Here is a 72,089-nt window from a genome sequence, read left to right as displayed (position 1 = left end):
CTCCAAACAAGTATATAAGCTCTTTCTGGGAGATACTGGTGAACTGGAACGAGGCAGAGGGAGAGTGCCAAGATGGCATCCACAGCCTGCATTCCTCATTCCGTAATTACGGAGAGCAGCTCCGTAATCCACTACATGTGTGCTGAACCTGAAGCCTGCCCCTCAGGCTGGAGTTCCAAGATAAGCCAAGCAGCCTCCTTCACAGATGACTGGGGTATGTGCATCAGTCTGCCTCCGGCTCAGTCCCTGGGCTGGCAGCCTGCCAAGAACCATCTCTCTGATTTGCTACAGTCCCGTAGGATCCACAAATGCAAGTCCCCCTGTCCACCAGAGCCAGGCAATCAAGGGGCATCCCCTAGGCAGCAACTGCAAAAACTGGGGCGCCAGATACAAAAACCAAGGCAGTAGCCAAGTGTAAAGCTTCCTTCCAGGAGATACCGGCTCTCTGGAGGGCAGCAGAGGGAGAGAGCATGAAGACAGTGCCTGCCCTCCAAGGCCTCTGAAAAGGATTACAGTCAACCCCTAGATGTGTGTTTAATTAGAAGCTTGCCCCTCAGGCCACAGCCATGATGATAAGCTAATAGGTCTTCTTCACAGAAAGATAGGCTTCTGGGTCTGTTGCCTCTTGCTGTGCCCCGGGGGTGGTAGCTGCTGAAGAATTCTTTCTCCTTTGGTTGTGTGAGACCCACAAGTGTAAGCGCCACTGCCTGCCAGAGCCAGGTGATGGAGATGTGTACTCTGGCATCAGCTGCAAAAATTGGGGTATGAGCTCCTTTCTGGGTGACACTGATTTTTACAGTCCCAGGGGACCAGGAATGCAAGCTCCACTTGCCTCCAGAGCCAGGTGGTCAAGAGGTATCCCCCACCCCAGGTGGCAGCCACAGAGATCTGGGCACCAGGCACATGGAAAGAGCTCCTTCTGGGAGAAGATACTGGTGCTCTGGAGCACAGCAAAGGGAGAGTGCGAAGATGGCCCCACCAGTCTCCATCCCTGGAGACTGTTCCAGCAGGCTTCTAGAGGTGTGTGTTAAATTAGATGCCTGCCCCTCAGGTCAACACGTATATAAGCAGGTGAGCCTCCTTCACGTTAAATCAGGGCTTGATTGGCTGCCTCTGAGCTGGGCCCGGGGGCGGGTACATCTGAGCACAGGGCCGCTTTAAGAGCTGGCTCTCAGATAGCTACAGCTCTGCGTCTGAAGATGTGAGCCCTGTTGGTTTTCCAAGTTAGGGCTTTTGGGGGCTCATGTCTCAGGTGCAGGTCCTAAAAGGTGAGGTGTCCAATGTGGGGTTCAAACTCTTTCCTTCTTGGGGAGAAGCTCCGGGTTTTGAGTTTTCTCCTGGTTGTGGCTCACTGGGGTGAGCTGGGGGTGGCGTTTATATCGAGATTGTATGCCCGTTTCCATGTGGTTTCCTTCTTGTTTGCCAGATGTGTAGTGGTCATTCAGCCGGACTTGGACTTTAGGTTTTCTTTCTTTCTTTTTTTTTTTTGCGATACACGGGCCTCTCACTGTTGTGGCCTCTCCCGTTGCGGAGCACAGGCTCCGGACGCGCAGGCTCAGCGGCCATGGCTCACGGGCCCAGCCGCTCCGCGGCATGTGGGATCCTCCCTTGCCGGGGCACAAATCCGCGTCCCCCGCATCGGCACGCGGACTCTCAACTGTGCCACCAGGGAAGCCTTAGGTTTTCTTAAGAGAAAAATTTTCCGTATGTAGCTGTAGACTCAGTGTGTCTGTGGGAGTAGGTGAGTTCAGGATTTTCTTATGTTGCCATCTTGAACCGGAACTTTTCTAGACTGAATTTTAAACACTCTTCAAATCATGCGACAGCTTGCTGCCTACAGGTTTTTAGAGAAAGTCATAGGAAACAAACTTTTTTTTTTTTTTTTTTTTTTTTGCGGTACACGGGCCTCTCACTGTTGTGGCCTCTCCCGTTGCGGAGCACAGGCTCCGGACGCGCAGGCTCAGCGGCCATGGCTCACGGGCCCAGCCGCTCCGCGGCATGTGGGATCCTCCCGGACCGGGGCACAAACCCACGTCCTCTGCATCGGCAGGCGAACTCCCAACCACTGCGCCACCAGGGAAGCCCATGAAAGGAACTTTTTAAGTAGTATCAATGCTAAAAGAATTATCCTGGCGGCGTAAAACATTGTGAAGGTTTTCCAAAGTGCTCCTTGACACAGTAGGGCCTCCATGATTGAGATTTGAACTCCTGTGATCTGCTTAATACTGACAAGGTTATTCTAAGGGCTTTGTGCTCTCAAACATGAGCAGCATGTTATTACCCTCGATTTCAACGGAACTTCTGAAATGCCAAGAGTTTGCCTGCTGTTCCTAAGCTCGGAGAAATATAATCTGGTCCAGCAGGTCGGAGGACCTTACGTTTGGATGTGGCCCACCGTGAATGTGAAATGCTAAGTCTTCATAGCCAGATCATTTGAAATGGCCTTTCAGTTCTTAATTAGTAGATGCTTTCTCTACCACTGACTACCTGGGAGTGACGTGAAGGAGAATTTGCCAAGTTTGCACGGGGGCGCCTGGGAGAGCCATTATCACTCACAGTGTGTTAGAAATGAAAGATTGAAGAAAAGCTGATTAAAGCCCCAGCAGCTGCCTTCACAAATGAACTTCAGGAGAAAAAGCAGTTTAGTGTAAACGTGGCAAGTCTTCATATTGGAGCTTGATGAAATTAAAGGCAATGCCAGGTAATATAAACCACTGTTGAATCTTTCTTTTATTAAAACTGGGTTAAAACAAGGAGTAGAAATTTGTCAGGTGCAGTAATTACTTTGGTACTTTACTGATGAAAGCTCTCTTGGGCAAAGCCCTCCTCATCTCTTTTCCATTTCCTCCTAAGTTAGACTTTCAGCTGCTAGAAGAGAATAAATATGAGCTAAGAAGAGGGTAACTTCAAAGCCTATCCATTTATGCATTAAACATTTCTAAGGGTAATACTGGTGATGTTTTCCCTCACTCTTTCAGTTGCCCTGAATTACTACCTTGAGAAAATTTCTAGATTATTTGGTCAATTATATTCTTAGGGGAACAGAGAAACATACATGTTGGTGACCATAGAAACAGGAAAAAAAAACTCTGATGAGACAACATCTGTTGCATGTGAAAATACTATAACCCAGCTGTTGCGGCTAAAGCAGGAGATGGAAGAAGGATACTGGGGCAGCAATAGTGGGATAAAAGAAACTGATAAAGAAGAGAAAAGTCTGTGAGGTCCTTGCTTGTAGTGTGGTCTTTGAAGCAGCATAAATGTCACCTGGAAGAAATCACCTGTTAGAAATGCAGAATTTCAGGCCTTACCCCAGTATACTGAGTCAGAGTCTGCCTTTTAACGTGATCTGCAGGTGATTCATATGAACATTCCAGTTTAAAAAACTCTTGATCTATGGGCAGCCCTATAGATGCCCATCTAAGTGCTATCAAAGCCAGGGAGACCTATACAATTCAGAGGATATCCACAGCTTCTCAGAAGGCATTTGCAGAGGGCATGCCAGTGGAAGGAATTACACATTCAGTGCTGGTGAAGATAGCAACAAATAGCTAGAGAAATAGAAATTCACAGGAAATCTTTAATTTTTAAAATTTTATTTAAGTGTAGTTGACTTACAATGTTGTGTTAATTTCTGCTGTACAGCAGTGACTCAGTTATACATATATCTATTCTTTTCCATTATGGTTTATCACAGGATTTTTTAAAATAAATTTTATTTTATTTAGTTTTTTTTAAATTTTTGGCTGCATTGAGTCTTCGTTGCTGTGTGCGGGCTTTCTCTAGTTGTGGTGAGCAGGGGCTACTCTTCGTTGCGGTGCATGGGCTTCTCATTGTGGTGGCTTGTTGCGGAGCACAGGCTCTAGGCACACAGGCTCAGTAGTTCTGGCTCGCGGGCTCTAGAGCACAGGCTCAGAAGTTGTGGTGCACGAGCTTAGTTGCCCCGCGGCATGTGGGATCTTCCTGGACCAGGGCTCGAACCCATGTCCCCTGCATTGAATCCCCCAGGCGGATTCTTAACCACTGTGCCACCGGGGAAGTCCCTATCACAGGATATAGAATATAGTTCCCTGTGCTATACAGTAGGACCTTGTTGTTTATCCATTCTGTATATACTAGTTTGTACCTGCTAATCCTAAACTCTCAATACTTCCCTCCCCTACCTCCACTCCCCTTTGGCAACCACAAGTCTGTTCTCTGTCTGTGAGTCTCTGTTTCGTAGATATGTTCATTTGTGTCATGGACAAGAAATTTTTAGAGTTAAGGCAAGAAAGCTCTCTGATTTAAGGACTGAAATGGTGCAGTAGTAGAAAGGAGTTAAAACTCTTTGCAGTATATTTACTTGCTATGAAAAAAGGCACCGAATGATCCAAACAAGGGCAGCATGGCTGAGTGTGAGACGTGGAGCTACTGGAAGCAGAAGGGACACTCAGCACCAGGCAGCAAGACAGGGGTGTGGTCCAGGATAAAGATCTGCTTCTAATCAATTTTTGCTCATAGCTTTTGTAGTGAGGTGGAGTTAACAGTAAACCCAGACCATGGTCATCCACGTTAATTCTTAGTAATTTACTGCATATCCTTATCTATTCCCATGTGCACTTAAATTAACTCTTGAATAAACTCTACATAATTTGTTCGTAAATAGGTTTTGTTTCTTCACAAGCGTGGGTTCATTTCCCATCTTTTATCTGCCGTGTGACTTTGACCACCTGTATCTTAGCCTCACTTGCCTGTTTCTTCAGCTTTAAAATGGGGATAACAGTAGTACTCACCTCAGAGGTTTGTTTGAGAATTAAATGAATTAGTACATGTTATTTGCTTAAAAGAGCACCTGACATCTAGTTAGGGCTTAATAATTATTAGTTGTGATTATTATAAAGTCTTGAAATAAAAGTATCCATTCAGATACTTAAGGAGAGGCAGCTGAACCAGGAGGATTTAACCAGCACTGGCAATCACTCTGCTAGGACAGGTCACCTCAGTTAGACATACTATTTTTAGATGCTCCAGACCTTAAATATGGATAATAACACAAAAATCAGATAGGATTTTGAGCAGTCATAACTTAAATGTATTCTTATATACCTAAGGAATGAACTCCCTGGAAATGGAAAATCCATTACTTACCTTTGCTTCCAGAAATCTCTTTCATTTTCTTGGGTCCTTTCTATCCTTACTCATAGAAAGTACATGGAAGGCCAAGTCCATACCAGTAGTTCTTGGATAAATAGTGATAGCTGAAGTATTGTGGCTGAATTTCACTCCTTTAAAAATTGACTGAGGAATTGAACTTAATTTGTAGCTGTATTATGCATCTTGATCCATGTGACAGGAATGCTAGAAAATGATGTAGTGAAATTGTAAAATGTTTAGGATCAGCTGGATCTCATTAAGAATGAGCTATTTGTGCTTAAAACCTACTTGAGTGAAAAATGTTTTTCTCAAGTACTTTGCAGTAGTTTTTCACGTGCATTTGGAAGATTTTCCTCTTCCTGCTCCTTCTGCTTTCTTGAGGGGCATTTCTGCAAGGAAATGTCATTATAAACACCATTTGTCATAGGTGATGGCAAGAATCTCCAAAAGCAATGCATTTGAATAGCTCTCCTTGAAGAGGCAGGACAGTGATGGAAAGTAAATAAGTTTGACCCATGTTATAGACCGGATATCTGACAACTTTTCCTTCTGGTCGTGGTTCTGCTCTGACGTTGCTGTCAGCCCCCTTCTCGAAGCCTCTGTGTCCCATCTATGAAATCTGAACTAAAATATAAAATCACATATTCAACCAACTTAGAATTCTAGGCCTCTATGATTAGGACCCTACACAAAGGAATTATGAAAAGCATTTCTAACTGATTAGTTAAATTTCCCCTGGTTTAGGAGAATTGGGGTCAGGGACCAACACGAGACTACCCTGGGGAGACATGCAGGTCTTTTCCTGAATATACTTTACTTGGGTAAATGTAATTTCTGAGAATAATTTCTTTTCTTGATTTTTTTCCTTCGATCTGGGGCCATGTTGGTCAGCCTTTTTTTTTTTTTTTTTTTTTTTTTTTGCGGTACGCGGGCCTCTCACTCTTGTGGCCTCTCCCGTTGCAGAGCACAGGCTCCGGACGCACAGGCTCAGCGACCATGGCTCACGGGCCTAGCCGCTCCGCGGCATGTGGGATCTTCCCGGACTGGGGCACGAACCAGTGTCCCCTGCATCGGCAGGCAGACTGTGCCACTAGGGAAGCCCGGTCAGCCTTTTCGTAATATGAATTTTTATTTTCAAAATGGACTTTCTCACATCTCTCTCTGTACTTCTGAAGATGTTGACAATCTATACAAAACCAGGAGAAAGAGGTCTTTGGGACGCTAATGCATTACACTCAGTCTCTTGGCCCAGGTGGCCCAGGTTTGGTGAGGAGGACATGGCAAAGATGCAAGGAAGTCCTGAGCCAGCAGGGATTACTGTAATTCAATTCCTGGGCAGCCCCTTGCTGCCTTCCAGCCCAGGCACACATCTTTGCCTTTTTTCTATCTTCTGGCTTCCATAAATAATCCGCAAAGTGGACAGTTGGCGGCCAGAAAATCAATTGGCCCTTATATCTTCTCTAATTAATTTCTCATTGCCAAGCATTCGCAAGGCATTTGTAGGGAATAAACTAACTCTTCTACCTGTTATGGTGCTTTTGATAGATGACAAGACATAGATAGATTCAGGGTGGAACAAACAGGTAAAGTTCTATAGCTGAGTACACTCTATCTGGACTTCCTTTTATCTTGTGTAACTGTAGAGGACGATGTTTTCCCAAATACCATATTATTAATATAAATAATAATTAATTTAAATATGTTATCTTTTTTAACTCTACTTTTTTAAAACTACATTTGTGTTGTGTGACAGAAACTGTGGGTATTATAAGTAAATAGAAAATAGGGATGACAAAATGAAAAGTAAACTCATAAAGTACATGAACATTCCTAAGGCTTTGAAACATGCCTGTGAGGAGACCAGCAGACACATATATTGGGTGCTCAAGAAATATTTAATGGATGAATGGAATTTTCCAAAACAGTTATTTGTATTTCTTCCCACCATCAGCTTAGGAGATAACCTATTTGTTTTATACTTGCCAATGTTGTTCAATTCTTTTCCTTTTTTTAACAATTTAAGTGATATATTCTTACTACACACCTATGAGAATGGCTAAAATTAAAATATTAAAAATACCAAATGCTGGTGAGAATGTAGAGCAACAGGAACTGTCATCCATTGCTGGTGAGAATGCAAAATTGTACAGCAACACTAGAAAACGGCTTGACAGTTTCATATAAAGGTAAACAGATACTTATCATAAGACTCTGCAAGCACACTCCTAGGTATTTGCCCAAGAGGGATGAAGATTCGTGTTGATATAAAAACTCTACACAAATGCTTAGAGTAGCTCTATTCATAGTCACCCTAAACTAGAAACAGCCTAAATGTGGGCTTCAGTGGGCAAGTGAATAAACAGACTGCTGCATTCATGTGATGGAATTCTACTCAGCAGTATAAAGAACAAATTTTTGATGCACATAACAACTTGGATAATCTCAAAGGCACTATGCTGAGTGAAAGAAGCTAACCTCAAAAGACTACATAGAGCATGATTTTCTCAAGGAATCAGAACTACAGTTGACCCTTGAATAATATGGGAATTAGGAATGCCAACCCCCCACAAGTCAAAAATCAGAATATGACTTTAGAGTTAGCCTTCCTCATCCACGGTTTTGCATTGGCAGATTCAACCAACCTTGGATCGTGTAGTACTGTAGAATTTACCATTGAAAAAAAGTCCTATATAAGTGGACCTGCGCCATTCAAACCCATGTTGTTCAAGGGTCATCCGTATAGTGATGGGGAGTAGGTCAGTGGTTGCTAGGGGTTTGAGGCCAGGAGAGTGTGTGACTATAAAGTGAGAGCAAAGGGGAGTTTTTTTGGGTGTAATGAAACTGCTCTGTATCCTGACTGTGCTGATGGTTACATGAACCCATACATGTGCTATAATTTATAAAAGTGTACCTCAAAAATGAGCCAATTTTATGGTATCATAATTTTTTTAACAAAATTTTTAATTAATTAATTGATTTATTTTTGCTGTGTTGGGTCTTCGTTTCTGTGCGAGGGCTTTCTCTAGTTGTGGCAAGCGGGGGCTACTTTTCATCGCGGTGCGCGGGCCTCTCACTATCGCGGCCTCTCTTGTTGGGGAGCACAGGCTCCAGACGCGCAGGCTCAGTAGTTGTGGCTCACGGGCCTAGTTGCTCCGCGGCATGTGGGATCCTCCCAGACCATGGCTCGATCCCGTGTCCCCTGCATTAGCAGGCAGATTCTCAACCACTGCGCCACCAGGGAAGCCCCGGTATGATAAGTTTTAAAACAAAGTGAAAAAAATATACATTCTTATTGAAGACTATTAAACAATAGGAAGCGTAAAAGTAAAATGGAGTCTTCACTCCTCACCTCCCTAACTCATACCAGGATGTGTATCCTTTCAGAGCTATCTATGCTCTTCTGACAGGCTGAGAGTTGCTGGGAAAGACATCAACTCAGGAGCCACATGGCCTTGATTTGTCCCAGCCCCTCCACTTAATTGTAGCTTTGTGACTTTGGGCAAGTTACTTAACCTCTCTGTTTCTCATGTTTCTCTTTCTTATGTACAAAATGGTGCTTATAGCTTGTTTACATAACAAGCACTGTAAGCATTTGCCATTTTTACTATAGGAACATACGACATGCACACGTAAAATCGGTTTGTATTTGTATCGTTTTGACATCTTTCGTTCATTTGACATTACATAATTAATATCTTTCCATGTCAGTATATAAAGATCTTCCCTACTTCTGGGAATTCCAAAGGCTGCATAGTAGTCTATTATATATATATGAATTAAAATATATTTAATATTACATATTATTTATAAATATATATTTAATACATTCATATTAAATTTAATATTATATATCCTATTTATAATATAATATATTTAATAATGTTCTTATGGATGAAGGCACCCTTTTTAACTTAACCTGGTTTTTTATTTTTGAAAAATTTTCTCTACCAATCGGATCCCAATGTGCTCGCAATCTTCCAGGATTTGTTCACAGTTCATAGTTCACTGCTGGTACCCTTTTCTCCCTTCTCATCCTCTTCTTTCCCTTTCTCCTTCTTTTAAAAATCTTTTCCATAAGTTCCGTGGGCTTTTCGGGAGGCATTGGACGTGATGTGTGTCTTCAGTCCGTCATCTTGAATCAGAAGCTCTTACCCTCCTAACATCCTTTCTTAAACCCATCCTATGAGTCAGGGGAAGTATTGAGGCAGAAGATTGCAGTGCTTAGGGAGAAAACTGAACTTAAGCTGGGAAATTTGAGTGTGAATTCTGCTTAGCCATCCATTAGCTGGCTGAAGGTGGGCATTCACTTCACATTCTCTGGTTCTCAGTTTCAACTGTAAAATGATATGCTTAGACTAGATGAACTCTAAAATTCTGTTACCGGGCTTCCCTGGTGGCGCAGTGGTTGAGAGTCTGCCTGCCGATGCAGGGGACGCGGGTTCGTGCCCCGGTCTGGGAAGATCCCACATGCCACGGAGCGGCTGGGCCCGTGAGCCATGGCCGCTGAGCCTGCGTGTCCGGAGCCTGTGCTCCGCAACGGGAGAGGCCACAACACTGAGAGGCCCGCATACCGCAAAAAAAAAATAACAATAATAAAATAAAATAAAATTCTGTTACCTCCACTTACAAAATGGTGACACTAAGGCTCACAGAAATGATTTGCCAGTGGTCATCCAGGAAGTGAGATGTAGACTTGAGTCTTGAACACGTGTCTTAGGATTTCAAATCACAGGTGCACCAAGCCAACCTGAGCAATGCCACCTCAAGAACTGAGAGTGAAGGGGACACATCTCTCTGAGAGCCATTTCCTACCATGTGTGGATGTGGGCACGTGTGCCCCCACACAGAGGCTGTCCCAGGAGGTCGCCTCGTGGCTCTTATACGCCTGCCCTCCAGTGGACAGAGCTGTGTTCTAGAACGTTGCCTGCTCCTCCTCTCGTGGGGTGGGGGCGGGGGTGTAGCTCGGCTTTGGCCCAGCACTGAGAAGCAGCCCTGTACAGATGGTGGTGCGGCTGCGTGCACAGTGGTCGGGCCTCCCAGCACTGGAGAGCATGGCTGAGCTGGTTCCGAACTCGCTCTGACAACATTCCTCTCCTGGCAGCCATGTAATCTCTCGTCCAGCCTTGTGCAAGCAAATGGCTTTGCAGCGGCTCCCCTCAGTCCTGGTGTAAGCAAGGTACAAGCATCAGGGCTGTGCCTTTGTATACATTTCCCTTATTTGGATCTTTCCACAAGGCCTTCCCTAGATGTCAATTTCCTCCTTCCTTTCCACGGATTTCCCTTTGGGTTGTATGAACACGGTTTTTCTTTTTAGTCAATATTAGGATGACTTTTTTTTTTTTTTTTTTTTTTTTTTTTTTTTTTCTTTTTGCGGTATGCGGGCCTCTCACTGTTGTGGCCTCTCCCGTTGCGGAGCACAGGCTCCGGATGCGCAGGCCCAGCGGCCATGGCTCACGGGCCCAGCCGCTCTGCGGCATATGGGATCCTCCCAGACCGGGGCACGAACCCGTATCCCCTGCATCGGCAGGCGGACTCTCAACCACTGCGCCACCAGGGAGGCCCTAGGATGACTTTTAAAAATTTGCAGCAAAACCCCTAACTCCTCTAAACACACAAACAAACAAGCCAACAGAAAATCAAACCAGCAAACAGACGCATCCTACAAATCCATTAAAAGTGCTTCTTCAACACAATCTCATCAGCCTCTAGTTAGGGGACGGTGTACTTGTTTCTTACACGGTTTAAGAATTGAGTGCTCGTCCGTTGCCCCACACCTTTAGCTTCTTTGGAACATGAGCTTCTGGAGTTCTGATCTGTCACTTCATTCTTTCTGGCCGCCTCCTTCCTTCTCCTTTACCTGGTTCTGTCCATTCCCTGAGTCTCATGCAATTATACCATCTGGCCGACCTTTTGGTTACTCCAGACCAGCTGTTCTCAACTCTGGCTGCACGTTAGAATCACTTGGGGGTTGAATTTGTCTTTGTTGGATTCTAGGTGTGCATATATTTAAACATACCTTAAGTGACCTGTACATAGAGGGGGTAAGAAATGGATAACATCTGTTAAATGGGATCAACTCCTTCCTTTTTCTACCTACCTAATCTAGCTTCTTTCCTCTTTCGGTGGTTCTCAGAGAGAAAATAGGGGGTTCCCTTGGGCGGTTGTTGGCTTTCAAGCCTTTGATCTGACAATGCATTCATAACTCTCTGGGAGTGTGGTACCCACCCTACAGGCTTATAGTCACTCTTAGAGGTCACAGGATGAACACGAGGTACAGCGTGATTTTTCGCTTGCTTTATAATTTTCTCTATATCACTCTTTCATTCATAGTTCAGAAACAGTAGATGAATTATGTAGGCTTTTTAGACTCCTCAATAAAAGGAGAAGGGGAAAGGGAGCTCTAGGTTGAAGAAATTTGCATAGAAAGAAAGTATGCCCCAGTCACTGCACATTTCAAGATATGTGATATCAGTATTTGAAATGTTTTTGAGTCTGGTTCTTTTTAAAATACTTAGGGGCATCCTGGCTGTAAAGACACAAGGCATTTTGCACAGGTTGTATGTTTAAGCTCATGGGAAGAGAGTCATAAAGCACATCTTCCATATCCACCTTCTGTTGGGTATTGAGAAAACTCTTTTCTCTTCGTCTAAGCACCTGTGTTGAATTTGGTAGCTGTGGTGTTTGGACTGATTCAGCAGTAATTAATCTCCAGGCTAATTATGAGCTCTGTTGTCATTTTGCTAGATGTAATTAAACTGCGTTGCTGGAGAAAGTTGGGGAACTCTGGTTTCCAAGAAAACTCTTCCCTGTAACTTGGCAAGGAGCTCAAGAGTGTCAACATAATCAGCCAATTAAATATAAGCTGGAAGCCCGATGTCCTTCAGGATGAGTTTCCGTGAAGAAGACAAGTGTATGTTCACAAGAGGCACCTGCTGTTTTACTGCTGCCTTTTTGGAAAGAGCTTGGAGTATTCTAGAGGTTTTCTCTCATTAATCCTCTTGATAGCTTTATTAAACAGGAAGCAGAGCAAACATTTTAGTCCCTTTCAAACAGATGAGATGATTAACATCGTGAAGGTCAACTGTCTTGTCAAAGAGCATAGTGACCACGGGTCAGAAGAAATTTCAGTAATGTATTTCCTTTAAAAATGTGATGATTGTCTACATAGATTTCTATAGCAACCATCAAATACATGATTATACTAGCATAAAGATATGAATTGGTGAATAAATTCTTTAAGTCTTTTGGGGCCAAGGTTCTGTTCCATTTTTTAGTCTAGGGTAAGGAGATACCCTAACAAACGTGGGTGTTGCTGAATCACACTGGCCTTGGCCTTGCTCAGAAGGGCCACTTTGAAGAGATGAGGAAGAAGGTGCATCTGGTCCGTCTTTCCATAAAAATCAGCCCTGGTAACCTGTTTGGCAAATAAGTTGCAGGCTTCCAATGCCTGACATAGGTAGAAAGACATATCGTACTTTGTTATTTTAAACAGGTTTTAATGCTTTATCTCTGAGCAGACTCTTTGCCTTGGTGTGCACAGAATATATGGTCAAGGAGAAAGCATTTAAAGCATGGGACAGCTACTCTCGTTGCTGTGTTTCCAAAAGCATGTGTGGGTGTGTACATGGGCTCCACCAGTGATACTCAAGACCTCAGGATGATTTGGGGAGGTACATTGACTCATATAGGTAGAGTTTTATACTGTTGGATATTTTTCATAGTTTTATTTATGGCAAGGGATTTCCATTTAAAAGAGTAAGGAATAAGAATGTCCTGTTGAAAATAAATTTATCTAAGTAAAACTGTGACCCATATAATTGTTAAATAAATAATGATATGGGTAACGTGTGGGTAGAGGCACAATTATGAAGGTGGCACTCGAATGACTAAGGTTTAGGTCACAGGGGCCTCTATCCGTTCTCTCCTACTCCTGGTAAGAGATTTACCTTCTTGATTCCTTTGCCTCTACAGTAATTCCACTTTGTTAAAGGTGGGTCAGATAAGAAAACTAATGTGTTGTACCATTAAGTCACAAATATGTATTCCGTTGCTATTGCAATAATGAAAAGATAAGGAAAACCACACTTAAACTCTGCCTTGAGTCTCCGAATTAATTTTAGTGCCCAGTCATTTGACTAACAAAAGTTTGGGTCTTACAAACATATGACTTAGTGCCTATAATAACCACAGATTATGATTATTCCCTGAGAGTGTTTCTTCTTTCCCTGCTCTGCTGAAAACAAACAGCCATAGTAAAAACTCGGTTTCTTCCTAACCATGGACAAACTAAATGGCAAGAGATCCAGGCTTTGCATATTGACTTTGGCTTTGGAAAAATAAGGGAAACTCTAAAGGACAATATGCCAGTCCACATTTCCTGACACACACAACACGGATAATCTCACTTACCTTGTGCTAAGTGAAAGAAGCCAAACTCAAAATGTTACATACTTGTTGATTACATTTATATGACTTTCTGGACAAAGTCAAACTATGGGGACAGAAAACTTATTAGTGATTGTCAGGGGGCTACAGGTTGACTTCCAAGGGGCAGGGAAAAATTTTCAGGATGCTGGAACTATTCTCTATCTTCATTATGGTGGAGGTTGTAAGACTATATCCATTTGTCAAAACTCTTAGAACTGTATGCTAGAAAGGGTGAATTTTACTGGCTGTAAATTATACCTCAATAAACCTGACCGAAGAACAAATAAATGTTCTTAGTGTTCCATAAGAAGAATTACAAGTAAAATATGAAATAATAGTCAAACCAAAACGAAAAGCCACAAATACCTGCAAATCATTTCTTGAGGTTGGAGAAAATCAGTCTCAAATTGCAAATTGATTTACCTTGATAGACAGCCTCTTAATCTGTATGTCTAGAGTGAAAATATCAAGTGTATCCTTTTATACAAATTGTTTCCATTCAATCTTTTTTTTTTTGTTCACGACTAGATTCATTTCAGCCCTACTGCTCCTCATAGTTTGAACAATTTATCATGGCAAAGCGTGCTTTCTCTGGTCGGGTATTATATTAGTACATCGCTGTCAATGATTGCCCTGTAGCAGTTTTTTTCATATAAAACACACTCTACCTTTGGTACAATTAGGGAATGCCTAAGAGTGGAAATGATGGAGAAATTAGGAACATATAAACTTTTGGAGATAACGTACTCCGAATTAGTTCGGAATGGCCAACTTTTAAAATAGTGTGATCAGGTACAGATAAGGTTTGTAGCCCCTCTTACCTTGCATGTCCCCCTGTCCCCATGCTCATGAGATTGTATGGAAAATTTTGGCTCCCCTGGGTGTCTTCAGTCTGTGAGTTCCTTAGGAGCAAGAGACATATTCATTTTTGTATCCTATTTCCTAGCACAGTGCTTGTAGGAACTAAAAATTGCTTCTGAATGAATAAGTGAAAACTTATGGCTTTCTAATGATCTTAAATGAATCATTACCATGTAAAAACGGACTTTTGCAAGGAGTTGGGCAAGTGACATGAATTCTGACATGCCAAGATGGACACATGAGGCCATATGTCTGTGATACTGTAGGTGTAGCTTTTCTTGGAGGCATGTGGCTGGACTTGAAGTCTTCTTGAAACTTGTTCTAGTTGCTGGTTGGTTAAAGTAAGAACTACTCAAAGCTTTTAATGCATTCATTAAAATTTGTTTAAAGTAGTATAATAATGAAAATTAAGTCATTTAGGAAAAAAATGATGCATTTTTAAAGGTTCCTCTGCCTTGCAAATATAATGAATTATCAAAGGTTACACATATTTTATAGACACTGTTTTCTTTCTTTTTCTTTTTTTTTTTTTTTGCAGTATGCGGGCCTCTCACTGTTGTGGCCTCTCCCGTTGCGGAGCACAGGCTCCGGACGCGCAAGTTCAGCGGCCATGGCTCACGGGCCCAGTCGCTCCGCGGCATGTGGGATCTTCCCGGACCGGGACACGAACCCGTGTCCCCTGCACCGGCAGGCGGACTCCCAACCACTGCGCCACCAGGGAAGCCCTAGACACTGTTTTTATAGGACTAATTGACTTTCTTTTGAAGCACTGGTATATTGTTGCCAATTCAGATCATTCCATAGTTCAAATAAGAGGTCCCTTTTCCTCATGGCTTTTTAGGGAAGTCTTTTAAAGTACTACATGAAAATCTGATTAATATATAGTCTGGTTTTCATAATTGTATCTGTTGTGATTCAAGGACTGATTTAAGATTTCTATTTCATTTTATTTTTCTTGTTTTGTGGCAATCACAGACAGTTAGCCATGTTCACCTTCTGATACCTATGACACAATTTTCATATCACAGAAGGCAGAACTCACCTTACCAAGCCCTCAGGATTGTTTACTGATTATAGACTCAGTTAATTCTTCTCAAACAGTGCAAACAGTCAAGGTCAGCTCCTTTTTCTTGATTTGTTTCCAAGAGGCCTCGTAGGATACTGCCCACCTCTGTAGCTCCATTTCACAATTGATCTTGGCTGTGTTTCCCTTCACACATTGTATTTGTCATCATTTCACTTTTCCCAGACTTACTAATCAATACATCAATTAACAAATATTTGCTGAGTTCTTTTTGTGGTGGCACATGATATTTATCTTGCCCAGGAGACATTGCCTTTCCTATGGTAACTACATTTAGGTTTCCCTTTGGGGCGTCTCTCCCTACATCTCTCAGTCATGTGCTTTGGAAGCAGCAGAGCTCCAGCAGTGGGCACATGACTCAGACTGGCCAATCAGTGTAGTCCATTTCTCTGGCCCCAGTGAATTGTGTGGTGATGGGCACACGACATGAAACAGTCCATTAGGAATGAATTCCATGACTTTGGACTAAAACTGTTGGGAAGAGAAGCTGTCTTTCTCCCAGGGTTACTAACCAGGTGCAGTATTTCTGGGGCTATCTTTAATCCCACTATTAGAGGATCTTTGAAGAAGGAAGCCAATATAGAGAAAACCAGACGCAAGGAATGGAGAAAGAAATTCTTATGTCCCTTTAAAAAGCCTGATCCGGGCTTCCCTGGTGGCGCAGTGGTTGAGAGTCTGCCTGCCGATACAGGGGACATGGGTTCGTGCCCCGGTCTGGGAGGATTCCACATGCCGCGGAGCGGCTTGGCCCGTGAGCCATGGCCACTGAGCCCGTTCGTCCGGAGCCTGTGCTCCACAACGGGAGAGGCCACAACAGTGAGAGGCCCGCGTAGCAAAAAAACAAAAAACAAAAAAGCCTGATCCAACTGTGTCTGAAGCTGATATCAGGCTACACGTGTACCTTAGAACATACACAATTTCTGTCCTTCACTAAAAAGGACTACTGATTAAAATACTCACATGTGCAAAGATTCTGAAAAATACAAATTTCTGGTTTCCAAGGGTTTACAATAGATCAGAAAGAATAAAATAGAATCATATCAAGTTAGCATTACTCTTCAAAAGTATGCTATTTTTTCTCTCTATCCCTGAAATTATTCAGGATTGTTTGCATATATTCCTTTCTTCCAAGATAGATTGCAGAGAAGAGAGCCTGGTCTTCTATTCACCTCCTTTTTCTTAATATCTAGCAAAGTGCTTGTACATGGAAAATAGTCGATAAATTTTTATTGAATTTATCTGAAAAGACAACTAATGGTACTCAGGGATTTATGGTAAATGCCAAATGAGTAGTTTAGATCATGACATCCTATTTTATGTTAAATCACATTTTTTGTCCTCTGGGCCAGGTCTTCATTCAGATTGCTACCACTAGATAATCTGTGTTTTGTTTTGCTTTCTTGAGCAAAGCCATGGCTCAATACTAGACAGAGGCAGCTTTGTGGGGATAGAAGAAGGGGAATTGAGAAAGCCTCCAGGGATTTATGTTTTACAAGGAATATGCTCCATTATCAAAATAATGTTAAATTATCTTGTTCACTTAACTTTAAATTGATAAACCATAAAATTTTAATGAGGAAAAGAGAGAGGAAGATTCACTCCCAATAATCAAAAGTATATGCAATAATAACATCTTGATCATAATCATTGTTTTTGACCTTTCCTAGCTCAAATAACTCAGCCACTTTTACATAGTTGCAGTGTAGAACCATTTTGTCACTAGTTAATTAGAACCAAATGCCCTGACAAGGTCTGATTCTTTCTTTATTCTCAGAGCTATGAATCTTTTTTCTTCCTGGACCAAACTAAAGTGAACTTCGTTCCTGTCTGATATTTATCCAGCTTCAAAAGTGGAAGCACCTGAAGCTACTTTGTTCAAGGTAAGTGAACTAGATATCTGCAGTTAATATTTGTTTCTTTTAAATTTTAATCGATACAGGCATGTGTGGTCTTATATGAGGATGCATATAAAACAATGCTCAAAACAATGCTTTTATTACAGTAGCTAAGATTCACACAAGGAACTGAAAATGCATGAGTGATATTCAACACCTCTATCTTTTTCTCTTGGGTTATGTCATTCTATAGGATGAAATAATGATGGTTAAAGTTTAATTCGTTTCTATGTTTTTTTTAACAACTTTATTGGAGTATAATTGCTTCACAGTGGTGTGCTAGTTTCTGCTGTATAACAAAGTGAATCAGCTATACGTACACATATATCCCCATATCTCCTCCCTCTTGCGTCTCCCTCCCACCCTCCCTTCCCCACCCCTCTAGGTGGTCACAAAGCACTGAGCTGATCTCCCTGTGCTATGCGGCTGCTTCCCACTAGCTATCTATTTGACATTTGATAGTGTATATATGTCCATGCCACACTCTCACTTCACCCAGCTTACCCTTCTCCCTCCCTGTGTCCTCAAGTCCATTCTCTACGTCTGTGTCTTTATTCCTGTCCTGCTCCTAGGTTCTTCAGTACCTTTTTTTTTTTTTTTTTAGATTCCATATATATGTGTTAGCATATGGTATTTGTTTTTCTCTTTCTGACTTACTTCACTCTGTATGACAGACTCTAGGTCCATCCACCTCACTACAAATAACTCAATTTCGTTTCTTTTTATGGCTGAGTAATATTCCATTGTATATATGTGCCACATCTTCTTTATCCACTCATCTGTCGATGGACACTTAGGTCACTTCCATGTCCTGGCTATTGTAAATAGAGCTGCAATGAACATTGTGGTACATGACTCTTTTTGAATTATGGTTTTCTCAGGGTATATGCCCAGTAGTGGGATTGCTGGGCCATATGGTAGTTCTATTTTTCGTTTTTTAAGGAATCTCCATACTGTTCTCCATAGTGGCTGTATCAATTTACATTCCCACCAACAGTGCAAGAAGATTCCCTTTTCTCCACACCCTCTCCAGCATTTCTTGTTTCTAGATTGTTTGATGATGGCCCCTCTGACTGGTGTGAGGTGATACGTCATTGTAGTTTGGATTTGCATTTCTCTAATGATTAGTGATGTTGAGCATCCTTTCATGTGTTTGTTGGCAATCTGTATATCTTCTTTGGAGAAATGTCTATTTAGGTCTTCTCATTTTTGGATGGGGTTGTTTTTTTGATATTGAGCTGCATGAGCTGCTTGTAAACTTTGGAGATTAATCCTTTGTCAGTTGCTTCAAATATTTGCAAATATTTTCTCCCATTCTGAGGGTTGTCTTTTCATCTTGTTTATGGTTTCCTTTGCTGTGCAAAAGCTTTTAAGTTTCATTAGGTCTCATTTGTTTATTTTTGTTTTTATTTCCATTTGTCTAGGAGGTGGGTCAGAAAGGTTCTTGCTGTGATTTATGTCATAGAGTGTTCTGCCTAGGTTTTCCTCCCTTTCTATGGTTTTATTAGATAACTAACATCATAGGTTTTTCATGAGACGGACCCCTGAAATAAGTTTGAATTTCAGCACCGCCATTTGTCAGAGCTGTTAATTGTAGACAAGTCACTTACCTTTGCCAGCCTGTTTTCTCATCTGTTCCTCATGGAGTTGCTGTGAGGACCAAGTATTCTAATGTATGTGAGGTCAAAGGACAATGGTAGTAGTAGCAAGAGCTACAGATTAGCTGGAGTGGTAATTCTGTACAAGCTTTCCCTGTATCCTCCCTAGGAAACTTGATGTAAAGGCAATTCCATTTTTCCCCAATGTTGAATGGGCCATATGGCTGGCTAGGCCCCCTCTTTCTTCACATTCCGCCTGTCTCCCTCAAGGATGTGTATGCGGTTGAACTGGTATCCTTCCAGGATGGAGGGAAACTGTTCTTCAGTTCAGGGTACACCTCTAGGAAACATGAGAATGACAAATAATAAAAAAAGAACCAGCCCCAAATGCTGTCAAATTGTGAGTACAAAACTAATGTTGGTTTTCATGTCGCTGAATTTTTTGTTAAAGGAATTAAATTCTAACAAAACTAGCTTTGGTCAAAGAAGTTGACCCAATTTCATACAAGAAATAAGGATGTTACTGGGAATTGAACAGTTTATTGCTAGAATAATAAAGACGACAAGAGGGAGAATTATGGTCTCTTTTGTTCTCTCTTGAATCCCAGCTAGTAAAGTTGTGCCTGGACTATAAGAGGTGCTCAGTATATAATTATTGAATCAATGAGTGAATGCTGCTAAAAAAAAATAACAGGTGGACTTGGGCTGATTTTTAAGCATGATAAGTGTGCCATGTAAAATAAACTAGATAGAAGCAACATAGTTAAGCCAGGAAGCTGAAATTCCTCTTCTCTGAAGATCTCTAAGAGTAGGTTCAACTCCCATTTCTCCAAGATCCTGTCAGTTTACCTTTTGAAAAGAGGATAGGCCAGATATATTCTGAGGTTGAAAGGCTCTAGAACCTTCATGGGAAGTTCCATATATGTGTGAAAGGTCTTTCGTCATCTTGGAACTTGGAGAGCTTTGCCAGGCACCACAAATATTTATCCACAGTTAGTCTTTTACCCCCAATCATGCCTTAAGACAGATTTTCCTGCTACAGATCCATTTTGCTTCTGACACTCTTTTGTGGCAAGCCACCAGTTACCTGTGTGTGCAGGTGATAATGACCCCAGTGATATTTATTCATAGTTCACTTTTCCTTCACAGAAAGCAGGAAACAGTTCCTCATTAGTATCTGGGCCATATGTAAATAGCTGAATGACATTGTTGCTTTCTGTCCGCAAAGGAGAGAAATTTTGCTCAGGGTTTCACAGATAATACTGATTTTTTTGTGTCCCAGATCATGTTCAGGATATCATCATACATTGTGGTTCTACTTTCCTTTTGAAAATAATGTAGTAGATCAAAGTACTTATTTCTTTTATGTGAATAATGCTTTATTCATTTAAACTCCTAATATGAAACAAGAATATTTATTAAAAGATTTCATGGAAATTTGGGGTAGAAAACAGTGCTCGTTTTATAAGCAATTGGAAATCAAATGGTAATTATTTTGAGAAAGAACTTTCTTATTACCATGGTGGGCTACTGACAATTGTTTAGGATAAGCTAACTAATTTAATAATTAAGTGACTATATTTGTTGCCCAAATCTCTGAAAATGGACAGGTTTCATGTTAAATGGTCTAATGTATATGAAGCCAAAGCACAATTTTTGTTCTTTTTCTGGTTTGATTACTTAATAGATACAGTACCAGAAACAAACCACAGCCTAGAAACCCCCATCATAGCTAGAATACATCTCAGGAAGACATAATTGGAAGATAAGTTTGAACCAATGAAACCCACAGAGCAGAAAGATACCATTACAGATTTAAAGATCATATATCTTATACACTTTAAGATAAAGTTGATGAATCTGAAGGACCCAGATCAGTAAAACCAATTTAGTCACATTGCATATGTAAAGAAAAGACAATGGGTCTAGTGAAACTAAGATGACTAACATAGCAAAAGACTTCAGTGCTCTCTAGTTTGCTTTGAAGGTATAATTTATGAAGATGCTTTAAGGTCATATGTAATACAAATGACAGTATTTCTAGAGATATATTTGTGCTCGGTAGGATTCATGAGTAATAATGCCTGGAGCACTCCAACAAAGGTAGTTGCATGAATTAATGGAGCAATCTGGGCATCAGTCCAATAAAAATGTTGGCTGAATGCTTCCTTGGGGGGAAAAGATGCTGAGAACAGGAGAGTTATAAGCAATTGATGCTGGTTAAATAGAACATCTTCCTTACTCTTTTCAGCTTGCTTCTGAACTAAGTCAGCTGTGTGTCTTTGAGAGAGGAAGAAGAAGACTTTAAGGGGCAAGTTTACTTTAATGCAAAGAGTCAATTTTCAAGTAACGTACTTCTTTTTGGGTAGACTGACCTGAGTATGAAAACCCAGGCTTACTAGCAAGCCCTTAGTTATAAAGTCTCTGCATTTAATGCTGATATCTCAGATTTATGCTGCACACTTCCTATAAGATCAAAGTACAATATGTAATTCTCAATTTCAATGCAACTACATATTTGAATAAGTTTATTTTGTGTTGGGAACAGTGGGAAGAAATGGAGTCAGTTAACCAGGTCTAATAGGAAGAGTTCCCTTCTCTCTTGGCTTGAGGTCTTCCATGGGGACATAAAGAAATAAAAACTCTAGGCTCATAAGAACTTCTGTGTCCCACTTGCCAATCAAAAATAGAAGGCAACTGGTTGTCTTTAAGTGATTGGTAGTGGGCATGGAAGAAAAGAGCATGCTGTGGAATAGCTGGGCTGGGTGGAGTGTCACATGCTTTTTAGAATTGGTCTGAAGGTCACTCTCTCCATTTATAGCCATGGAATGGATGGAGACCAAATTCAGTGTCAGAATGTTTGAAATCCATCCTTATTCTATAACTTTCTAGCCATGTTACTCAGGGCAGGTGGCTTAACTTCTCTGAGGAGAAGTTTAACTTTTTAAATTTACACAATTGGAAAAATAAAACTCTCCTCTGTGTCTTACAATCATTTCCTGAGACGCTATTGAAATAATGTATGCAGATGTGTTTTGCTGGTTGAGGAGAACTATGCCATTGTGAAGTGTGGACATTATTATTCTGTCTAATGGAAAGCTCCCTGAGGGTTTATACCGTTCATAAACCTCTTCCAGCTGCCTACTTTATTTCCCAAGCCCTCCTCCTTTGGCTCTTCTTGTTGTTCTAATTACATCCAGGAGGACAACTCCATTAGGAATTAATGAGCTTGAGTACCTTCATTTGCCATCTGCTCCCCTCCCCCTTTTAACAAATGAAGGTGTGTCTCAGCCTCAAGACCTTATGTTGACTGTAGCCAGGCAGATGTAGCCAGCGTGATTCAGATGAGAAAGATTCTTTATTCCATGGTACCAAGGTCACATTTGGATTTGGTGCTGCTTTTGGAAGCCAGATGGCGACTGGAAGGTGAGAAGAGCCTCTGTTTAGAGCCCTGCTATGGAACACACTGGCCCCACTGGCATTCATTTATTCAAGCAGGCATTTATTCATTCAATTAACATTTACTGTGTCTGTTATATGCCAGACACTGTGCTAGATGGCAAGGATATAAAGTTGAATGAGACGGACTCTTTTCCTTGAATTGCTCACAGCCTACTGGAGGAGATAAATACATGTATCCAGGTAACTATAGTGCAATATTTGATGTGCTCTAATAGTCCTATAGCACTGAGTCTAGGTTCAGATATAGGGAAAGTTAGAAGAGCTGAATTGCTCTCACAATTGGGGCTTTTCAGAGAAAGGACTGTCTTCTCAGTTGCCTCCATGTCTATTAGCAAAAGGAACTGGTTTGTGGACCAGTAAGTATCTAGCTGATAACCCCCAATTGCACATCTCTCTTTTCCTTTATTCCTATGTCTGCTGTGTCCAGTTTGGGAATCACCTAGGACATAACTGCAATACTGGAAAGATTTGCAAATGTAGAGAATAATAATCTCCCCATCTCTATTTATAATAACTGTGTACCATCTATTGTTTAATGAAGAGGGTGGTAATTAGGGTCCTAATAGATAACAGATGGCACACAAAACTGTTACAAGGGTGTGAGTACAGCCCCATAGGAGGGATTGTGCAGGAATCTGGGGCTAGGAGCAGCTGAGCTGAGACAATCTCTGTGTCCAAAGGGAAGAAGAGAGGGATCAGTTTCAGGACCCCAGCAGAAAAAGGACCCCTGGAGAATTGGTCTTCTTGAGAGGTGCAGTAACCTTCAGTAAAAGGTCATAGTTAGCCCACTTGGAGGCTATCTAGCAGGGAGAAAGCCAGGGAAACAAATCCCCTGCCTTCACTTTCCTCCTCCCTCCCTCACATCTCTCTGATGCTCTCCATGGCCCAGACCCAGCTAGAAGTCTCAGGGGCTGGGATCCTGTCAACCTCACCCTTCCAGTTCACCAGAGAAGGGTGGAGAGGGGACCTGGGAGGGCAAACAGAAGATAACCACCCAGGAGAGATCAGGATCCTCACCTGTAACATGACTGTGTAAGAATGTAGACTTGCCTGCCCCCAAAAGTTATGTTAATTATGTATATATGCGTATATATATGTGTGTGTGTGTGTATATATATATAACATAACTTTTTATGCACATTTTATTATGCCTATATATACACATATATATGCACATATATACATGTGTGTTTTCTTAAAATAATAGCACACAAGTTCTGTACAGTAAGTCCCCTACATACAGACCTTCAAGTTGAGAACTTTCAAAGATGCAAACATGCATTCTCATGTCCAATCACGTAAGTTCAAGTGTCTGGGGTAAATTGTCACGTGCATGCATCTTCTACGAGTGGTTGTGCTTTTGTGTAGTTAACAGAACTGTATAGAGGACAGTAGTACAGTATCTTTATTTCAAGCCCAGGCTGTCCAGAAGCAAGCGTAAAAGCATAGGTAAAGTAGCTGGTACTACTGTACTTTTCAGAGTACTGTACTGTAAGATTAAAAATGTTTTCTTTATTTTTTGTTTGTTTTGTATGTATTATTTGTGTGAAAAGTATTATAAACCTATTTCAGTCCCGTACTATATAGCCGAGTTGTTAGTTGGGTACCTAGGCTAACTTTGTTGGATTTGCAAACAATTTGGACTTAAGGAACGCGTTCTCGGAATGGAACTCATTTGTATGTAGGGGACTTATTGTTTAACTTTCTTACTTGAGATGCTTTACCAAACACTCTTTTTCTTTCCTTTTTTAAAATACTTTCTTAGGTATGGAAAATGTCAAACACACACATACATAATAAATCCCTAGATGCCCATTATTTTTCTTTAGTACTTATCAATTCATGACCAATCTTGTTTCATCATGCTCACGTCCAATCTTCATAATCCTATGATTTTGAAATACATCCCATGTTTGGCTTTTGTTAGGCCAAAGGCATGTTAAAGCTATTTTTTAAAATGAATCCCCTTTCTCAATCACAAATTAAGCATACATTTTTAAGAGCTGAATCATAGGCAGTAATTAATATATTTTAAAAGGTCAGTCAGCCTCTCTTAACCCTAGATTGTTTTAAAATGATAAATGATTGCAAAACACAATGAATAACATGATTTATATAAATGTTTACTGTATGATAGTTTAAAAATACTGGCTTATACCTTTTTTTTACCTCTTTTTCTTTTCATTGTTTGGTAGTTAACTAAATTCCTAAATGACGATTTCTTCCGTTTTATTTATCCGCCACCCCTATATTGGGAACCTATCATGGGGTACCATTCAGTATATAGAACATTGTTCCCCTCTGATTTGTAATGTCCCATCTTCCATATATCAGATTTCAATACATGCATGGGCCTGTGTTGGGCACCTCTTTTAATTCTGTTGGTTTATTATTTTTTAAATCATTGTGCCAACATCATACTTTATAATATACTATAAAGTATCACTTTATAATAATTCTTCATATCTGGCGTTTGGAGTCTTTGGACGTATCCTAGCCTTTCTTGGCCCGCTCTTCCATATAAATAGGTTCAGCTTGTCAAACTCCATGGGGAAAAAATCCTATTGGTCTATGGCAGTTGATTTCTAAAATGATCTGAACTACAAATCATATTTGTTGAGAACTTTGAAAGTTTTCTAGAAGTTTATGAACTGAAGGCTTCATGAGGCTTAAGACAAGCAGGAATAAAATATGATTTTCTCTTTGTGCATGTGAAGGCTTGATTAAAAGAAAAAGAATATATTTTTGTAATATTTGTGTGTCAAGCACAGGATCCATATCTTTTTGTTTAATGTAGTTTTCTACTCACTTTAAGATCTTTCTTTGCAATATGGGCTCTCAGTGACTAAAAAGGCAAGGTTGAGAAGAAATGAGAAATGATTGACAGAAGATCTCAAGAGCTCAATGGTCTCAAAAAATATGCACCATGGACCCAAGGGGCAATGCATAGAAGGAATATATTAATTGGCTGGTGATTTGAAGATATTAATGATGAAGACCATGGCTGCAATACAGCTGAGTCACCAGTCATTTAAAAATGTAGGATCTGAATGCTTAGGAATTGTATTAGTTATCTGTTTGCTGAGTAACAAATGAGTGGCTTAAAACAACCCAGGTTTTATGGGTCCGGAGTCCAGGCACTGGGTCCTGTGCTTGGGGTCTCACCAGGCTCTGATAAACGTGTTGGGTGGACCACATTTTCATGTGGACATCAGCCTGGGGGGGAATGCACTTCCATGCTCATTCAGGTCGTTGGCAGAATTCATATCCTGGTTGCTCCAAGACTGGGGTCCCCAGCTTTTTGCTGATTGTCACTGGAGGCCACCCCAGATCCTAGAGGCAATGCAGTTCCTCCCTGTGGGCTTCTTCGGTGTGGCTGCTTGCTTCAGCCAGCAAGGAGGGTCTCTGGCCTGTAGAAGGCCCGGTGCCTCTTTTATGAGCTTTCACCTGATTAAGGCCACACAGGATAATCTCCTTTTTGATTTACCCTTTTGACTTGGGACCTTTATAACATCTGCCAAACCCCTTCACCTTTGCCATACTCAATTGTTTAGAAAAAAGTCACAGGTCCTGTCTATGCTCAGAGGGAGGTGGTGATCATACAAGGTGTCAACACCAGGCGAACAGAGTCATAGGGCCACGCTAGAGGCTCTTTGCATAGGGCTAAAATAAAATGGCAGAAAAATTGTCATCTGTGGTCATAGTTCTGGCCACCTGGTTCTTTAAAAGGAAAGGGCATTTCTGGGATGAGACCTGCAGAGGCAGAGGTGTTAGGGTGATGTGGGTGCAGCCCGTTTTGCCTTGTGTTTGTGAGAAGCAGAAGGAACACACATTGGCCTCCCCGAGCTTTCAGGGTATCTGTGCTGTAGGGCTTGGGAGCTTGCTGTGGGCTGTCTCCCCTTCAGAGCAGTAGATGTGGGGACGCAGCCACGTGGCTCTGACGGGCAGGCAACACGGATCTCCTTGCAGTCAGCAGCCCAGGAAAGAGTTAAGCCTTGGCTTTTGTTCCTGAGCTAGGAGATTTTGATTAGGTGCTTAATTGCTATTGGAACCTCGTGTGTAGGGTACACGCTTAGCGACCTGAGACAGTCAGAGACCGAATTTAGTACCTACTCTTAGGCCTGCTCCCAAGGACGAGAAGAAAAGGAGTTGTGAGGTACATTGTTGGCACAAACGCTGGGTGAACAATCACCTTCCTGGCCCAGCAGCAGTTTCCTGGTGCAGGTGATTCTGTGGCATTTGTGCTGTACAGCTCCCTTCACCTTTCTGGCCCCAGCCTGCAAAAAAATTCTGGCACAGCAGGAAATTAGTGCCCAATGGCAAGAGAAAAGGAAATTAGCATTTCCTAACAGCTAACCAAACACAAAAGCGTCCCCCAGCCTTGCACGGAACACCTCTGACCATCCATCCCTCTATGGCCAAGCCCTGCACCTTACAATTTGTGCTTAATTATACAGGAAAAGAGAAATCTGTTTCTCTGGGAGAGCCTCTGAGAACCTGTTGGGGAAAGCTTTCAATTTTAATTACAGAAGAAATACTGGCTGAGGCAATGGTGAGAAGGAATTACCTTTCCTTTTCTTCTGATTTTTCAAAACAGCTGCCAGCAGACACTGGCACATAGAAGGTGTGTAGGAAATGTGGGTCCAATAAATGAATAAATATGTGAATGAAAAAACAAGTGTGAAACACTTACACAAGAATATTCTTCTTTCAAAAGAATAATGAAAAATAATTTCATTCAATAAGAGTCATTCTTAGTTACTGATACATGACTCAGTAGTTCCCATTCAATTTAAAATGTTCCATTTTTTTCTGATACTTAACAAGTCATTAATTGAATGTTGCTCACTTTTAAGGCCAATCTGTGAGACATTATTTATCCTGTCTACTCTAAAGTTCCAGCATCAACGCAGGCGGGGCTTCACCATGTACTGATCATGGGACCTTGGCCTCTCATTGCCTCAGTTTTCTCATTTGTAACATGGGTATAATAATAGGCTTATTTCATAGGCCTATGAGGAGGAAAACCTCATATATATTTGTGTGTGTCTATATATATGTATTTAAACAGTGTCTTAGAATAGTGTCTGGCACATGATAAGCATTACAGTGTATTGACTGCTGCTACTAGTACTGTTATTATGAGAATTAGCTGTTGAGAATAATCCTTCATATACTGGTTTATTCCACTCAAGATAAAGGAAACTAATAGAATATTAGAAATCAGATTAAACACAGAAAGCCAGTAAAATATACCAAGACAGAAGATGATGAGAGTGTAAAAGCATAGAAGAAAAAAAAAACGGTTTTTGTTTTTGTTTTTCTTTTTTAAAGAAGGAAAAGGCCTAGAAATAGGACAAAAACTATTCGTTGGCTATACTGACATGGAGATCGCTGGTGACCTCCATAAGTAAAATTTCAGGACAGTGGGCAAAGAGATTACGGTGAGAGAAGTCAGATGGATGTAACTTATAGAGTAAATGGGACGTGAGGAAATGGAAACAATATATGAAGATAACAATTTTGAAAAGCTCAGACATGAATTGGCTAAAGAAAATATGCAGGGATTAGGGGAGGAGGGAGGCTTTCATGTTGCACGTATAGTTTTTAACATTTTAAGTTGGAGTTACTAGTCTAGAATGAGGTTGAATTTTGGCAAGAATCATTCATAAGGAGTAGATGGGTTGTAGAAAATGCAGTGCTGTGAAGTACTTGAGAAGATGAGAGGAAATGAAATGCTATCTGTAGTGCACATGGACTTTAAACTTTAACTCCTGTAGTAAAAGGGAATACAAAGATCAATGCAAATGCTAATGGATTAATGGATTTGGCAGTGGACTATTATGCATACCATAATGTCCTTTTTCTATTCCAGGATTTCATCCAAAACATCACATTACCTTTAGTTGCCATGTTTCCTTAGGCTCCTCTTGGGTTTGATAACTTCTCATATTTTCCTTGGATGACCTTGACAATTTTGAGTAGTTAGTTTTTTGTAGGATACCCACTACTAGAATTTGTTTGATGCATTTTTCATGATAATATTGGGATTATGTGTTTTGGGGAGGAAGACCACAGAGTAGAAGGGTCATTCTGTAAGATCACATCAAGTGTACGAAGTATCAATATGCATTATGAATGCTGAGGTCGACCTTGATCACCAGGCTAAGGTAGTGTTTTTCAGGTTTCTCCATCGTAAGATTACTGTTTTCCCATTTTCATGCTGTACTTTTTGGAAGGAAGTCAATATGCTCAGCCCACAACTAAGGAATAGGGAGTTATGCTTCAGATGGAGTACTACATAAACTATTTGGAATTCCTTTGCACTGGAGATTTATCTATTCTCTTGCATTTATTTATGTATCCAATTATTTATTTATATCAGAAGAACTCATGGATTTTTATTTTATACTTTGGGTTATAATCTAATTCTACTTTAGTTACTTTGTTCCTCAAATTGCTCTAGTCCTGACCCTTGTGAACTCTTTTCAGTTGGCTCTTGTGCCACTCTGAGGTATCCCCATCCTATATATTTTTTTGGAACTTTCTGACACTATAAGATGGTCTTGTCTATAAATCTTGTATATTTACTGCCCCAGTCCTAGAATCAGCTATTTCTTCAAGGATAACTAGGTGATTTTAGTGGAGAACGGTATTAGACAGGAGGATCTGGGTGTGGGGTGTACTAATTGCTGCTTGGATGTCATTGCTTCTAGATCTTCTCAGCTGACAGAGCAAAGAGATAATATGTGTGTACATGACCCATGTATAGGCACATATCTATAAGTATCTCTCTACATAACCATGTGTATTAAGGTAATATGAAGCAATATTAAGCTAAACATGAACGTATATTGATGTTTCCAACTTTAATCTGTTACCACATAGATCATCTTAGCCTCATCTCTTGCTTATCTTTAAATTTCAACTCCAGCAAAATACTTGGCTTTTAGAAGTATGAAAATCAAATTGTAGCAACTTTGGGAAGCCACATCATCTAGCAGAATAATTCTTAAAGGGCAAGGTGTTTATCATCAAATTTTAATTTACAATCAGCAGTACTTTTTAACATCAGTAGGCCTCCAGACCTCTGCTTCCAAGAAGATGAAGTAGCCCATTTCTCCCAGGTTCTCCCACTTAAAACTAAAACCCTGAACATAACAACAAACAAACATAGGAAGACGCTGAAAGGTGGAAATGAGAAGGCAGACTTAACTAGGGACTTTGGGACTTGAGGAATAACATGGTGATGAGTCCCCTGTGTTTCCTGTTGCTTCCCATACATCCTGGAGAGGGTATTACAGGAACCCCCAATCAATAACCACCAACAGAACAACAGACAAAAAAGCTTCCGAAAAGAACACAAAACCCTGTTCCCCCTAGCCAAAGTATGAGGAAAGGGGTTGCTAAAGACAGAAGACCATTTGGGCAATAATATACACACTACTCGAGCCAAGTGCCAGTGGAATATACACACTACTCAAGCCAAGTGCCAGTGGAATATTGCACCCATCCCCTATGTCCTGTCGTTTCAGTTGGGCCAAGGTAGGATTTGATCTTCCACACCACCCCACTCCTGCCCTCCAGAAGAGCCAGCGCTCTGATTCCCCACCAGGGTTGTTTCAGTGTGGTCCAGTGGTGAGCTGAGCCTCCACCCCTTTCCATTAGCAAACAGACTTTAAAAGGTGGTGCTGACAGGCTAGTTAACACTGGGCTGCCCTCACACAGTCGTGGGGTCCAATGGTGGGACTTAGCCTCCGTCTCTCCCTGACATCAATAAGAATAGGATGTTACAGGTTGGAGGGAGTAGGCACCCCACTAACCCCCAACACATGGTGTCAGTGAGACCCAGTGGGGTGCTGAATCCCCATAACCATCCTGAGGCAGTAAAACAGAATGAGATGGCACAAGCAGGGCTAGTTGGCAGTTCTCTTCCTCTTACCTTGGTGTCAGTGGGGCAAGCACGTAGCTGACCCTCTACCCACACCGGGCATCAACAAGAAGGAATGAAGTGGGAGGAAGGACAGCAAACACTTCACTTCTCCCCTCCCCTGGTGTCAAGAAATCTACTGGGGAGATGAACTTCCACTCCTACTAAAAGGCAACACAATGATATTAATGTTCCCACTTTTGGGGGAAGGTGTCAGAAAGGCCATAGGATAGCTGAACTTCTACTTGATCTGTCTGCAGTGAGGCAATGTAAGTGCCCACTTTTGCTGGGGTATTGTCAGTAGGGCCCAATGGAAATCTGTATGTAACCCCCCAGTCCTCATACTACACCTCAAATAGGATGATTTCCTTCTAAAATGTAATAATAAAATTAAATGGGATGCAGAGTCATATAATAACTCACAATGTTTAGAATACAATGGAAAAACACTCATGACACTAAGAACCAGGAAATCACAGAATAAATGAGAAAAGACAATAAACATACACCAACACTGAGATAAAACATCTATTGTAATGATCAGACAAGGATTTTAAATAAGCTGTCACATAAATGCTTCAATTAGCAATTATGTGTTCCTTGACAGAAATGGGAAAAATAGAAAATTTAAACAAAGAACTAGAAGCTATAACAATAAAAAATGAGAACAGTAGAACTGAAAACTACAACAATCAAAAAACTTTGCTCAAGAGTAGAGTGGAGATTACAAAGCATAGAATCATGAACTTAGAAGAGATCAATACAATCCACCACATGTACAGAGAAAAATAGACTGAGGGATAGAGACGGGAGAAAGAACAGGATCTCAAGAACGTGTAAACAGTAACAAAAGCACTAACATTCATATCATCAAAGTTCCAGAATAAAAACAGAGAGCAAGTAGGACTGACAAAGTATTCAAAGAAATCATGACTAAAAAGTTCCCAATTTTTTAGAAGACATAAACACAAATTCAAGTATCTGAACAAACCCAAAGAGGAAAAACGCAAAGATATCCTTGCCAAGACGTGTCATAATTAAACTTCTGAAAAGTAGAGACAAAAAAAATCTCGAAAGTGGACAGGCAGAAACGATGCATTACTTATTGAGAAACACCAATTCCAATGACAGCATATTTCTTGTCTAAAACTCTGGAGTCAGAAGCATTGACATAACATTTTTCAAGTGCTAAGAAAAGAACGCTCAGCCACAAATTCACGCTTTCTATATCCACTTTCTTGTTTGACTTACATTAATGGACTACTAACTCATCTTTCTATATCCGGGACTGCCATCACCCTTCTCCAAAAATCTAGTCACAGTATTTCCAGAGTGATCTTTCTGAAAATGAAACAACTTTTTCTTATAAAAATACCTGATTGTGTTATGAAACTTTTCTCTCTTCTAAGTTACCAGTTAAAATCCTTCAATGGAATCCCATCTTTCTTGGAGTAAAATCTCACATCCAAACTCTCTTTGTCCTTTTGGGCTGCTGTAAGATTATGGTGCAGGTTGGGTGGCTCATAAACAACAGGCATTTTTTTCTCACAGTTCTGGAGGCTGCAAGTGCAAGAATAGGGTGGCAGTATGGTCAGATGAGGGCCCTCTTCTGAGTCACAGACTTCTCATGGTAACCTCACATGGCAGAAGAGCTTTGGGAGCTCTGTGGCGTCTCTTGTATAAGAGCACTAATACCATAATCATTTCCCAAAGGCCCCACCTACTAATACTATAATCTCCGGAAATTAAGATTTCAACGTATAAATTTGGAGGGGAACACATAGACTACACCACAGCACTTACTATACATACATGGACCATTCATGGTCTGCCTTCTACCACCCTCTCCATTGTCTTCTTTTCTTACACTCCAGTGAGCATTTCTTTCTTCTTTTTTTTTTTTTTTTTTTTTTTTGCGGTACGCGGGCCTCTCCCTGTTGTGGCCTCTCCTGTTGCGGAGCACAGGCTCCGGACGTGCAGGCTCAGCAGCCATGGCTCACGGGCCCAGCCGCTCCGTGGCATGTGGGATCTTCCCAGACCGGGTCACGAACCCGTGTCCCCAGCATCGGCAGGCGGACTCTCAACCACTGCGCCACCAGGGAAGCCCCAGTGACATTTCTTATACTGATTATGAATGGAACTCCTTTCTGGACTGATCCTTAACCATTCATTTTCTGGCAAACATGAATTTATCTTCTCTTTTCCTCAAAAATTCACCCTTCCTTCATGTTACATATCCATTTCCATTGCCTTCTACAGGAAGCCCTACTGATATCCCCCATATACTACTGTCCACAGCATGAATTAACGTCTTACCGTGTCTTCCTATAGCACTCTGTAATAATTTTTACGGTAACTATGGATTTTCTTATTTGAGTGTCACAATACATTGACTTCTAGGTGGCACGATAATGATTTTAGTAACAGTAACACTGGTGCCTAGTTTAACCCATGGCCTACTTTAGGTGTTCAATAAATGTTTGTTGAATGAGTGAATGAATGAATGAATGAATGGTCAGTTTGAAATCTTAATCATGTTACTTTTCAAAAATCTGTTAAAAAGATACCCACAGTTTTCCAGAAGATTAGGGACTTAGGATCTTCAACTTGATTTAATAGAGGAAATTTTTACTCATACATCATGCTTAAATACCTCAAAGTAAAACCATTAACCCAGGAATTTAAGGTTACCCATTTGGACTTGCAAGCCAATAATTAATATCTCCTGCCCCCACTGTATTAGATGGTTTCAATGCTCCACTCATATCTCCCCAGCACTCATCATTCCAGTATATGCTGATAGACTCATGCTACCACCTGCAATTATCCACCTTAGGGCAGGCCAGAAATGTACAGGAGTTAATGTATCTGGGTGTAGCTTTCAACCAAGGACAGAGGGGACTGGAAGATAAGTACTTCAAGTTTCTCACCAATTCTTGGGATAACTCTGAGACATGTTCTATAGAGTTTCACAGAACTCCCCTGAAGTACTGGCAGCAGTTCCTTGCAGGAGTAATTGATTCAGTAATGCACCTCTGTTGGCTTCCTTCCATGGCTCCATTCTCAATTCCCACTCCACTTCTGAGTTTTCTGGAAGCACCTCCCAGATGCACAGTTGGCATTCAAATTATTGCCTCAGGTTCTGCTTCTAGGGGAATTCAATTTATAGCCTCCTAACAATCCAGTGCTCCTTACAGAGCCATCACTGGTACAAGTACCAAGGCATGGCACATTATGTATCACCCCTCCTAAATCCTAATATTTTGAAACAGATAGGAAAGAGCACGACCTTGAAGAGAAAAATCGTTTATATGAGAATAGCCAATGGATAAAGGGAAGGAGAGACAGTGCCATTTGTTTTCCATTAATGATAGTGTGAAATTTATGGGCAGATGGTCTAACAGGTGTGACTATGATTTGAGGGGCCTGCTCCCTTGGTTACAGAAGACTGCTATTGTTATTATTATGGAAGCACAACCTCATGACTTTATTGCTTCACTTGATGTAGCCTTTTCCTTTACCCTTAAATGTTTCTACATCACTGAATTGCAGCCAATAGATTTATTTTCTCCCTATGGCTCCATCACACAAAAAAGACACACATGTGCACACACACACACACACACACAGAGTTTTGTGTATGCCAGTGCTAGAAAAGACAAGCTCATGGTGCATGTATGCGATGGATATTGTACATTACAGGTCTCTGTGAAATAGTTTTCTGCAGGTTCGTATGTTTATTTTATGAATAATTAACTTTAGTAAAGTTAATTTCCTGAAGATCTTGATGAAGGCTGAAGAAAGGAAGTAAATTTTAAAGAAAAAGACTTAGAAACTTGCCCTTTTTGCCCTCTCTTTGTGTCTTAATGAACAAAGTATAACTGGGCCTTTTTTGAAGTGTTTGCTTGGGTTGAAGACACAACATGCAACCTGTGCTTTTATCATAATATGTTCAGTTTATGAGTACACAAACTTATAAACCGTGAATTTCCCTAAAGTTATTATACCATTTAGAAGATGTTTGCTGGGACGTTTACTTAAAACCAAACAATTGAGGTCTATATGTCCAAATAATTTCCTTCTCTCTTGTTGTCTCCATTTCAGTTTCCTGAGTTTCTGGGAAGGCCTGGTTTCCCCAAAGGAACGATTTCTGGTAGAATTCTGGAAGTCTGACCCAAGAAAAATAATCCAGTATAGCCAATGAATTGAGGACAAGAAGGTTTCCAATCAGATAGGAACATTTAATCTCATACATTACAATCACCTTAAATAAGGTGTGCTGATAGCTGGGTATGATATAACCGCTTGGAAAAAGATGCATATCTAACCTACCCCACAAGGAAGCTGTTCTCAATTCCCTTAGAGGTTGTGGTGTTTATCAGAGAGTGCCTTGGGGGAAAATGAATACAATAACAGTATGATGCTTTTTTTTTTCATTTTTAGCTCATTGTTGCCAAGTACACTTGGTGATCTTGGTGCCTGTGGTTTAATCCCAGGAGGTTAGACATGTGGAACAGCACATTAACCCTTTTTAGTATTTTCTCCCAAGACAAATCATTTTTATAGGTTGTCTCCATGGTCTTCTAGTTGCTTATCAAAATTAAGCATCATGTCTTCTAAGTGAGTAATAGCCCCAGTCAGTGTGAGGAAATCAGCTTGGTTCTTATTGGGCCACAAATTCTTGGTCTTGGCACAAAGTGGGTTCACATAGGGAGTTAGAAGGAGAAGAATGGGGCATGCGAAAGGGGAGTTCTGTGTTCTCATTTACCTATGCATGTTGAAACTCCACTAACAGTTTTATTTTCATTAGCAATTTGTGATAAAAACTTAGGGTAAAGGGAATAATGAAGCTGTGCCATTATATGGCAGGACAAAAGATAGTAGTGACATCAAAGTCAGGGCCTATCCATCTCATTTGCAGTTATATACTCAGTGTTTAGCCTAGCATTTGACCCCTCATCAGTATTCAATAAGAAGATGCGTGTTGAATGATTTAGGGATGAATTAATGAATGAAAAAAGTTAATATGGTAGAAAATGTGTTTTATCCTTGTATTTTCATGTGTTGACTTCTGTATTTCAAGACCCAGCACTGTAACTGACACATAGAATATAAGCAATAAAATTTGCTGAAAGAATGAATGAGTCCCCACAATTCTAAGAATAATTTTAAGACCAACGCAGACCCCATATCTACCATGGTCTATGACAGAAGTATCCAGAGATGAAAGCCTGATCTCAGCTAGTGGTAGAGCTGACAGAATTTATCTAGTTTTAATAATTTACAGCTCATCCCATTACATCTAGGCATAGTACCTATGTGAGCCATACAATTAAATGTGGACTGAAAAAAAATGCACAACCTAAAAGTTGAGAATTATGTTTTATTTGGAGGACATACTGAGGACTTAAATCAGGAGACAACCTCTCAGATAGCTCTGAGGGACTGTTCCGAAGAGGTAAGGGAGGGCACAGGATATTTAGGGGTTCTTGCAAAAAAAAAACCCAGGTAGTTGGAACATCAAAAGATTACTGTTAATTAAAGAAACTAGACATCTTAATTAAATAAATTTAGCACTTTTCTATATATGGTGAGATGCAAGAATCTGGTCTCATGGAAATCATTCCCTTGATATGCACTTTAATTATCTAGGGCCAGTATCCTGTTTTCTCCATCCTGAATCCCCTCAGGGTGCAGCATTGGGGGTGGCTTCAGTGGCTGATGGCTTGATGGCTATAACATCCTTTGTACTGATACCGCAGGCTACATTCTTTGTCCACGTAAATGACTTGAATATGGATAGTAAATCTGTGGATTTGCAAAACGTAATTCTTGGAGCATTTTTAGAAGGACAAAGTTAAGGGCAATTTCAGAAGCACTAGCAGCTAAAATTGCTATTTATACTTTTCCACCGGTAGGTAGTAATCTGTTGTTGCTATCTTCAGTATTCCCAAGGGATAACAAAAGCCATTTAATTCTAGAAAGAAATGTAAAATTTAGCACAATGCAACTTCCATAAAACCAAACACACAAACACACACCCAACTCTCGCAGATATGAAGTAATAATCTAAAATAGAATCCTGGAACTAATTGCAAAAAAAGAGCAAATGTACTCATATTGGATTTTATTAATGTTTGAGATATATATATATATATATATATATATATATATAGGTATTTATTAATAAAATTCAGAGTTGCTATATGGAGAAATAGCTTTGTACCAATATTGTCTTTGTGTGTGTTTATCAGTAATGTATGAGATTGCCTCCTATGCTCCTTTTCCTTTATTCTCTTGCAGGCAGTAGATGTAGTTATCAGTTGTTTTTAAAATTTCTAGGCAGCCAAAGGGCTAGTATCACTTAAATAAAGAAGGCAAATTGTCCTAAAGTAGGAACAATTTTCCTTCATTATGGAACATAAAGTCCTCCTATGAAGGGGGAAGAATTTCATAGCTAAAAGCTTTCAACTACAGAAGATGTATGAGTAACTATGTATGTTGTTTCAAAGTGGACTCTCTATAATTAATGTCTAGGGGTTATCTTTGGTATATAATGGATTTTGATTTTTTAAATATTATTAGATAATCTACAAAAGAATATATTTAATTGTATGTAAGTTATGAGAAATAATAAAAACTCCTGCAAACACACCACCAAAACTAAGAACTAGAATCAAAACTGCTGAGTCTTCTCTCTGTTCTCTACCCTGATCCCACCTTCCTGCTTTCACCAAAGAAATCACTCTGATCTTGGCTTTATGTTGAACATCCACATAATTTTTATCTGATTTTGCTTATTATTGAGATTTATAAAATTGATATCATACTTTAGTCTTCTGTGCTTGCTTTTTTTACTCAACATTATGTTTCTGAGGTTCATCCACTTTACTTTAACTAGTGTTCATTCATTTGTACTACTGTATAATATTTTATTGTATAAATACAAGAAAATGTGTTTATTATTCTATTAATGATATTTGGGTTGTTTGGGGCCTATTACGGACAGTACTTCCATGAACATTTATTTTAATGTTTCCTGGTACACATGTGCAAGATTTAACATAAGTAAAAGAGTAGACATACTAAGAGTAGAATTGCTGAGTTGTAGGGAATTCAAATATTCAACTTTAAAAATGCATGTCAAAATGTTTTCCAAAGTTATGGAATCAATTTTCAGCCCTTTTGCTCTATAGCTTCACCAGTTAGAATGGCCATTCTAGTCTTTTGTTCCTTGTATTAGTCTGCTCAGGTTGTCCTAGCAAAATACCTCAGATTCAGTGGCTTAAAAAACAAGAGATTTATCTTCTCACAGTTCTGGAGGCTGGAAGTCCAGGCTCAAGATGTTGGCAGTTTTGGGTCCTCCTGAGGCCTCTGTCCTTGACTTGCAGATGACCACTGCTTCCTTGCTATGTCCTCACATGGCCTTTTCTCTGTGTGTATACATCCCTCTTATCTCTTTCTCTTCTTACAAGGACACCAGTCATATCAGTTAGGGCCCCACCATTATGACCTCATTCAACCATAATTATGTTTTTAAAGTCCCTGTCTCCAAACAGCCACATTGGGAGATGGGGCATCAACATACGAATTTTAGGGAACACAATTCAGTCCATAACAATTTTAATTTGTATTTCTCTAATTACTGATAGGCTGAGAATCCTTTCATTTGTTTAACAGTTGCCTATGTTTCCTATTCTGTGAAGTCCAGAGAATATCTTTTGTCCATTTTTCTACTGTTTATCTTTTTCTTACTTATTTGTATTGTTTTTTAAATACAAGCAAATAATCTTTGGTCAGCTATATATGACACAAATAAGTTATTTCATACCTTCTAACATTTTTAATGTTGTCTTGTGATAAATAGCGGCTCTCAATTTTAATGAAATCAAATTTATCTTTTAGCTTAGTGTCTTTTTGTTCTACTTAAAATGTCCTTCCCTAGTTTAATGCTACCCAGATATAGTATATTTTCTTCTGAAAGTTCTAGTGTATCTTTGTTTTATATTCAAGCCATTAATGCACTTACAATCGACTTGTCGGTATTATCCAATTTCTTTGTTTTCTTATGAATAATTAAGTTTTCCAGGACCATTTTGGGATGAATGGATTTTTTAGGTGTGTCTGAGCTGTTCTTGACCATTCACATAAATTTCAGAATTGGCAATCCTGTAAAACCTCTATTAAGTATTTTTATTGTAATTGTATTGACTATATAAATTAAGTTGGGGAAAAATTATACCATTATGATGAGTCTTTTCAATCCATAAACAAGATGTACCTCTCCATTTATTTAAGATTTCTTTAACATCTTTCAATAAGGTTTCATTTTCTCCATAAATGTCTTGCACATTTTTAATTAGATTTATTCCTATGTAGTTTTTTTTTCCACTTTAAATAATTTTTAAGCTCTCTCTTTGTTCCTGGTTTATAGAAATCCAATAGATTTTTGCATCTTGAGCTTATATCTACCATCTTGCTAATATTGTTTTTTAGTAAGAGAGAGGATTTTCTTAGCAAAGAGGAATAAATGTAAAATTAAGTAAAAAGGTTATGGGTCAGCTCTGGTCAATAGAACTTTCCATGATAATGGAAATGTTCTTAGTGCTGTCAAAAACTACAGCCATTAGTCACATGTGTTTTAAAATTTTTAAATGTAAGTTCAATAAAATTAAAATTTCAGTTCCTAAGTCAAACTTGCCCACATTTCAAGTATTTAATAGCCACTTGTGACTAATGGACACTATACTGGACATTGTATCTCTAGACTATTAGACTGTGAAGCCATGGCGTCCCGGGATTTTATCTTTGTCAATGGCATAGTGAGATCTTTTATGTGACAGTTATTCTGTTATTAAAAAGAGAAGTTACTTAACCAAGTCATCCCTAACTTTTTGAAATAATCCAACATAGCTTTCACCATCCATGAATTTCTTGAATCATATTTATGTTTCTAAACTATTTCTTGTATCAGGTGTTCACTTTGTACCAAGTTCATTGTCCTAAAATGGCACATACCAGAGTATCAAGAGGTTCCCTTATTCCTGATAAGCTGTGATTGGATGAAGAAGACCTTGTTACCCTGCCTGTCTGATTTTTATTATAATCAGATGTTAATCTGTACCAGTCTCCATATTCAAAATTCACCTTCAAAATTATATGTTATTTACATGATGGTTGTCTTTATTTCATTTAGCTAGTATCATGACCTTATAAATGCAGTTTTGGTCATTTTCTACTAAAACCTCATATTTATCTGTGTGGAAAAACATCTCCTACTTGTTTGTCCTCTTATAAACTCTTCCTGTAATTTAATCCTCATGAGCTTTATTTCCCCTAATTGTAATTACTTAATATTTTGTAAAACATTTAAGAGATCACTGGTATGCTCTTTTTTTCAATCATCTATACATTTAAACAGTGTGTTGCAATAAGAAATAGTACTGGTAATCAGAAGACCAGAGTCCTAGTTTTACCCATAAAAATGAACTATATGTGCATTTAAATAAGTTTTATATAAGGTTATATAAGGTTTATTCTGATTCTAAAATTGTTATGATTATTTAGAAAATTATGTGTGAAATATGGCATTATTCAAAACCAATAGAGGTTTGAAATCTATTAAAAATCTACAAAGAATTCAACTATTTCACCTTTTTCCCTGATTTGATATTAAACTGTAATCCTTCATCTTTCACTTACAGCATGCTGTAGCTGCTGTTGACACAAAGACAAAATATAATGTCTAAATATTGTGTACTTGTTTTTTAAATGAATACTTTTGTTTAAAATTGTCTTTTACATAGATTCTTGATTCCCTTTTCACAACTTTTCCATTCCCCATGCTACTGCAATCAATCACTCATGATAGAAAATTATTCTCTTTTCTGTTTGCTAAAGCTCTTTTTAAAATACCAAGTTTCAAATGATCATCAATTCAAGAAACTTTGGGAAATGAACCTCATCATTTCCAGAATGAATATTTTGTTTCACTGGCTACCAGGACACCATCCTCTCCTAGATTTCTCCCCTCCTCACTCACCATTCCTTGGCAGTCTCCCTTGGTGATGCCTCCCATCCCTCAATGTCTTTAAGAATGCCCTAAGGCTCATTCCTGGCCCCCTTCACTCTCCATCTACCTTAACTACTCATGAGTTTTAATCTAGTCCCATTACTTGAATGGGAAGATGACTTATGATTCCCCAATTCGTACTTCTAGCCCTAAGCACTCACCTAACCTCCAGACTCCTAATTCCAATTTCCCACTAAATATCTCCAATCTATGCATAATAGACATTTCAAACTTAGCAAATAAAACTAAATATTTTGCTTTGATCCATCCATTGCACTCCCGTTTTTCCTGGCTCCATAACTCATCCAGTTGCTCAGGCCAAAAATGTTAGATTCATCCTTAAACTCTCACTTTCGCACAATTCCTGTGTCCAGTCCATCAGAAATTCTTGCCAGTCTAACTTGAAAATACATCCTGAATCCACCTACCTCTCACCTTACTCTTGCCGTCTTTACTTACTCCAAGCCATCATTGCTTGCCTCATCTAATGCAATAGGCAGCCTCTTCCACAACCTCCTTGCTTCCTCCCCTCTTGCCCCAATCCTTATAGTCTATAACCATTACAATAGCCAGAATAATCACAAAAAAACCATGAATCATATCACATTATTTCCCAAAACCTGTTCCCATCACTTTAGAATAAAAATTAAACTTTTTACCTGTCCCACATGCTTTATTCAGTATTTCTTCTGCCCTACTCTCCAAGCTCGTTTACTACTACTCTTCTCTCACACACACATCCAGATTTTCTTTCTGCAGTGGCTTTCCCAACATCAGGGCCTTTGCACTTGCTATTCCCTAAAACCTGGAAGATTTAAAAAATCTGTAAGATTCCTCCAAGCAAGATCTTAGAAGGTATTTACATTTCATTTTGTAGAGACATTTGGTAGAAGACATTTTTGCAAAAGATAGATACATTTTACTTTGGCGGCTATTCACACATCTGGCAATTTCCAAGTTGGTTAAATAACAAATGTGAATTGATGAAGCTAAAATAAAAGAACTGTAGTTGGTGAGACCTATGTGTTTTAAACTGTGAACTTTGAGGAATTGTAGACATGCAAACTCCACCATGGTTTCAGTGTTAATGTGTGAGAATTAGCTAAGGTATTTTCCAAATACTCATTACTCTCTAAAGAGCTTCTGGGCAGGAAATCAGAACAGGGCCTGTGGACCTGAATTTTATCTAGTACCACAGTTGATTCTGTTGCAGGTGGTTTTCAGTCAGCCCTTTGAGAGACACCAAGCTGGGGTATTTGCCCAGATATGATTACCAATGGTCATGCAAGTCACCAATGAGATACAATCGAGAATCAACAAATGACTGAAAAGAGTGACAAAAGAAGAAGAGGATCCAGTAAGGATCAGTAGAGACGCTATCCCAAGCACTCTTGGCTAGGAGTTTTACACATCCATTCATATAAATGGATGATAGTTAACAGCCAAATGGCACTGCACATTTTTTTAAGTTGCTGAGTATTAAAGTGTATGGCTAAGCATCATAAGTTTTGTTAAATTATATTTTGGTTGCTATAAAATTAGGTGTACATTGTGTGTCATAGATGTAGGGATACAGATGTGTAAATATATGTCATTGTTTCAGTTCTTCAGCTGCTACTTCATAATGTCTTTGCAACTTCTAAATGAAGGGCCTCTTCAAATATTGTTTAGAAAGGAAAGATACCTGTTCATCCCTGTCCACCTCCCTTTCTTCATCCCCTTCCTTGTCCCTTCCCTTTTTTTTTTATATCTTTATTGGAGTATAACTGCTTTATAGTGTTGTGATCCCTTCCCTTCTTGAACAAATTAGTCCATTAAGTGAGGTAAAATAACCCTTTGTCAGCATGGGGGAGGTGGGCATTCAAGGAACCAAATGACTTGGCATTGGGTCTCAGAGTCTGAGAAAGGGGAGAGGATGTCTGCATAAGGGAGCCTGGAGTTGACTGCTGAAGTCTGATTCGTGTGAAAGGGCATCCACATGAGGAAGTGGCCTTGGCAACCACTGTGTACAGATTGTCCTAACCCGTGCCAGGTGGAGAAAATGTGTGGATGGGAAAGTGGCAGCTACAAGAATTTACTTAAATACAGGAAGATTGATCAAATAATTAAGGATATTAAGAATATGGTAATCAGTGTTATTTTAATATCTGTGGAGGGAGTTAAAATATGAAAAGGGCAAAAACTAGAATGAAAGGGTGTTGAAAGGGAATGGAGGATGTTAATGTGAACACATGATTTTCAATATAGAGACATTATAGAAAAAACATAGACTATATGTATGCATATGTTTATGAATGTGTTTGTGAATATGTGTAAATGGTTATGAATATGTGTTTTCATATGTGTGTATGTATATATGTACATAAATCCCCTAGCTCTGCCTATTGAGAGTACCTGGGACCACTGCTTCCCAAGAGCAATGACTACACCTAGTGTCCAGATCTTGGTTTCTAAATACAGCTCTCCAACTGAAGGAACTAAAGCTCTTTGGAGAAATGGCTGATTCTAGAACCGCTACAGGGAAAATATAAGATGACCCTAGAACATATTATTGTTTCAAGAAGTAAGGGATCAGCCATAAAAAGAAGCGAAATTGAGTTATTTGTAGTGAGGTGGATGGACCTAGAGTCTGTCATACAGAGTGAAGTAAGTCAGAAAGAGAAAGACAAATACCGTATGCTAACACATATATATGGAATCTAAAAAAAAAAAAAAATGTCATGAAGAACCTAGGGGTAAGACGGGAATAAAGACACAGACCTACTAGAGAATGGACTTAAGGATATGGGGAGGGGGAAGGATAAGCTGTGACAAAGTGAGAGAGTGGCATGGACATATATACACTAGCAAACGTAAAATAGATAGCTAGTGGGAAGCAGCCGCATAGCACAGGGAGATCAGTTTGGTGCTTTGTGACCTAGAGGGGTGGGATTGGGATGGTGGGAAGGAGAGCGATGCAAGATGGAAGAGATATGAGGATACATGTATAACTGATTCACTTTGTTATAAAGCAGAAACTAACACACCATTGTAAAACAAGTATACTCCAATAAAGATGTTAAAAAAAAAAAAGAAGGGAGATATCACAGAATAATTGGGAAACATCAAAGGATATAGAAGCCAAACTGAAGGGGTTTCCACTGGACAAATCTTGAACAATCTCAGCCTCAAAATAAATAATGGCAGAAATGTATTATACTCAATTGAATAAAATAGGAGTCTATGAGTTCATACTGATTTAAATAATTAAATTGAGTAAATTATGTTTGATGAGGAACAGGATATTTACATAATTACAAAGTGCCTTACCACAAAAATTATTAATAATGAAGGAGAAAAAAATAACTTTACAATGGAGAAGACTGGGTGATACACCTTAATCAAATGAGTCACATGATATTCCAGTAAGGTTACAGGTTAAAAGTTTGCCAAAATTGTTTGATAGGAAGCAGTGAGAAGAACAGAGCTTCACCACTGTGTTATTCCTGCCAACTACACATATCCTGAATAATCATGAGACAAATACAAACAGCTAAGTCCTACAAAATAACTGATCCATATTCTTTAAAACTTTCTAGTTCGTGAGATTCAAGGGAAGCCTGAGAAAATTTTCCAGATTAAAAAACTAAAGAGACAGGACAACTAGATGCAACATGTGACACTGGGCTGATCCTTTTATTATGAAGGACATGATGGGGATAATTGACAAAACTTGAAAGGGGTCTGAGGATTAGTAGCTCTGTGGTCATGTGTCAGTGTTAATTTCCTTATTTTCATGATTATATTTGGATGTGTGTTTGTAGGAAATACTAGAGGATTTGGGGGAGACATTGCATTGTGTTAGCAACTACTCTCAAATGGTTTGGGAAATAAATTATTTTTATTGTCATTTCAATCTTTCTTTAATTTTCGAGATTGTTAAAAGAAGGCAAAAAAAAGAGGAGTAACCCTCCTTTTCCTGGCGACTGCCATAGTTAAAAGCTCAGTTTACAATGGTGGTCAGTTTTTCAGTCTATTTGTGCTAATTTCTGTTACTAACAACATAGCATCTTATTTTCTATTTGAGGTTTTTGGATTTTTCCGAATTATGCTTTTGCTTTTTATTCTATCAAATGTCTATGAATTTGATAAAGTCCTCGGTATTAACACAAAATCAGTAAGATTCATAAAAATAAAAATAAGTTCTTGGAGAAATTTATAAATTTCTACCTGCATTCAAATTGGAGTAAGTTGGCAAGAAATTTATAAGGGGAAAATACTATAAGGAGCACTCCCATTCAGAAACTCAAAATGGTTGCACGTGTTTATCTTGTAAGAGGTCTGTGATGAAACAGCAGGATGAAGGCTATATGTCCAAACTTAAATGCAATCTTTTACATCGCCTTTCGTGTCAGGCCATGTAAGAACTGGGCAATTCAAGAAGTAAATTAGAACAATTCTTATTTTCAATAATTTCTTAGGTCAACACTTAGAATAATGAAACACTTATCTTTAACTCCAAGAAATCTGGACAGTTATTAAAGCAAATGTGTTGTCCTACTGGCCTACACCTGGTTACAAACAGCAGTACGACTTCAGAAAACCCTGGACACTGAGTGGGCTTTCTAACTATAGCTTTTTCTTTCTATAAAGGTGTTTTACAAGAATGCTATCTTTTGTGAAAATGTGGCCTTTAGAAAGGGTACACTAAGGTCTGTGACTTTTAGACCTAGAAAAGATTTGAAATATTTTCTTAGCCTGGGAATCCACATTTTAGAGGCATAGAAAGAGAAACCCAATGAAATTAAATATTTTGCCCACCATCAAATGGCAAACAAGTAATAACGACAACACTCAAGCCTCTGTCTTCTAAATCCATTGAATGCAGCATAAATAGATTTCAATAACTGCTGATTTTCATTGTCCTCAACACTACATTCCTTCTGTGCCTTATCCCTCTTCTTTTAAGAGGGATGACAACATTATCTGCAAACTTTATCTATAACTATTTTTTTTTAATTTTGCTGTTTTGTAAACTTTTTGTTTCTATGTTGAAAATGTGTAAGGACATTTACCTTCTTTCTTGAAACACCTTTGCCTGCATTTATCACATTTTATTGTTGAACTATCGTGTAGCAATAAGTACAAAAGCGCCTCTAGTAGAGGAGATAATATCAGAGGCAACAAGGTGTGTGTATGGGGGGCGGGGTTAGAGTTGACGTACCTTAAGGGAGATGAGGAGAGAGGGAAGAGAATAGAAAGTTTATTTATTTGAAAAAATATGGCAAGTTAGAGAATTTTGGCTAAACTTAATACAATATAGCTTTCCTTAACTTAAATTCCGGGTTAACTTCCACTCTTTACATTGCCACAGACTAGGGAATAAACAAAGCCAAAAGATTTTTGGTACCACCATTTTGTGTTAATTTCATAAAGATTTCTACAAGACTTTTAAAAAATAAATTGAAAAACGAAAGTCTTGTCTTTAGCTTATTTTCCCTGCATTCTTGCACTTTAATAAGTTGATAAATGGCATTTAAACTCAATAGTTATGATTAATTCTGTCCCACAATTTTTAAAAGCACTGGGGATTGTGTGCGTGTGCATGTGCCCACCTTTACAACCAGTAAAATAAAGTTCTTGATCCAAAAATTATTATCACTTAGACTATTGAATAAAATCAGATATGATAGAGGGGCCAGCTGTTGGTAGGTTTAAAAGTCACCCTAGGTGATTAATTCATGCAGCAGTGTTGCACGTCTCTCTTTAGATGAAGCACTTAGAAGTAGAACCAAGCATGGATCTAATTTCATATCTGAGATGTGTTTTATTTAGAGTTCTTTGGCAAGTGCTTGCTCTATGTGTTTTTATAGTCTTTGGTTGTGCTATAAAAATGTCAAAATTATGAATTAACAGATATGCAAAAGTGAAATCCTAGAAGATAGGATAAACATGAAGTCCTCTAATTATCACTCAAATAAGTTTGGTTGACACAGAACTGGGAATCAGATAAAGACATTAATAATTCATAATGCTGAAGTTAAAATCTTCTAGTTACAGTACAAAAGAAATCCTAATTTGTACCACAAGGTAATGAATTCAGTACTTTTCATTTGTTAAACATTTGCTTATTACCCTGCACCGTGCATATAAAACTGTTCCCAAATTTGGAGGGCAAACAGGAAAAACAGACACTCTCTACCCTCAAGTTGTTTATACTGCAGTCAGTGAAATTTCTCTACTTTGAGATCTTTTAATTCCTCAGCTCATTGTAACATCTTCTTCAGATGAATTGTTTTTTATTTGTTAAAACCAATGTTTAGCACTTGAAATAGTTTCTTCAATGTTCCTGATAGTGAAATAGAGTCATCATGGTAATTTCCAATACTAATTATAGAGTTGATAGGAGAAATGCTCAAGATTGATAGTAAAGTGATTTCAATAATCTACAAAATGTCTTGAGGTTTCCCAGATAACAACTTGTCTCCCAGACAAAAATGCACTTATTATTTATCTTCCAAGCTTATAAAAAGTTTTGTACTTTAATCATATAGAGATTTTACAACATCTTTTCATTCATATTTTAAGATATTTTGTTCAGTAGATTATCTCATTTAGAAACTATTGATTTATATATACATACTATGTAAATATTAGTATACATTTCTCAATGACTAGATTAGTGCTTTCTTAACTACTTAAATTTGTTTAATTCATATTGTTGTTCTTCAGCATTTCTTTTACTCACTGGAGCCTATCCTGCTGACTTCAAAAAGCCTGAAAAATCTGAAAATCCCATTTAAAGTAACTGTATGGAAAATCTTTAAAATAACATATAATAATGGTAGAGAAGAAGTGTATTGAACATTGTGCTGAGATTATTCCATTAATAAAGAGATTAATCAATAATTCTAATATTCAGACATATAATCAAAATGAAAAACAATCATAATACTGAGCAATGACATTTTCAATAAAGGGAGATATTAAATATTGTATAGGAAACTAGAATCTGCAAAGCAGACAAGTTGGCAATGATTATACATATATTTAAAATATGTTGAAACAGTCATAGACAGTTTTTCTTTTTGGCTGAAAAGAGGCATATTGAAGTGTTTAAGCACTACTTCAACTGGAATAGATATTTAGACACTATACAGAAAACACGATTGCAGAAGAGCAGATATTAGCAGGTGTGTGAATGTGTATGTCTTTTTGTTTTGTTTTGTTTTGTGGTACGCAGGCTTCTCACTGCTGTGGCCTCTCCCGTTGCGAAGCACAGGCTCCGGATGCGCAGGCTCAGCGGCCATGGCGCACGGACCCAGCCGCTCCGCGGCATGTGGGATCTTCCCAAACCGGGGCACGAACCCGTGTCCCTTGCATCGGCAGGCGGACTCTCAACCACTGCGCCACCAGGGAAGCCCGTGTATGTCTTTAATTAATGTATTTTCATTCATTCAAAAAGGGAAGAATGCCAAATTTACTTTAAAGGTGGCATTGTGATATGTTAAAGTTCCATTCTTAGACTTTTGCTGCTGTTGCTGTTCCTTTAGTATTCACCAAAGAGTACCGTCCTGTCATTTATCCAAGTTAGAAATCTAGGAGCAATCCTAGGATTCTCATTATAGGGTCCACTACCTTCATGCTCCCCCCTCAATAAGTAACACATTCTTGGCTCTCCTATATAGGAAAGCTCTCTCCAATGTACGCCTGCTGTGTCACTCTCCGGGTCCAGCATCTCTGCCTCAGCCTCCCATTGAAGTCACTTCTAGTTCATTCTGTGCAGGGCCATTTTTAAACCTTCCTCAGTCCTAGGCAATTGCCCTTTTAGAAGCTTTACCCTAAATGTTATCAAATGCATTAAAATGTGCCCAAGTCACATATCCAATATAATTTAGAGATAACTATATGAAAGCTGAGTAACATTGCTGTTGTAGTAATATTAGTTGAAAATATTAATTACACAAGTTTTGATCTCCATTTTGCAGATTTGTTTTCATATTCTGGAGCCATTTTTTTCAGGTTCCAAACAATTTTCTAAGTCCTTCTCAAACTCCTAGTCCCTAGTGAGTGTGCTTTTACTGTCACAGGGTTGAACAGCCCAGACAGCAAGATGTCTGAAGATGAAGACCATCACAGGGATGAGTAAATCAGATACGTGGAAGTTGGAATGCAAAGTGTTTGTAGAAAAAAATATACAAATCAAGGAAGAAATTGCAGTGTCAATTAATATGATGTATATCAGATGATAGTATTAAAAAGCCAGGTGAAAATAAAATAACTTAATAATGTACCTATTTGTCTGATTGTTTACTAGTGATGTACTGCTCGGTGTAAGGTGAGAACCACAGATATTATCTTCTGGAAAAAAACCCTTTAAGCCCTAACAGTTTCAGTTTATAAATTTCCTCTCTAATAAATGAGGAATAAAATAATTTACAATAAATTAATTATTTCCTCTTCTGAAGGTACCAATACCACAAATTCAGTCAGAAGATGGATCAAGTTTTTCATACATTTCTCTCATTTCACATTTTTAAATAAATGAGACTATATTTTGTCTAATGACTACCAGAACAACTATCTGGAAACTGTGACTTCATTATATGTGAGAGAGTATTTTAGGAGATACAGATGTATATTTAGATGGAGATATAAATACATAGCATATATACACAATATTTAATCAGACACAGGAAATGTCGGATAGCTCCAGAGTGGTACACCCTATGTTCTGAGCTGCTCCGAAATGCAGTTCCTTTTTTTTTTTTAACATCTTTATTGGAGTAAACTTGCTTTACAGTGGTGTGTTAGTTTCTGCTTTATAACAAAGTGAATCAGTTATACATATACACATGTTCCCATATCACTTCCCTCACTTTATAACAAAGTGAATCAGTTATACATATACACATGTTCCCATATCACTTCCCTCCCTCCCTCCCACCCTCCCTATCCCACCCCTCTAGGTGGTCACAAAGCACCCAGCTGATCTCCCTGTGCTATGTGGCTGCTTCCCACTAGCTATCTGTTCTAATGGGAGTTCTCTGGGCACAAAGGGCACTATTTTCTGTAATGAGATTAGAAGAAAGGATTTGCTAATAATTGCTTCTATAGCAACTAAAAATCTTGGAATCCCACCTTTCAGCATTTTGAAAATCTTAAAGGGGATGTTGTCAGTAACAAAAAAAATTGAAGACTGATTATGTATTTAAATTAATGATTCTTTAAATTCATCTTTTAAATTGATTCATGCTTCTCAGAAAATAAAATATGCTAATCCGTATATCCTTTTTCCACTGCGTAGGGCAACTATATCTAAAAACAAAAATACTATCATTTTACTTTCCTTTACTATATTCCTCCACAACTTGTGTTGTACTTTCATATTTTCTTTTCATTCTGCTAGTGAGATATATATCCATATATGTACGTATACATATGTTTATATACACATAATATTTAGATTTTAGATATTTGCATTATGCAGGGCAATCCATAAAATGGATAGATGCTTAATTTTAATACCATTGAATACAATTTTCATAATTTTATACTTTAATTATTTTTGGAAGCACAAACCAGAAAGGGTAAAGCAAACTTGAAATGGAAAAAGATGACCAAGCTGGCATTTTGCATTTCAGACTTTATATTTGGACTACTCAGTGGGACAGATTATAATAACAAACTTTTGCTTTTGCAGGGAGGTCAATCTTTGCTTCTGCATTGCCTCATCTCTTTTAATCCCATCCAGTTTATTTTTCATCTCAGAAACTATATTTTTCATCTCTAGGAACTCAATTTGGGTTATTTTTATATCCTCTGTATGTCTATTTAAGATGTTGACGCTTTCCTTTAAACTTTTTGAACCTATGAAAATTAGTTATAATAACTGTTTGAATGTCTTTGTTTACTGATTGTACCCTTTTTCAGTCTGTTTTCATTAATTAATTTTTCTCCTTGTTATGGGTTATATTTTCCTTCGTCTTTGCATCCCTAGTAATTCTAGATTGCATGTCAGATATTGTGAATTTTACTTTACTGGTTGCAGGGCGTATTTGTATTTTTGTAAATATTTGTAACTTTGCTCAAAGAGGTAGTTAAGAAATAGTTTGATCATTTTGAGGCTTCCTTGTAAGCCTTATTAGGCTGCAAGTGAAACAATTTAGTCTAGGGCTAATTTGGTCCCACTACTAAGCCTATACCCATTGAATACTCTGTGTACTGAATACTCTAGTTTATGCTGCATGTATTAAATTATATCAAGACATATTTGTATAATCTTAAAGCAATAAATGCAACACATAAAAATATAAAAAATTTTAAAAATTAACTTTTATTAAATAAAACAAAAATGTTTTCTTCTAGTAATTGTAGTATTTTAACATATTTAAATACTGCATCCCTATGAAATTCATTTTGTTAATAAATATGAAAAGAGAATCCACCTTTATTTTTCACAGGTGACCAGGGACTTGTTCAAACACTAACATTTAACTGTATTACACAAAACATTATGCCACTGGTTTTTATGGGTTATCATTATAATTAACAGCTTTATACAACCGTTGTCTTGTGCTGTTTGTTGTTCAATGTCTAAAAGTATTGTTTAATATATATATATATATTTTTACTTTTAGCAGTTTAAGCCAGGAGAGTAAATCCAGTTCCTGTTACTCCATCCTGTCCAGAAGCACAGGTCTTAAGTGAAATTTAATACCAAAGGAACAGTTCCAAATTTTACAACGGATCTATCACTGGTTGTTAGCATATCTTCCCACACCCAAGACACCAAGATACCTTCTACTCACTGTTAAAGCTTTATGATGAGCAAAACTTCCACCACTGTGCTTCCTTAGCATGTGTGTATATTTTTAACTTACTGGTTATATATATTCTCTAATTATCCATTATTTTGTCCTTCTTTTTGATTAGATATTGATATCCACATTTTTTTTCTAATAGCTCACAGAAATTTCTCTCATTAACAACACCAATAGAAATAACAATAAAAATCGCCTTGGGGGACCAAATTTATATCACATTATCAAGTTTTTATTTTGCTCCCATAAAACTTCTGCAAAATACAACCACTGTCTATCATCAGTATCATTAGAACAAAACCAAGTCATTCTAATCTCAAAAGCACAATATTTTATTTAACTTAATAAATTTCACATTATAAAAATTTTCTCATAGCATCATCCTTAATTCCTCAGTATTCACTAATACTGGGGGATTTTTCTTTCAGTTATTTGAGACTAAGGATGATTTTATTCATCTCTACAACCTGGTATATATATATGTACAATGTTTGTCAAAAGGTGGATATTCAAAAAAATTCTTGACTAAATTATGGTAATTCATGTGATCAGTTCTGCAGTTCTTAAAACTTTAAATTACTTGTTAATTCTAAGAGAAAGTCAGATAATTTTTAGAAGGATTTCCAAACCATGCTAAAGTGTCAGCCTTCATTTCCTTGTGTGAGGGAAACAGGAGAGAAATAGATGGTTTTAAAGTTCTCCAAGCTTCTGTGTCCTTTATACATCCACAATTTTAATCCTTATCATTTTCAAGATTTGCTAAATTATTTGAGGTGATCCATTCTCTTATTAAAGTTACATATTTTATGTCACATACTGAGCATATGAACAAATAACTTACTGATAAATGACAATGCCCATAACATCAGGTTAATCTGATTTCCATGAAATGAGCTATAACTTCAAGAATATTAATTCATCTAATAAGGGTGATGATTTACATAATGTTGCCTAAAATATTTCTCTTGATTATTTAAGAGAGTTTTCCTAGGGGAAAATAGCTGGGAAGTCTATAGAAAAAAAAAATGACAACCATGATTAATTTAATTCCAGTCTAAAGGACTCCATATATAATGTATTTGAGAAAACCAAGTCACTATTATAGATTCAGATAAATGGTTGTATATATGAGATATTTTTAATGTAACCCAAATTATAAGAAATAGTTTTTTGGTATAGAAGCAACCACTCTTTTACCTAAAGGAAAATATAAAATCTGAGTTCATTGAAAATTTGCCTCATTGCCCTCTGTTAGTTTGTGCCTGCCCCATCCTTAGGGGCCCAGTTAAGGACTATTCTATCATCCATACATCAGAAGAGAATGTCTGTGTTCTATGTTGATAGTCAGTCTAAACAAATATTTATACAGTTGAGATCAGAGATATAAAATGTCAGTTCCAAATCCACCCATGATGGCACATATACCAGACAGATGACAAAGGTTATAAAGGCCTGTGAAATACTTGAATCATATTTTGCAACCCTTGAAAGAATTCAAGTTGGAGATTAGCAGAAACCAGGCTCAGTTCTGTCCATAATCCCCTTTATCTGTCTTCTAGCCAACAATATGAAAACCTGAAGCCAAGCTGACAAATAGAGTGTGAAGGGCCTTCTACTGCATTTAAGAAAAAACTGAGACTTGCTATAGGTAGAAATTATCTTTTCTATTACTATTATTGTTGATGTTGTTGTTATTCATAGAAATAATGAAAAAAGACCCCTAAATAACATTATTCTGCTGGATTCTTTACTATATGCAACACAATAAATTAACTCGCTTCATATTACACTGGGCATATAACATGAAAACATGTGCAGAGAACAGAAATCAGTATCTGTACAGACAAATGCCCCTGTGATAGAGAAATCTATTATTTTAAGTCCAGACAATTAGATCTATTAAGGTGTAAGAGTGTTTCAGTACAGTCCTGCTAAAAGTAAACCTTAAAAGTAAATCGAAAAAAAAAAAGGAAAACTGATGCCAGTTAGATACAAAATATAAGATTATGCTATGTATATGGGACAGGATAGAACTCTGAATGCACTCACATGTAGGGAAAGCAATATTAGTGACAAATCAACTAATGTCCTTATTGAGCATAGACGTTCCAAGAAGGGTGAAGAGTACTGTATATTAGATGTAAGACTCATAATATTCAAGTTAGTTGTAAAAGAAACAAGGTAAATGCTTTCAGTCAATAGGATAGGCTGAACTGATATTGAGAATCCTTTCTTGCAATCTGAACACACAGTTTGTTATACTTGTGTTTTCTTTTATATGTTGCTTTTACATGTAGCAACACATAAAAAGAAAATGAACAAGCTTACAAAAAATGGGGGGGGATCCCCAGTCTCAGGATTTAAGGAGAAAAAACAAATTCAACATTAGAATAGTGAGGAGGAGTTGAAACCAAGAAATTCAAGGGGGCCCTGGAAATAATAAGCCTTGTTTTTGAGGGCTGGCTTTAAATATCTGTTGTCTTATCAGAAAACAGGTAGATGCTGTTACAGTCTTATCAGAAAACAGGTAGATGCTGGAAAACAATAGAATAATATCTTCAAAGTACTGAGCACATATAGCTGTCCAAATTAAAATTCTACACCTCATTTTAAAAAACTACTCAAGAACAAGAAGTAAAGAAATTTTCATTCATAGACAAAGAGGAATTACCACCCACAAACTGTAACAACAACAACAACAAAATGACTAAAGCAGTAGCAGCAGCTATTGGAATTATCTGAAGGCATTAAAAAATATTCTGATGCCTGAAGCCAATACTTGGAGATTTATTTTTTTTTAACCAGTGATCTAGGCGGTGTTTCAATAATGGGAGCTTTAAAAAGTTCTCACATAATTCTCATGTGTTTTAGGCAAGATTGGAGACCATTGTACAAAGAATGTTCTTCAGTAAGAAAGAAAATAAGCATAATAAAAAGAAGTAGGAAGGTGCACTGAACAGTGACCAGCAAAGAAATTTGTAATGTTGGAATGAATCTGAATAACGGTTGAGTGTAAAAAATAATAGCCAATGGGGGTATGTACAAAGTAAAACTAAAACACTAGATAATATACTGAAATACTGGAGATCAGATTTAAAATTTGAGGGGTCCATGAACCGCTTAGGAGGAAGATGAGATAATTAGTTTTAGACTTTTTCAAGTTAGAAATATATGTCAAATTTTTCAGAAAACACTAAAAATGAATACTTCATATATGATTCATAAAAAGGTAGACCATAAAAAGAGAATGAAAAATGTGTTTAAACGAAGTTAGTACCGGGAGGGATGAAACATGGAAAAATAAAGGAGAAATAGATCAATAATCACAATACATTTGATCACAGAGACAATAAAAATAAATTTAAAAATTCCAGTTTGGGCTTCCCTGGTGGCGCAGTGGTTGAGAGTCTCCCTGCCAATGCAGGGGACACGGGTTCGTGCCCCGGTCCGGGAGGATCCCACATGCTGCAGAGCGGCTGGGCCCGTGAGCCATGGCCGCTGAGCCTGCGCGTCCGGAGCCTGTGCTCCACAACGGGAGAGGCCACAACGGTGAGAGGCCCGTGTACTGCAAAAACACACAAAAAACAAAAAACAAAACAAAACAAAAAAAATTCCAGTTTATGCTGCTTACAAAAGACATATATAAACTATTTTTAAGATGCAATGCAATACTTCACTCGAAATAATTAATTATATACATGATAAATGATTTTTAAGATTACATATTTGGCATGATGACATGTCTACAAATTTTTAAAACTCAAAGCAATCATGTGTTTTTCATGGATTCATTTGCATATAGTAAAAAGTTCAAGCATGGATTCAAAGTATTTATATTCAATTCATGATACCAGTTATCTAAGAAGAGGAAAAATGGGACTGAAATGAGAATAGAGAGGAGAGAAAAGAAATGTGTGTGTATCTGTGTGTTTGTGTGTGTGTGTGTGAACACACGTACAACAAATGTGTGCTTCTTTCACAGCATGATTCACTGTATTCCATCACAATATTAAGAAGATTTCACACAATATGGGCATCTCTGCAGAAATTAAAATTGTCCCATGCTTATGTGTATTGGGCAATGAGCTCACCTTACTATTTCCATCCATTCTTCAATTAAAATCTAGAAATGTGAATGGGCTGGTAGAATTTAGTTAGTGAGCCAATTATCTTTACAGAACATGCTAGTTATGCACAGCTTTTCCTTGGCTTAACTATGTTTTAAAATAGCAGGCATTCATTTTACGTCTTTAATTGATGGCTATCACACACAATTAGTTTGAAATTTCTTATCAATATGCTTGAAATATACTTGGTTGAATCATTGGAGTAATCTTTTTTGAACTTACCCAAAAGTATGTGTTTAGCCTTCCTAAACACAGTGGCACATTTCCAAGTACAAAGTAGTTGCATTAGAATTATTCCTAATATGAAGACATTCAATATTTGTGGCAACAAATTTTCTCTTGAAAACTTAGCTTCCAGATGGAAGAAAAATAAGGGTAGAAATGTATTTAAAGGCAAATTTGAAGATGAGAAATCAAAATTCACATTCCATAGTGAAAGAAAAAGGGTTAGTAATTACAGAGAGAAAGGCAAATACAATGCAAAAATTATTGGAACATATTTTGCTCAATTACAAACAAACTTACATGGTAAGTTGTAGCTTCCATTATTGCACCAATTTGTAGCATATTTTAATATTTTCATTTTGAAAGGAAAATTTTAAAAAGTCATCTATTGTTTTTTTAGAAAGTATCTAGAGTGGTTGAAGTGAAATAACTTTCAGAAAATGTGTTAAAATGGGGCTACAAAAGACTTAGGAGGACATAAGCTTGGTTCTTATTATGGACAGTTTGCAGATCAGCCATGGGGATACACATTATTTCCAATTTAAAATGAATGATGATTCTATACACATATATATGCATCTTATCATATTGATTATAAACCAAGTAAAATCTCATGAAATCTAAATATGTTTGAAAAACTTAAACCTATTTTTATGTTTTTCCAAACACTAGAAAATGAAAGCAATTTCTGTTGTTTGTCATTTTCTTTTGGACTCTCTTGGCTTCCTGAAAATGATTATGTCAAGATATTGGAGAAATATTCATAGGAAGCAACAGAGGCCATGAGAATAGAGACCTACACTGCTTCCTCATTAGAAAAAATAAAATAAAAATTCCTGTCTATCCATTTCAAATTACACTCAGGGATGCTTATAATATAGAATTTGAAAGTTGAATACATACTAGTTGTCAAGTAGTCAGCCCCGTTGATTATTCATGCATTCCCTCCTAAGTATGTTGTTCTTAGAATTCAGAGGGGTCCTTTAATCACACCCCCCATCTTGACCACTCACATCTCCAGATTTTCCTACTTCACGGCATATTGGTGTTTAACTTATTAAACAAATATTTGTTGAACAATTACTATGCATGCTAAGCAAAGGGGATCAAAGATGAATGAATATTCATTTGTCTTTAAGGAGACACAGTCTACTGGAGAGAGGCAGAACTGTGAACAGATGACTGCATAAAGAGGCAAAGTCAAGTCTTATTTATTCAGAGGAAGAAGTCCCCGTGATCAAGCAACAAGTAAAATCATTTCAGTGTGCAAGACATGGATTTGTGATTGAAAATGCACAAGCATATTTATTATCCATCATAGATGATCACCTATTATAATCAGGGAGATTTCTTAATGGCACAGCATCTAGAGGAGGACGTCATGCATGAACCTGTCATATTCAGAAAGTAAGGAAGTGGCACAGTGGGAACAATTCAGGAAAGTAAATAAACATGACAGTAGGTTTTAAATCTACTTTACCTGTTCTTACTATTATTAATCTATTTGGGCAAGTGGTAGTTTTCATTGATGTTAGCATTTTTTCATCCACGACTTGAAATCAGACATTAAATATTAATATTATAAAAATATTACAAATGGAATTCATTCACAAATTTATAAAAATAGATCAGCACCAGAGACCTACTTATTGGAAACAAAGTAGGTAGAACAATGAAACTCATTTATAGTTCCTCCTCAACCAAAGTGGACAGAAGTTTTATATGTAGAGGTCAATCCTGGGCCAGAGGCTATTTAATATTTTCATCAAGTCTAGGATGATAGAAAAGCATGTGGATTTAGTCATTTACAGTTCTCTTTAGTTGATAAGACTGATTAATACTTTGTCAAGATCAAAATTCAACATGACCGTAATATGACCTTGACAAATTGGAGAAGTGGTTTAAAACAATGCAATTTAATAAGTCTAAGGGTCAGGTATGGGCTTTAGAGGGATTGGGAAGGAAATGGAAATTATAATAATGTAGGTGATACCATGCCAGTGAGAATGCATTTGTGTGTGTAATATAATATGTAACAAATAATATTGAGTATGACTTGAGTCAAGAATATAGCAATAGCTTTTATTTTTTTTCTCTCTCTCACCATGGCATAGTGCTTACTCACTCACAAATATTTCTAATACATTTCCTCAAAATTTCATCATTAAATCCTGTATCCCTGCTGATAAAAGTAATTCTAAGATATATAAATGAAGAGAAGGGTATAAAGGTACAAATAAGTGGGTGAATATTCATGAAATTACTTTGTATTGTGCTTTACAAATACGATTTATGCATTTATCTTGTTACTAACACATTCATTCATTCATTCATTCAGCAATCATTACATATTTATAGAACTTCTACTAGGTCCCAGGCACTGCATTAGGTGCTGGTAATACAAGGTGTGGAAAAGCAAGCATTGTCCATATTTCTTAGAGCCTGCAGTCTAAAGAAGAATTACTAATTGTAGTAAATATAGACAGGGTACTGTGAGCCATGGAACAGGGAGCCTTTCTCACCTGGAAGGATGAGGAAAGGCATCCCTTGTGAAATGTCTTCTTAACTGAAGTATGACGTAGGTAGCCTAAGGGGACAAGGGAGTAAAGGAGTAAGTATTTCTTGCAAAGGGGAAAGCAAGTGTTAAGAATTTGAGCTTCAAAAAAGGAATGCTTCACGTTGATATTACAGTCTCAACAAATACAATTAAATTTCTGGTTGTTAATACATTGCATAAAAGTGGAGGAGTGGATTTCTGCCCAAATTAGGGCATATAGTTAGGATTAGAAATGTGCTCTGTGATATCAGTGACTTTAACATTGCAGTGAGACTGGGAGAAAAAACGTACAAAGAGGCTATCCTCTGGACCCAATGGCACTGATGTACATCAAGGCTTTTGCTGAAGTAGAAAACCTGCTATTGATATTGAGATGCTCTTGAATGAAACAATGACTTCAAATAAGAGTTCCAAACTGAAACTCAGAAAGACCACCAATCTGACATGACTTAAATTTGAACTGCTTCTCAGATAGGCAATTTATACTTTGGGGTAAATGGAAACTGGGCTTGGTTTCACTCATGATATCAATGACATTTTGCTATTAAATTTGGTTTAATACTTTCATTTTACAAATCCCTAACTTCAGAAACTCTCTAAGGGAAAGTAAGGGGAAAAGGATAGGACTAACTTGTTTAGTTACATTACCTTGAATTTTACATTTAAATTGAGCTGCGCTATCTCCACCAATGCTTGACTAGAAGCCTGCACAGTGAGTAGTTGTAATGGAGGAGATTGGCTCATTTTAATGGCCACATCTGATGGATCTCAGAGAAATTCAGGTAAAACAACTCTCTGCATAGTTCATAGTCAATTATTTATACTTACAGAAAAATGCCAAAGCCTAGAAAACTTTAAATGGTGGATAATCGGCAACATTCACATTTTTCCTTGAGGTTTTCAGGATCGTACAAACACATTTAGGCTTTGAAAGACACGTTTTGGAACTTTACTGGAGGTATTCTAAGAAATACCTTCATGTTAAAACAATCTCCAAATATTTTAGGAATAACTAGTATCTCTCCGTAAATAATTCATGCCTTAATTAATTATTATCATTGTTAGAAATTAATACTGAAGTATTTCAGAAAAAGATGACATATTAAGAATGTGACACTGCTTCCATGTCATATAAGAGCATGAGGATATCTCTATTATGAAACTTACTGCATTTTGCTACAACATTTTTGTCTATCTTCTCTTCCAGATTACAAGCTTCTTAAAAAATAGACTGTGCACAGATCTAACTTTCTGGCCTACATTTGCAGCACTGGAGACTACTATTGAAATATTAATTCAAAGGATATTTTAGAAAACATTATAGACAGAACTCTACCATAAAAGAGCATATATAAATATAGCATATTTTCTGATGTTATTGAATCATCTTAAATATTGGTTAATGCAAATTTCAATCTCTAAGGCACTTCTACAACATACCTGAAAAATGATCGTCATCTTGTACTTGAATGTCCTCACTGAGAAACAAATTGTCATCTCAAAATAAGTTTGTTTCATTTTTAGGAAGCTCGAATTGTTAGAAAACTCACTCTTAAAATAAGTTAAAATCTCTCTTCCTCAACTTCTATGCATTTTCTTGGTTTTTAAATTAGGGGCAACTTGATCTTTTTTTGATTTGACAGCTCTAACATAGCTAAAGCTGGCGTTCAGGTCCTTTGCCCACTTACCTACTCTTCATAATTATTTTATTAAAAGAAATATATTGTGGTATAATATAAAAAATATACTAACTTGAATGTACGCTTTAATGAATTTTGACAAATGTAAATATTTTGTAACTCTGTTTCCATCAAGGTAGACAATTTTCCTATTTACCCCCCTTTGCAGTTTTCCCTTTCCTCTTTGCGGTCACTCTCTACTCCATATTTGATACAGGCAACTGCTGATATGTTTTCTGTCGCCATAGATTCATTTTTCCTTTTCTAGAAAGTCATATAAACAGAAACATAAAGTACATACTCTTGTGTGTCTAGCTTTTTTCTCAGCATAGTGTTTCTGAGATTCATCCTTGTTGCATTCCTCATAATTCTATCCTTCTACTGCTGTATGATATGACATTGTATGGATAGACCACAACTGGTTCACCCATATAAATCTTGTTGGAGATTTTCTGATGATGGCCATTCTGACCGGTGTGAGGTGACACCTCAATGTAGTTCTGATTTGCATTTCTCTAATGATTAGTGATGTTGAGCATCCTTTCATGTGTTTGCTGGCAATCTGTATATCTTCTTTGGAGAAATGTCCATTTAGGTCTTTTGCCCATTTTTAGATTGGGTTGTTTGTTTCTTTGATATTGAGCTGCATGAGCTGCTTCTAAATTTGGGAGATAAATCCTTTGTCAGTTGCTTCATTTGCAAATATTTTCTCCCATTCTGAGGGTTGTCTTTTCGTCTTGTTTATGGTTTCCTTTGCTGTGCAAAAGCTTTTAAGTTTCATTAGGTCGCATTTGTTTATTTTTGTTTTTATTTCTCTAGGAGGTGGGTCCGAAAGGATCTTGCTGTGATTTATGTCATAGAGTGTTCTGCATATGTTTTCCTCTAGGAGTTTGATAGTGTCTGGCTTTACATTTAGGACTTTAATCCATTTTGAGTTTATTTTTGTGTATGGTGTCAGGGAGTGTTCTAATTTCATACTTTTACATGTACCTGTCCAGTTTTCCCAGCACCACTTATTGAAGAGGCTGTCTTTTCTCCACTGTATATTCTTGCCTCCTTTATCAAAGATAAGGTGACCATATGTGTGTGGGGTTATCTCTGGGCTTTCTATCCTGTTCCATTGATCTATATTTCTGTTTTTGTGCCAGTACCATGTAAATGCTGGAGAGGGTGTGGAGAAAAGGGAACCCTATTGCACTGTTGGTGGGGATGTAAATTGATACAGCCACCATGGAGAACTGTATGGAGGTTCCTTGAAAAACTAAAAATAGAACTACCATACGACCCCGCAATCCCAGTACTGGGCCTATACCCTGAGAAAACCATAATTCAAAAAGAGTCATGTACCAAAATGTTCACTGCAGCTCTATTTACAATGGCCAGGACATGGAAGCAACGTAAGTGTCCATCATCGGATGAATGGATAAAGAAGATGTGGCACATATATACAATGGAATATTACTCAGCCATAAAAAGAAACAAAATTGATGTATTTGTAGTGAGGTGGATGGACCTAGAGTCTGTCATACAGAGTGAAGTAAGTCAGAAAGAGAAAAACAAATACCGTATGCTAACACATATATATGGAATCTAAGAAAAAAAAAAAAAAGGTCATGAAGAACCTAGAGGTAAGATGGGAATAAAGACACAGACCTACTAGAGAATGGACTTGAGGATATGGGGAGGGGGAAGGGTAAGCTGTGACAAAGTGAGAGAGTGACATGGACATATATACACTACCAAACGTTAAATAGATAGCTAGTGGGAAGCAGCCGCATAGCACAGGAAAATCAGCTCGGTGCTTTGTGACCACCTAGAGGGGCGGGATAGGGAGGGTGGGAGGGAGGGAGACGCAAGAGGGATGAGATATGGGAACATATGTATATGTATAACTGATTCACTTTGTTATAAAGCAGAAACTAACACACCACTGTAAAGCAATTATACTCCAATAAAGATGTTTAAAAAAAAATCTTGGATATTGTGGTCATATCCAGTTTTACCTATTATGAATAATGGTGTTACACATTTTTGTGAACAAATTTGTGTGACCTAAGACTTCATATCTCTTGGATAAGTATGAACTATTAGGTAATTGCTTGGTCATATGTAAATGTATATTTAACTTTAAAGCTTTCATGCTACAAGCCCATTAACAATGTATTCATGTTTCTCTAGGTCCACACCAAAACTTGATATTAACAGTTTTTTAAATTTTAGACATTATAGTGGTACGTAGTGGTATCTCATCATAATTATAATTTGTACGTCTTTGATGGAGCAATCTCTAATATATATAAATAATGTATAGTTAATATATATGTTGTATACAATATATGTAAATATTTTAATTAATTTTTTGGAGTATAGTTGATTTACAATGTTGTGTTAGTTTCTGCTGTACAGCAAAGTGAGTCTGTTATACATATATCCACTCTTTTTTAGTTTCTATTCCCATATAGGTCATTACAGAGTACTGAATAGAGTTCCCTGTGCTATACAGTAGGTTCTTATTAGTTACCTATTTTATATGTAATAGTGTGTGTATATATATATAAAATGTAATTAGGCACTTAAAAATAAAAGGAAGACATGCAAATAGCCAATAGGCATATATTCATGGATACATATACTTTACATTTATATATATAAAACATATCCATAAATATATTTTTGCCATTTTCTCCCATTGGATTGTCTTTTTAGTTTTGAAGTGTAAAAATTCTTTAATCTGTATATGAGTTCTTTGCCAGATATTGATATTGCAAACATTTTCCAAGTTTGATCTTTCCTGTTGATTTTCTTAATTTTGATTTTTATTCAGCAGAAGTTTCCCTTTCCTCTGTGGCTGTCACTGCCTTGTCAGGGTTGGGTTCTGATCCCTAGTCGTTGGAGCAGAGGCCCTCAGGTCTGTTTCTTAGCTGTGTTTCTGATCTGCGGTGTGAGGTCGGGAGGACTGGAGCACCCCCACTGGGATAGAAGCCATTGAGTATTCCTCCTCTGGAGGTGTTCACCTGTGGGTATGCTCTGTTTTGTCTCCTTTCCGCCCATTGTGTAGGCTTACAAAGTACACTGCTGTTGGTACTGCTCTCAGTCCCACCTTAACCGTGGTTATGGCGGCAACTGGCCCTGGTGACTCAGGCATCATTTTCACCAGGCCACTGGCCCAGATCCACTGAGGTCAGGTCCCAGGACTGCAGTAATTATGTACCTGGACCCACTATGTGAGATACGGAGGCAGCTCAGACTCTGGCCTGGCCAAACCCCAGCATGTATGTGCCCACAAAACCCACAGCTGCTAAAGCCAGACCTGTCTCAGCTGCAGGAGCACTTGTCCATTGGGATGTTCCCAGGTGCTGAATTTAGGAAGCCATCAGAGGAAGTGTAATGCCATGATTTGCACAGCCATGAGGAGAGATTTCAGCTCTTCTTCCTTAGTTGCATGTTCCCTGGAACTCAGCTGTGGCTTCAGCCCCATCTCTGCATGTGGGCCACCCACTGGCGTCTGCTCCCAAGGCTGCTGGAGCACACGAGCTTGTCAGGCAGGAGGATGTAGAAGCGGCAATCAGGGCAGGCAGGCTGCCCAGGTGAGAGGGTGCTGGGTGGCTATGTGATGTACGAGCCTGTCAGGCAGGAGGGAGTCAAGGTGGCAAGCTGGGCAAATGGGCCACCCAAGCAGGAGAGTGCTGAGGTGATGATGGCTGGGGGCCTGTGAGCCACTCTGGCAGGAGCCCTTCCTAGTGCCTGTGGAGGCAGGGGCCAGTGCGTGAGGAGAGAGGCTGCAATGGGGGCCCCGCCCTTTGTGCATCACGCAGCAGTGGCACTTTGCTTCTCTGCTGGTCTGGGCTTCCTCCAGGAGCATTCCTTGTTGTGGAGCTCCTCACTCCTATCCCCTTGAGCTGTCTCCTCACAGCCAACATCATTCCCCTTCCTGGGTCTGCTCTTCAAACCCCACATTCCAACACTCAGCCCCCGTGTGCACCAGTGGTCCCCAGTGGCTGGGGCATGCAGAGCTGTGGCCAGACCACTTGTGTAGGCCTCACTCTCTCCTGCCTGCCACAGACTGGTTGCTGCACTGTTCTCTGAGCCACCAAATTTCTCCTTCTGCCCCAGCTTCTCTCCCCGCTGCTTCCCCAGATGCGGGGAACCTCTTCTCACCTTCAGCTCCGCTCCCCCGCCCAGGGTCACAGGTCACGTCCCACTTCATCTGCTCTTCCTTTTCCCTTCTTCTTTCTTTCATCCTACCTGCTTACGTGGGGATCTTTCTTGTCCTTTTAGGTGCCTGAGGTCCTCTGCTAGTGTTTATCAGGTGCTCTGGGAGAATTGTTCCATTTGTAGATGTATTCTTGATGCATTTGTGGGGAGATATGAACTCCACATCTTCCTACTCCTCCGTCTTCTTGACTGACTAATCAGCAGTTTGAGTTTTAAAAGGCCACTTTTTCCCCTTTGTTAACCTTGGTTTCAGGTTCTACCTAATTTAGCTAATTAGGCTCAGTCTCAGGTCATTGTGGTCTGTATTTACATTTCTGATTTGTACCGATTTGCGAGACAAAGACAGTTGCTTTTAATTCCCCAAAGAACTGGCCTGTCACCTAAATAATATTAAAAGATTGATTTGCCCAACTACGTTTTCTTTAACTTGCTTTTCTGTCTCAGTGAGAAGATTTCCAACTAGACTGAAATTTCAGAATTCTATAGTCTAGAACTTTATGGTTTAATTGATCATACCTTCTAAACTTGCATAAGGCATTCAACAAAGACCCTCTTTCTGAGTGCACAGGTTAGACCCAGAGTAAAGTCTCCATTATTTATTTTTATTATCCCTTAAATATTAGCTGTCAGTTCTTACTTTATATTGTATAGGCTCAGGTAATCCCACTGGTTTCCTTTAGTATGTTTAATTAATATTTCCTTCATATGCCATCTTATAATATCAGGCAGGGGAAGAATTCCCCAATGAAACATGTCTATCCCACACAATATAATTAGGCAAAAGAGAGGTAATTATCTTACACAATGCCCATTTAAACATCCCAATTTTTATAAAGACTCTGGGGTCCCCAGAGAGTGGTTGAACCAAGGGACTCAGGCACTTTTGTCAATCTTTTAACTTGATTAATTGGTCTAACTTTTGCCCCAAGTAATTCTTCGTCAGGTATCTCAGTGTAATTTTACGTGTATAAAATTTACATGTAATAAAATATACGTACTTTAAACTGGGGTAAATAGGGCAGACTTGTTTGGGTCTGGCCCTTTAATGTTGATGACAAGTAGGAGATCCCTTTGGCCCATCCAATCTTAGGTAGTATTGTATCCAATCTTTGATTTATCTCATTAATGTCTGTTTTATTTATCCCACTTTAAAATAACCATCTAAAGATTTCTTATTCATTTAGGAGAAGTCCCTTTAAAATTTCCACCTTGTTGGGAAAAAGTTTTTAGGCTTTTCCTTCAGTTTTTTTCCCTGTTACTTAACCTAATTAACAATAATTATTCTAATGTTTTTATTAGCATCTGTAAGACCCATTTAGGGGAAGCAGAGACCACAAATAAGGTTTCCCAAACCAATTTTTTGGGTTTGTTTGAAACTAAAGGAGTTTTTAGGTTAACCATTATATGACTAATTTCCAGCATTTCCGCCCCCCCGTAGGAACCAATGAAACAGCTGTTTATAATGAGAGCTCTCTAAAAATTTACCAATTTAGAAGTTTCTCCAATTTGAAGGATCCATCATCTGGCCATAAATGAGGTATACCTTAATAGTGACTCAAACCAATAAGACGCAAGAGGCTTCCCCACAAAAGAGGTAAAGGATGCTGTCTAAATAAGATGCAGAAAGTTTACTCCCAAAAGTAGTTTAAGAAAGTAATGGTCTTTGTTGTACAGGCTGACACAATGAAGGTTAAGATGGCAAAAAGCCCCTGAGAGTTGTACAGTCAGACAAAAGACTGCTCAGAATCCCAGTCTATTTGACTGGCTGCCAAATGTACACCATATAAGTACTTTTGGATGGTAGTGACCAAGTTCTCAAAACACACACACACACACACACACACACACAGAAGAATATCAGAACACTTACATTTCAAAGACACAGGAAGAGAAATGCAAGTTTCCCCTAGAAAGCCTTTTGTTTTTTGAAGTCAGAATTCTGAAAAGATGTTTTTATCGAGCCAGCTTTTTCTAACTTAACTGCATATGCAATAAAAGAGTCCTATCTTAGTCGTTTTTAGGGCAAGATTTTCTTTAAGTCCCAAGTAAGTAAGCACTTGTAAATGTAAATTTTGTATGGACATAAACCTGGCCAGGATATCCGTTGGAGGCTGGAAATCTGTTGTTCCCTTTTCTTTTGTATTGAAAGCTAAGTTCCCCATTCTGAGTTCAATTTGTGAAGATCACTTTTATTTTGACAAACTCTATTAAAGTAGCCAATTCAAGGAAGACAGGTTAGTCTTCCACCTAATTACCCAGTCCAACTTTTACTCAGTGTCTTTCACCTGAGCAAAGTCTCCCCAGTCTTTCAGCTGAGGATAAACCACAGTGTCTACACTGAGCAAGATCTTCCCAGTGTCTTTTAAGTGAGGCTAACCCACTTGAGCAGAAGTCTTCGCAGTGTTTTTCTACTGAGGATAAGCTCTCAGTGTTTAAACTGAGTAAAAATCTTCCCAGTGTCTTTCACTGAGGATGACCCAAGTACTTCTTGAAACCAAGTTTCAAGGATAACCTACTACTCAAGAGAAGAGTTGAACACCACTGAATAAAACTTAGGATCATCAACCAAAACTGGAGATCCAAGAACCAGGAGATACTCACCCAAATTCGTCTGGACTCTCTGAGAAAGCGGACAGGCCCAAGAAGCCTCTGCTGGTGCCAGGACTCTGGATCCTCATAGAGTTCAGGCAAAGAAGAAAAGTCTGCTCTGGGCCCCTTCATTGGTTGCCAAGACTGCTGACTGAAAACTATGCACAACCCAAAAGGAGAATTATGTTTTATTTGGCAGATTTTCTGAGGACTTAAGCCCAGAACACAGCCTGTCAGATCACTCTGAGGAACTGCTCAGAAGACCTAAGGGAGGAGTCAACCAAAACCAGGTAGTCAGAACATCAAAAGGTTACTACTAATTAAAGAAAACTAGACATCTCAAGTTAAGGACTGTAGCACTTTTCTATGTATGAGAAGATGAAAGAATCTGGGCTCCGTGAAATCATTCCTTTGATATGCACCTTAACTCTAGAATCAGCACCCTGTTTTTCTCCATCCCGAATCCCCTCAAGGTGCACAGTTGAGGGTTCCTGCTTTGACATCTGACTTGATGACTGCAACATCCTTTGTCTACTGATATGGCAGGGAACATTTTTCATCCACGGGTAAGAAATTGAGGAGAAAATTAACATAATTCAAGATATAAAACCATTACAATATTAAAAATTCCCAAATGTCAAACAAACATAAGTACCCTTGACCTGTACAATGGAAGATGCCAAAGAAGGGAAAAAAAGAAACAATAAAGAAAATGTAGAAAATAAAGCATAAAATAAGATGGCAGAAATCAATAACAGTAGAACAATAATTAAAGAAATCAAGGTAAATGTTATCATAAGATTTTTAAATTTCCAAAAAAAACCCCCATCAAACAAAACATATTGAAAATAAAGTAATAGAGAAAATTTAGGGAGCAAATATGAATGCAAAGCAGACCTGTTAGGTAGTTAGTCAGACATTAGCAGCAAGGAGGTGACGGTGGTGAGAAAGACAAGAAGAAGAAATTGAGTCACACGCAGCCGTCTGGGGACTCTCCCTTGACTCCACCCAGAACGGGAGAGACTGTGGTCTGGTGGTGGGCAGCTTATCCTGATAAAGAGAGGCACAGTAACACAAGGGGACTTCTCCAGGCTGTGCATGCCCAGACCAGACAGGCGTATACCCTATAGTAAATCCAAACTCATTATACCATAATTACAATAAATTACATGTGGTTTTGCCCCTCCCCCCACCCAGTAGGCATTTCTTGGGGATTCAAGGCTGAGAGCATGCGCAGCAGGAAACTTGTTACATAGCTCAGGACTGTCAGTCAAATAATGATCCTTGTCACTCACCCCCGCCTCTCTGCAAAATGCTCCTTAAAAGCGCTCGTAAGGGGCTTCCCTGGTGGCGCAGTGGTTGAGAATCTGCCTGCTAATGCAGGGGACACGGGTTCGAGCCCTGGTCTGGGAGGATCCCACATGCCGTGGAGCAACTAGGCCCGTGAGCCACGACTACTGAGCCTGCGCGTCTGGAGCCTGTGCTCCGCAACAAGTGGCCGCGATAGTGAGAGGCCCGCGCACCGCGATGAAGAGTGGGCCCCGCTTGCCACAACTAGAGAAAGCCCTCACACAGAAATGAAGACGCAACACAGCAAAAATAAATTAATTAATTAATAAAAACTCCTACCCCCAACATCTTTTTTAAAAAAAAAAAAAGAGCTCGTGGACATGCTTCAGGACCCCGGAGGAAGATGGCGGAAGAGTAAGACGCGGAGATCACCTTCCTCCCCACAGATACATCAGAAATTCATCTACACGTGGAACAACTCCTACAGAACACCTACTGAACGCTGACAGAAGACCTCAGACCCCCCAAAAGGCAAGAAGCTCCCCATGTACCTGGGTAGGGCAAAAGAAAAAAAGAATAAACAGAGACAATAGGATAGGGACGGGACCTGCACCAGTGGGAGGGAGCCGTGAAGGGGGGAAGGTTTCTACACACTACAAGCCCCTTCGCGGGCGGAGACTGTAGGTGGCGGAGGGGGAAAGCTTCGGAGTAGCGGAGGAGAGCACAGCAACAGGGGTGCGGAGGGCAAAGCGGAGAGATTCTGGCACAGAGGACCGGTGCCCTCAGGCACACACCAGCCCGAGAGGCTTGTCTGCTCGGCCGCCGTGGCGGGCGGGGCTGGGAGCTGAGGCTCGGAGCTGAGGCTCGGGTATCGGCTTTCAGTCGGAGCGCAGGGAGAGGACTGGGGCTGGCGGCAGGAAGAGAGCCTGAAGGGGTTAGTGCACCACGGCTAGCCCGGAGGGAGTCCGGGGAAAGGGTCTGGAGCTGCTGAAGAGGCAAGAGACTTTTTTCCCTTTTGTTTCCTGGTGCGCGAGGAGAGGGCATTAAGAGGGCTGCTTGGGGAAGCGCCGGAGACAGGCACGAGCCGCGGGTAAGGCACGGACCTCGGAGACGGGCGTGGGCCGCCGCCGCCGCCGCCGCCGCGGCCCGCCGCCGCCGCTGCCGCCGCCGCCGCGGGGCCTGTGTGCGAGCGCGGGTCACTGTCCGCCCCGCCTTCCGGGGGGCCTGTGCACCCCGCCACTGCCGGGGTCCCCGAGACCCGGGGACGGCTTTCCCGGGAAAGCGCACGGAGCGCCACGGGCTGCTGCAACGTCACGCCGGCCTCTGCCGCCGCAGGCCCGCCCCACACTGCGCGCCCCTCCCTCCCCTCTGCCTGAGTGAGCCAGAGCCCCCGAATCAGCGGCTCCTTTAAACCCGTCCTGTCTGAGCGAAGAACGGACGCCCTCCGGCGACCTACGCGCAGAGGCGGGGCCAGGTCCAAGGCTGAGACCCGGGAGCTGTGAGAGCAGAGGCAGGGAAATCTCTCTGTGCAGCCTTGGAGGCAGCGGATTAAAGCTCCACGGTCCATTTGATGTGCCCTGCGTCTGTGGAGTGCATGAATGGACAGCGAATCATCCCAAATTGAGGAAGTGGACTTTGAGGACAAGATTTAAGACTTTCCCCCCTTTTCCTCTTTTTACAATGAATTATTCCAAATTAAGGAGGTGGACTTAGAGAGCAAGATTTCAGACTTCTCGCCCTTTTCCTCTTTTTACAACGAATTATCCCAAATTGAGGAGGTGCACTTGGAGAGCAAGATTTTTGATTTTTCCCCCTGCTCTCTTTTTGTGAATGTGTATGTGTAATCTTCTGTGTAAGATTCTCTCTGTATAGCTTTGCTTCCACCATATGTCTCAGGGTTCTATCGGTCCGGTTTTTTTTTTTTTTTTTCAATAATTACTTTCTAATTTTAATAACGCTACTATATTTCATACTTTATTCTATTTTACTTTACCTGCTCTTTCTTTTTTTCCTACTCTCCCTTCCTCCCTCCCTCCCTCCGCTCCTCCTTTCCTTCTTTCTTTTTCTTTCCTCCCTCCCACCCTTCTTCTTTCCACTTTCTTTTTCTTTCCTTCCTCCCTCCCTCCTGTCTTTCTTCCTTTCCTTCCTCCCTCCCTCCCTCCTTTCTTTCCTTCTTTCTTTCCATCCTTCCTCCCTCCCTCCCTCCTTTCTTTCTTCCTTCCTTCCTTCCTTCCTTTCTTCCCTTCTTCCTTTCTTTCCCTCTCTCTTTCTTTCTTCTACTAATTCTTTCTTTCTACTTTTTCTCCCTGTTACTCTGAGCCGGGTGGATGAAAGGCTCTTGGTGCTGCAGCCAGGAGCCAGTGCTGTGCCTCTGAAGTGGGAGAGCCAACTTCAGGACACGGGTCCACAAGAGACCTCCCAGCTCCACATAATATCAAGTAGCGAAAATCTCCCAGAGATCTCCATCCCAACACCAGCACCCAGCTTCAGTCAACGACCAGCAAGCTACAGTGCAGGTCACCCTATGCCAAGCAACTAGCAAGGCAGGAACACAACCCCACCCATTAGCAGAGAGGCTACCTAAAAACATAATAAGGCCATAGGCACCCCAAAACACACCACCAGACGTGGACCTGTCCACCAGAAAGACAAGATCGAGCCTCAACCACCAGAGCAAAGGAACTAGTCCCCCCCACCAGGAAGCCTACACAACCTACTGAAACAACCTTAGCCACTGGGGTCAGACACCAAAAACAACGGGAACTACGAATCTGCAGCCGGCAAAAAGGAGACCCCAAACACAGTAACATAAGCAAAATGAGAAGGCAGAAAAACACACAGCAGGTGAAGGAGCAAGATAAACACCTACCAGACCTAACAAATGAAGAGGTAATAGGCAGTCTACCTGAAAAAGAATTCAGAATAATGATAGTAAAGCTGATCCAAGATTCTATTTCCATGATCCATAATCTTGGAAATAGAATAGACAACATGCAAGAAACAGTTAACAAGGACCTAGAAGAACTAAAGATGAATCAAGCATCGATTAAAAACACAATAAATGAAATGAAAAATACTCTAGATGGGATCAATAGCAGAATAACTGAGGCAGAAGAACGGATAAGTGAGGTGGAAGATAAAATAGTGGAAATAACTGCTGCAGAGCAAAATAAAGAAAAAAGAATGAAAAGAACAGAGGACAGTCTCAGAGACCTCTGGGACAACATTAAACGCACCAACATTCGAATTATAGGGGTTCCAGAAGAAGAAGAGAAAAAGAAAGGGACTGAGAAAATATTTGAAGAGATTATAGTTGAAAACTTCCCCAATATGGGAAAGGAAATAGTTAATCAAGTCCAGGAGGCACAGAGAGTCCCATACAGAATAAATCCAAGGAGAAATACACCAAGACACATATTAATCAAACTGTCAAAAATTAAACACAAAGAAATCATATTAAAAGCAGCAAGGCAAAAACAACAAATAACACACAAGGGAATCCCCATAAGGTTAACAGCTGATCTCTCAGCAGAAACCCTACAAGCCAGAAGGGAGTGGCAGGACATAATTAAAGTGATGAAGGAGAGAAACCTGCAACCTAGATTACTCTACCCAGCAAGGATCTCATTCAGATTTGATGGAGAAATTAAAACCTTTACAGACAAGCAAAAGCTGAGAGAGTTCAGCACCACCAAACCAGCTTTACAACAAATGCTAAAGGAACTTCTCTAGGCAAGAAACACAACAGAAGGAATATACCTACAATAACGAACCCAAAGCAATTAAGGAAATGGGAATAGGAACATACATATCAATAATTACCTTAAATGTAAATGGACTAAATGCTCCCACCAAAAGACACAGAGTGGCTGAATGGATACAAAAACAAGACCCATATATATGCTGTCTACAAGAGACCCACTTCAGACCTAGAGACACATACAGATTGAAAGTAAGGGGATGGAAAAAAGATATTCCATGCAAATGGAAATCAAAAGAAAGCTGGAGTAGCAATTCTTATATCAGACAAAATAGACTTTAAAATAAAGACTATTAGAAGAGACAAGGAAGGACACTACATAACGATAAAGGGATCGATCCAAGAAGAAGATATAACAATTGTAAATATTTATGCACCCAACA

The 72,089-nt window shown here is 39.0% G+C and overlaps 1 long non-coding RNA gene across 2 annotated transcripts; it reads left to right on the top strand.

Annotated features, from left to right (window-relative positions):
* The first annotated feature begins 17,293 nt into the window (after positions 1–17,293).
* LOC308611299 lies at positions 17,294–57,688 on the top strand. Of its 2 annotated transcripts, XR_014014829.1 has the most exons (4): positions 17,294–17,385; positions 51,082–51,303; positions 52,824–52,912; positions 56,756–57,688. It is a non-coding gene; the product is annotated as an uncharacterized lncRNA (long non-coding RNA). The 2 variants fall into 2 exon arrangements; XR_014014828.1 differs by lacking the exon at positions 52,824–52,912.
* Positions 57,689–72,089: the final 14,401 nt, after the last annotated feature.

This window comes from Mesoplodon bidens (genome assembly GCF_964165515.1).
Source record: "Mesoplodon bidens genome assembly, contig: HAP1_SCAFFOLD_179, whole genome shotgun sequence".
In the NCBI taxonomy this organism is placed as follows: domain Eukaryota; kingdom Metazoa; phylum Chordata; class Mammalia; order Artiodactyla; family Ziphiidae; genus Mesoplodon; species Mesoplodon bidens.
The sequence above is the reverse complement of the archived record's forward strand: the minus strand, read 5'-3'. Positions and strand labels throughout refer to the sequence as shown.